The sequence below is a fragment of the Lactuca virosa genome, chromosome 5, assembly GCF_052849685.1.
Source record: "Lactuca virosa cultivar CGN04683 chromosome 5, Lactuca_virosa_CGN04683_v6, whole genome shotgun sequence".
In the NCBI taxonomy this organism is placed as follows: Eukaryota; Viridiplantae; Streptophyta; class Magnoliopsida; order Asterales; family Asteraceae; genus Lactuca; species Lactuca virosa.
This window is the reverse complement of record NC_136430.1, coordinates 387287530-387359618: the sequence shown is the minus strand read 5'-3', so window position 1 is coordinate 387359618 and position 72089 is coordinate 387287530. Positions and strand designations below refer to the sequence as shown.

The following is a 72089-nucleotide window of genomic DNA, read 5'->3' as shown; positions in this document are numbered from 1 at the left end:
TGAGTCAAGTAAATGACTAAAGGGATCGAGTACACATTCTTGTGCACTAGTCAAGTCCACCACAAAGATCGGTAAGACTATTCGTCATAATTTACTAAAGCTAAGTAAATATGGTTATACTTACAGGCTTAAGTGTAATTCTGAAGCATTGGAAAAGTCTCGATGTATGGCAGAACGAATGAGAAGAATCAAATTAGGCAGAAAGATAAAAGTTTCTCAAATCTGAAAAGATGGGAGAGTACTTTAGTATCATGTTTTGTGATCATCTTAATGATTTAAGAACCACATCACAATTGGTCTTCTAAGGACATCTTAGTGCATTCTTATGACTAAGAAGAGGAGTCATGAATTGTTGAAATGGTTAAATCAAGAAGATGAGTCATACTTCGTTTCAAAACAAGTCTTAGAGTCATACTCCAAGACTATAAGTTGAGTGACATATCTTAAAGAAAGGTTTATAACACTTGTCAAATGTAAGAATAAAAGTGTCCTACTCTTGTACATTTGAAGTTGGTAAGTTGTGATGTTTTGGATTAAACAAAGACCAACTAAGGCCAATTGTGTGAAGTGTTTGTCTTGATAAAGAATCCGCATTATCCCTTGAATATTTGACAAGAGAGTCTTATATGTCAAGAGGACAGTGGGAGTCTTAAAGGTCTTGAAAGTCTCAAGAACTAATCAAGAGTAAAACCTGAGGTTCTTCACTAGCACACGACTTGAGGTTTATAACATATCGTGTTGACATACTTCTATTTTTGTACCCATTTCAGTTAAAGTTGGTTTTGCATATGAGTTCTTAGAGTTCTCAATTGGTTGCATAACAACTTGGAAGCAATGGCAGACCCTTGTGCTGCCAGGTGGCAAGAAATTAAGATTTAGTTCAGTCCATATGAGTTTGGATTTGTCACTAACCTTGTTATGTGATTATGGTTTTGACAGATTCACATGGATAAGAACACATACACCATAAAATCTAAGGGTCATAAGGTTTCTCTCCGATTCATGAAAATGATGGTGAGGAAACACTTCCACCAAGTAGATTTGAAGCAGATGGCAAAAGGTCTAAACAATTGAGACTATGATTACGGCATCCCTTTTCATAGTTCTGAAATTGTTTAGACACACATGCATGCTATCTAAGGAAAGGTGTATGATTTTTATAAAGTCTTATCAAGGCAATCTCGTCTCAGAAATCTGAACTTTGGTAAGAAAGTCTGTAAAGTATTGACTTCTAGAAGTCCAACTGATTTCTGACTACGTATCAAAGCTAGTGGGAGCATAAGTGTTATGCTAATAATCATCATGTTAGTGGGAGCATGATAATTATTGTTAGTGTTGCAAGTTAGCAATGTTAAATATAGAAAACAAAAGTTTCAATTCGTGAGGCTGCAGGGGTTGAAAGAGTTGTTTTGCTATAATTAAGGAAGAGGATATACTTCATTTCAGTTCTAAAGGCTTAGATTGAGACCTTAATCATCTTTAGTCAAGAATATATATATGAATTTCATGTTGGATTGGTTCAACTTAAGGAAATTCTATATATTGCGTTCTCAAAATTCGATTATGATTACGGCATCCCTCTTCATAGTCAAAATTTGAAAACATGACAAATAAAAATATTATAGCAAAAGACTGGTCTAGAATCATGTCTTTATGTGAGACATCATGAATCGTGTCCCATTTGCTTTGGGTACATGATCGATTGCATGTACTATAATATTTGTCCTTTCTAAATTTTTCCAAATGCCCAGAGGCATTAAGAAGGGAAAAGGTCTAGAATTGGATATGACTAAAATGATTAAGCAATTGTCGAGGACAATCTAAGATTTACCAAAGATTGGTTGCTCACGGACAGTTGGAAGTATAGTGCTAATTTTGGAAGGACCATATTGACATATTCTGAAAAGAGGCATCTCTTGTTCAGAAGTGATAGTCAAAATGAGAATATGGAGTTGTCTCCATAGGTGGAAATTATCTGTGTAAGATTAGAAAACCAAATGCAAGAAGCATGTTCAAAGCAATGTACTTTGAATATGAGACTTAGTTTCCATGGAGTTGAACTCCATTGGAATACCTTATAATGACTGTTGACAAGTCTTTGTGACTTTGTACATATTCATTACAGGAGGGTCAGTGCATATAAGTTTAAAATCTAAACAGATTTCGATAAATGATAGGAATTTGAAATTCTCACATTTTTCAATAAGGATTTGGAAGTGTGAAATTAGAATCATTGAAATTATGTTCAATTGGTTTATTTCACAAAGTAAGGATCATAGAAAAACATAGAGTGCATACTCGGTGTATGGCAAAGCTATTGTTTTGAAAAACATAGTGTACTTGCTTGGAGCATGGGACAACTAGTGTTTTTAATTCAAGTATAAAGTTGATGAAACCGAAACAATGAATAATGAGTAATCAGTATGGTGATAAATAAAAGTGTCTTATTTTTATTCATAGGTTTTGATACCATATTAGATTCAATTATTCTTGTGTTTTACTTTGCATGTTTTGACTTCTAAAATAAACCAGGTCATTCTTCCTGAATGACTAAGTTATTCAAAGTATCCACAGTCGGTCATATGTTGGAAGTAGATATGAATCAAGACTGTCATGGGTTGGCTTGTAGAGGTCTAAGATGTTGGAAAAAGTGGTGCTACAACACTCATGAGTGCTCATAAGTTCTGAGTATTGGATTCAACCCACGCTCATTTGAATCACTTCATGGATTTTATCACGAGTGATCATGAGACGATAATATCTTATATTCTTCAAACCTAGAGATATGAGTTATTACTATGAGTTGGTTATACATTGATTGCATGAAAACGCATTGGTAACTCGATGTTATAAAACGTGCCTTTGTGTATGATTCAACAAGTAGTAGAACAAGCCATATGAGTCGAAGTTTATCCATTCCTTTTACCTTCGGGAAAAAAGCGATATCTGTGGGCCCCTCGATGATTTAGTGATGAGACATGTGAGTTCTTGGCCAAGCCAGGACTGATTTGATTTGTTCAATCAGTCAGTCATCATGAATCGGAAATTGGGAAACAACAAATGGACAGAGAGAATGATTTATAATCCATGTCTCAGTCCATATGATATCTAGAATGGAGGAATATATGATCCCTTATCTAATGGACAAGTCATTGACAAAGGTCAGAGTTCATCGGCAAGGTCAGAGTTCGACAGAAGCTTTTGAGAGCTACGATTGCCAGTTGGTTTTTGAAGTCATACTCAATAATAGTTTTAGACTTATCCAAGTGGGAGACTATTGGATTAATGTCTAAGTCCATAACTATAATTGGTAAGACTTGACCCGACCCGACATGGTCCATTTGGGTTGCATGGCATCGGGACAATTGGATAGACAAGATGAGGAAAAAGGATACTAGTGATTTATATTAATATATTATAAGTTCTAATATATTAATATATAATCATATTATTTAATTAGTATTGATCAAGAATTAATTTATAATTAATTAAGTGATCAAAAGGAACTAATTAAATATGGACTCTAAGATATATGTGTGTGATGGGCCAAGTTCATTATGTTGGGCTAAGCTTTCATGGATAGTCCATGGAGTGTTTAACCCATGGATCATATGAAATGAAAGGTCATGGGTATTAGGGTTTAACCCTAATCTCCACACTATATAAAGATGTCCTTGGTTGGTGAAATGGGCACCAGTGTGTGTACACAAAAGGGCAAGGCCGATTTCACTAGAGAGAACCAAAGTATCCTTATTCTCAAGGTTATTCCAAGTGTTCATGGTGTTGTGTGAACCATTTGAGGTGTCACACTTGGGGCACTAGGCACTCAAGCTTCATGAAGACAAGTTACATCAAAAAAGGTATGTATTCTATATATTTTATTACCCAAGTATATGATATTTGTATACTAGTATATATTTGTATACTAGTATAGGGTAATGTGAAATAATTTCAGAGTAATCATTTGATTAAAAGTGTTGCGGAATTTGTTCCCAGATAAACATGATAACTATGTTATCAAATCATTTCCGAAGAAATGAATTTTATTCACTTAAACCATTGGGATGTCATTGTCAATACAAAAACATAAGCATAAACAAAACTTACATTCATTTACACTAGTGATCTACTTCTCTTTTAATCTCTCAGTGTAAAGTAACTTCGTATCGATACCTGTGATACAAATAAACTGAGTGGGTAAGGCTTGGGAGCCTGGTGAGCATATAGGGTTTTCAATCCACAATAAATAATAAACTTATTAAGTTCTCAGTCAATAATAAATTTATTAATTTCACCAACCAAAAATAACCCTATTACTCATTCCCATTATCCTCACTTTACGTCCCTAAAACAACTATCACAAGGGACCTAGCCTAAGGATTATCACTAAGGGTGACAACATTGCTTTGGGGGTTCCTTAGCAAGTTATGTCAAATAAAACAAACATCGGGGTGACAACATTGCTTTCCCTCAGCAAGTTATGTCAAACAAGACATCCTAACATAAAACAACCAACAAGGTGACAACATTGCTTTCCTTCAGCAATTTATGTCAAATAGGCACGAAGTCACATCGTCGCCATGTGCTAGTCCATAGCTCTTATTCATCGACGATATTTCCCACGGGAGTTCCCCCCCCCCCCCCCCCGCAATACATGTCAATGGGTTTTCCTTATACTAAGTCCATAGCTCTTATTTATCGACGGTATTTCCCACGGGAGTTTTCCCCGCAATACATGTCAATTGGTTTTCCATACAGCTGATGAACATACTTAAGGGGTTTCCCCAGCCTTACATGCCCTAAAGGCACTCATGAGGGGAATAGAGTACAGCGAATGAACACTTAAGTCCATTAACACCTACAGGTTACGAGCCTGCTAGTGTTCCACAGACCATCAAAACAGTCCATGGTTGTCATCCATACTCTGCTGAATGACGGGGGTTTTAGAGTACAACGAATGAACACTCAAGTCCATTAACACCTACAGGTTGCGAGCCTGCTAGTGTTCCGCAGACCGTCTAGAACAGTCCATGGTTGTCATCCCTACTCTGCTGAATGACGGGGGTCAACGTTGGGTAAGGGCTTTTCTCATATTGCACCACTCACGCCAACATTTGGGTAAAAGCTTTTCCCATATTTCACCACTCACTCTCAACTAATGATCTATATCACTGATCATCTCATCTATCCAACTCACCTTTCATCACACACCCACTATTTAACTCATGATCTATATCACTAACTCATGAAGCTTGTCCAATCACTTCATAAAAGAACAAAGACTCCAAAGCTCTTCCAAATAAAAGTATAGGGAAAATACTGATAAAGTACTCCCGTACGCTCCCGTACCCTGACACGTAATAGTGTCAAAAGGAAGAACTAATGGATGAACACATAGTTCAAAAACACCTAATGAACATATAGTTCAAACATACGTACCGATTACAAGTCTACTAACGTTCCACTGGGCTATCTAATATAGTCTATGGCCGTTGTCTATACTCTGCTAGATGACTAGATCATCTTAAACATCAATACCTCTCATCACTTTTATTTCATCACACATCATCTAATTCATCTACCCATGTTTTACCCAACATATTTGTAGATAAATATATATATATACAGTTTAAAACTTGTATAAAACATCAATTCAACAGTCACCTCAAATAAACAATTAATATATTTACACATAGCACGTATTTTAAGGTAAATACTTCATATCTATATGTAAGGTGAAAGTGACTATACACTCACTTGATTTAATGAAAATCGGGCAGCAATTCGTTTCTTAAAACGATCGTTTCTAATAAAACCGGGAGTTTTATTGAGAAACCGGGCTCTGCGAGGGTCGGGCTTCGAAACCGAAAAAAATAAATTTTCTGGGCCTTCGGGCACTCCGGGACGTGTTCCGGGCGTTGGAAATGATCTCGGGGCATCGGGGGAGGTCAAAATGCTAAAAATATGAGTTTAGGGGTGAAAAAGGGCAAAATCCCAAAATTACCCGGGAAGTCTCGCAACCCTCTATTTATAGGGGGAAGCTTCTGATCGGACGGCTGAGAAGCCTCCAGGTGGCAAAGATCCGAAGCTCCCAGGACATAGGCTCGCACGTGGTTGCGCATGCGAAGCCCTCGCTGGCATGATCTGATTGGACCGAAGTCCGGGTCCGATGAGGGAAGCTCGTGGCTTCTGCGAGGGTTCGGACACAAGGAAAAGAGGGCACGCGTCGGATGACTCAGCAACATTCCGGACAGATGGCACATGCGAGGCGAAGACACGTGGCCGAAGTCCACGTGTGCGAAAATTCCCTGTTTTGGCATTATTCGTCGATTTTCGCGCCAAAACTTCTAAAATCCATAACTTTCACATACGAGCTCCGTTTTTTACGTTCTTTATATGCACGCGTAGGTAAAAGTACGCGCTACAACTTTTGTTTAGACTTCGTCGGCTAATTTTGACTTTAATTTTTATATTATTATTTTTAACAGACCGGGACAGGAAATTCGTTAAAAATTCATAACTTCTTCATCCGACGTCCGTTTTCGTCAGACTTTTTACCGTTTTGCTACTAATCACGAGACCTTCGATTCTCGTTTAGGTCGTGTCGGCTAAAAATCACTCGATCTAAAATTCGAGTTTTTAGCTGTCTACTGCTAAGCTGAAACTTCGAAAAATCATAACTTCCTCATACGAAGTCAGATTTGGGCGTTCTTTTTATACTTACTCTCGGTTTAACGAAATCTACGAGTTTCGTTTAGATTACTAAGGCCAAAAAGTAGTTTATCGAAAACTCACTTTTTACGACATTCGGCCCCGTGCCGGTTTTGTCGCGAAACTTCGACAGGTCATAACTTCTTCGTTATAACTCGGTTTCGGCATTCTTTATATATCCGTAATCCTTGTCACGCCCACTACAAGTTTCTTAATAGATATCGGCTTCATCTAATATTTATTTTTGACGCTCATTTTTATTCTTAATTAATTAAACCCTAATAATTAAGCATAAAACACATAATATTCACATAATTCCCTTTCATTTCTTCCAAATGAGTTACAAAGGTTAACCTAGACCATTATGTCAATATTAATGCCTAGCCTAGAAACATGGGCGTTACAGGTAATATCTTGGAAACTTCATATTTGCATTTATATTAGAGAAAACATAGATCCAAGGTATTTAGGGTTGTATGTGCACCATAGGATGTTGTAGTATACTAAAACCCAACAGATACGTCTTGGATTTCTTCTTGGAGACATCTTTTGCTTTAAGATTCAAAAGATAAAAGGTAGTAAGACATCAATAGTGATTATAAATCATATGTCTTTGAACTAATTACACAAGTTCAACATGAATTCTGAAAGGAGTTTATATAGAAGTCTACCACAAGTAATGACTTGCAAAGCGATAACGTGAAATTGGATAGTGATTTTTCAAAGGAAATAACATGTCTGTCAATTTCATTGGTATATTAGATACATAGAGTTCGGAAAATTTGACCTTTAATTAGGTCTACAACATACCAACTTAACGGAAAACTTTGACAGCATACCGACCTATCGAAAGTGAAATTTCGAGGTCGTACTATGTACATGAAAACATCACTAGTATATATACGTAGACTTAAACTATATACAAAAGAGTGAGTAGAGAATGCTCTACTCGCGAGGAGTTTTGTTTGATTTCCTACTAGATTCAGCCTTGGTTTTAGCCAACTGGTGTTCTGTTACAAACATACGCCTTTCTAGTGTCGCTTGACTTTCTCGAAGTTCTCCAACTTCAGTTCGGTTTGCAGCCAGTTCCCTTCGCAAGGCTTCGGTGTGATTCATGGTTGTTCCATGGTTTTCAATCAGGTGGTGAAGATGAACCGTGTTGACTCTAGTGGTAGCATGAATTTGCATGACTCGGTCGATGGTAGCTCTTCCTTGTTTATCGTTACGCGCAACTCGACGAACTAACACAGGTAGGGCTCTGTCCGCTGAGCCTCCTTCGTTAAGATTATAGAAGATGTGGTCTTCATTGTAAGGACGGTCCTGACCCTGCTCATGACTCCACCTATCTAAGTTCACTGCCCACTACAGTGTCGGACCTTGGAAGTTATGTCGGGGATTGAGATTTTGGGCAATTTGAGGTTGATTATAGACTTCTGGTTCCGAGTCAGAATCTTCTGGAAAATCTTCTTCGAAGCCTTCTTCAATCCAACCATTGTTTTCTTGATTAGGAAAGTACGGGTCTCCCGGTAGATGAAATCTAGCCATGTTATCTATGCGAGAATAGGGGTGTAAGAGACATCTAATAGACTTAGTAAAGACAAGTAAACAATTTCAAGTTTCTATATAAGAAACTTATAGTTAACAGTTAATGTATTATGTATGGTATGACTCATACTGGGTCCTTCTATAACCACAAAGTGTATACCAATTATATATAACTTGGGTCGAATAGACCTTCGAATAAATGATCCTACTCTTCATCCACATCCAAACAAGGAAAAGGAAGTAAAGCTAAATCACACATTCTAAGTCTATAAAACCTTAATTATATATAACCGTAATATATACACTTAGTACTTATAGATCTACTAGCAAGGGTCCTTTGTTTTTACATAGTTGGTTCTTAGTATTATAGTGCCTAAAATACTCCTATAGTATTTTAAATTTTATGTTTTGTTCTAGAGTTCTTCTGTATATGTAGAGTTGGTAAGTTTTAGACTTGTCGCAACCCTACCATCACTCCCAAACACATGTTGGTCGTATCTTAAATAAATATAGTTGATCAGGCTATATTTATCCCATATATGATTACATAATTGTCCAGGTTTAACTGTAGTGTCCAACATCCAAATACTTTTATGTTGTTATGATTGTGATGTTGTTATTGTATGTATGAGTGTTACTATACTTCTTATAAAATACTTATATTTTAAAGTATACTTGTAGTCAGAGCTCTTTACCCCCAATGTATTTATAGTTGTATATCTTTTATGAATTGATATACTGAGTTCACTATAAACAATGCTCTGATACCAATCTGTCACACCCCTAAACCGGAGCGGCGGAAACGTCCGGGGGTGGATGACTTCATGTTAAGTATCATAACACATGTATCATAGTAATCAAAGTACAACAACCATTGCATTAATAAAGTATAACTTTTACGTATGTATTCAAGTCATTGTATATATGACATCAAAAATTATATATAGCAAAAGACAAAGACGTAACTCTATACTGCTCTCTCTTCTCAAAATCCCAGGGATGTACTTGTCTACTGGTTCCTTGAGAATACAAGTGTTTTGAAAAGAGAGTATCAACATTTAAGTTGGTGAGTGCATAAGTATTTATGTTTAGAAGTCTGCTGTTTTTTTCTTGAATTAGTAATCATGTTTGTTGTTCCAGAAAATCCAATATTTTCTAATATCACTGAAAAGTAGTTTTAATACCATAAAACCGTTTCTGTATAAGTATTGTTGTACTATAAAGTAGTGTAACATAGTTTTAATTCAATAAAAATATAAAAAGAATGTATTGTTTATATTTTTCCAAGTTCTGTAATTGTACTCTTTGAAAACCCTGTAAAAGTGAGTATGCCTGGCTCCACCAGCTGTAACTGTAAATTGTAATGTAATACTGTAAATCGTATTATTGTAAAAACCAGTACTTTGTATTCGTACTCTTTGGTTTAATTAATTATACACTAATCGTATTTGTTGATATCTTTTTGTGAGTTATTATAACCATGCTATGACTAGATGGCCTGATATGACACTTTGTAGGCGTCAGAACTGTAACGACATTTGTCACTCATAAGCATACCAGCCTAACTGTAGCGAATAGTATGAGTGCGGGATTGTCAATCCCGTATAGATCTATACACATTTGTCTCGCTCTCTGTCGGGAGATTCTGGTTATAATATCAGGACTTTAATAGTATTGCTTAAATGAATAAGCAACTGAACATTGTCTCACAAAAACCATATTGACGATTACGTATATAATAATGATGAAAAGTCATTTTGAAATAAATGAACTGATAGTATGATCCTTCTCTAGTATACTTGAATGTAAAACATTTGTACAAGAGTATATAGTTAAACTTTGTATACTTCACTAATGAAAATAGTATGAGAGATCAATAAATTATACCTATTATAATTTATATATTTGTATTATGTTTGAGATGATTTGTTCGTGAAATTACCCCCTTTGCTCGGCATGTTACAAAGGGTAATGAATCTGACTGAAGTAACTTTTATATTCATATATATATATATATATATATATATATATATATATATATATATATATATATATAATTAAAATTTAAACAACATTTAGATAAATAATTCTACCTCAAGCCCACACCCAAACAAGGAAAAGGGACATAAGCGAATTATTAGTCCTAAGCCCTTTAAATCTTATATATATATATATATATATATATATATATATATATATATATATATATATATATATATGTAAAGTTAAAAAGTATTTATAAAACATTTAAAAATCATTTTAGAAATATTTAGAAATCATTTATTTATAAACACAATATTCTTGTGTTAGACTTGTATCCCTTCCCCCTAAAAAATAGTGAAAAATAGTAAAAACGCAGGGGTATGAACTCATTTTTTGTGAGTTTCCGGTTGTAGATACGGTGTAGTAGAGCTAAATCCACAAGTTAAAACTCGTGATAAAAACCGAATCCTAGTTTATATTAACATAAAATTATGTATAAATTAGATAGTCTAGAAATGTTTAAAGTGTTAAACAACACTTAATTATTGTAAAAATACTTACAATAATCCTTAGAATAGTGTATGAGTGTTTTTCGTGTTCTTCGAGTGTTCTTGAAGAAAGCTAGTGATTTTATGAGTTTTCGGCCCAATACTTGAAGATTGGAAAGTGTTTTTGCAATGAAAACAAGATCAATAGTTTGATACTTGCAAGATTCTAAGAAGAATCAAGTGATTTTCGTATGATGATTCAAGAAAATGAGAGGTTTCGCATGTTCTTGAGAGAAGAGGGGAGGCTTCGGTTGATGATACTTGAGAGAGAAGTGTAGTTTGCGGTTGAAAGATGTAAGAATGAGGTAAATTTTGGGCATCTTATATATATATAAGAGAGTTTTCAGCTTTAAACACAAATCGAGGAAGGAGTTCTCGGCTGGGACCTCTACCCGAGGAGGATAAGCATGCGAGGAGGAAACCCTTCGGGGTGGTTTTCTACTACTTCACACGTTTGCGGTCCGAGGTTCTCGGCTGCAAACGGTTTGCGGTCCGAGGAGTTTGTGGTCGTAAACGTGGTTTGCGGTCCGAGGCTTGCTGTCCAAAAAGAAGGGAATTGCGAGGGTTTGCGGCTGGGAAGCTTCTCATGCAAGGCTTCTCGGTTTAGAGTAATTCCACTTCCAAACTTTACTACTCATTTACTAAAATGTTTATATATATATATATATATATATATATATATATATATATATATATATATATCAGAATTATTAATTTAACTTTATCAAATTAATAAATCAATAAGTTTGACTTTTATTTGATATGTTTGACTTTCGTTGACTTTGTTTGACTTTTACAAGATTGAAAATAACAGGTTGTCATATAATTCCATTGAAGTAGTTGCTCAAGTGAAAGAAAATCTATGTACACACTTTCATATGAAAGATCTTGGCAAGCTCAAACACTTTTTAGGGTTACAAGTGAAGTATGAGGATGGTGATATCATTCTACACCAACACAAGCACTCTGTTGATCTATTGAACATATTTGGAATGCTCGATTGTAAGCTAATAGTGACACCAGTTGACACTAATATGAAGCTGTTTGTTAATGATAGTAGAGAACTAGAAGACCCAACTATGTACAAGAAAATAGTTGGCAACCTCATATATCTAACACTGACTCGACCTGATTTGGCGTTTGTTGTAGGTGTGCTGAGCCGGTTCATGCAAAGTCAAAGAAGATCTCATTTAGCTGCTATACGTAGAGTTCTAAGGTATGTAAAGACTACTCTTGACTATGGACTTGAGTTTAAGAGGGAGTCAAAGTGCAAGTTGTTTCGATATTGTGACGCTGATTATGTAGGAGATATAAACATACGTCGCTCAACAACTGGGTATGTGTTTATATTGGAATCTAGTGCAATATTATGGTGTAGTAAGAGACAACCAACAATCTCTCTCTCTCCACAACCGAGGCAGAGTATCGAGTAGCTGCAATGGAAGCTCAAGAATATGTGTGGCTTGTCCAGCTCCTGAAAGATCTGAATCAAAATGTAGATTAAGTATTCCACTCTTCTGTGACAACATGTCTTTGATTCAGCTGGCAAGGAATCCTACTTTTCATGCTAGGACCAAACACTTGGAAATTCATTACCATTTCATTCGTGAGAAGGTATTGGAAGGAGAGATTGACCTGGAATATGTGCGAACCTCAGAGCATGTTGCAAACTCCTTCACTCACTACTAGAAAAAGGTGGGATTTCCTACAAAAATTTCCTAGGACAAAAAAATTCTCGCTACTTCCTACACATTAGCGACGAACTTCCGAGGAAAACGTGTTTCTGATATTTCCTTAAAACTTCCTCGGTAATAAATAGGAAATATCGAGGAATTTTTCGTCCTCGGAAATTTCTACGCTTTTCCTAGGAAATAAATATATATTAAACATTCCTAGGTAGTTCCTCAGTAGTTTTTTTCCTACCATTTTATTATTATAAACAAATTATATCATTTTTTTAATATGCCAAAGAGCTTCATATTTACGTTAGAAGTATTTTGATTAAGTGGTTCCTAGGAAGTTTCTCAGAACTTCCGAGGGATTTCCTAGGAAATTTTCGAGCCAATGTCTCCCATTAAACATGTCAAACTTTTACCAATTGTCATAGGAAGTCCCTCAAAAGTTCCGACGATTTTCCTACGATATATATATATATATATATATATATATATATATATATATATATATATATAATGTTCCTCGGAAGTCCCTCGGTAGTTCCTACGTTTTTCCTAGGAAATAAATATATATTTAATGTTCATAGGTAGTTACTCGGTAGTTTTTTTTATACCATTTTATTATTATAAAGAAATTATGTTATTTTTTTGAATATGCCAAAGAGCTTCAGTAGTTTTCCTATGCAATACAAAATTTGTCACTAATCCCTTGGAACTATGTATGTATTTCCAAGGGATTTCCTAGGACCAAAACTTGTTTTTTGTTTCTTCGGGGTTTATGCGTTGTTTTTTCGTTCCATATTTTGTACAACTTTGTTATACATGCAATACTTTTATTTTCTAAAGTTATACGTATATACACATACCCAACCATACATATGTACACATACATATATATATATTTACAATGGTAAACAAATGTTTTGAGTAATGGGTTCTAATGGTGCAGACACATGTACGTATGTATATATCGTGTATAACTTGATGAAATAAAAGTAATTTAGTCGAACAAAATATAGAACGAAAAAAACGTCGTTTGTACATCAAAAAATGAAAAACAAATTATGCACCTATGAATTCTCTTGGAAATAAGTAAGAAATACCGATAGATTTCCTACACAATACAAAATTTGTTACTAATCAATTGGAAATGCGTAGGTACTTCTAAGGGATTTCCTAGGACCAAAACTTGTTTTTTGTTTTTTCGGGGTTTAAGCGTTGTTTTTCGTTCCATATTTTGTACAACTTTGTTATACATTCAATACTTTTATTTTCTAAAGTTATACCCAACCATACATATATACACATACATATATATATATATATATATATATATATATATATATATATATATATATATACAATGGTAAACAAATGTTTTGAGTAATGGGTTCTAATGGTGCAGACACATGTACGTATGTATATACCGTGTGTAACTTGATGAAATAAAAGTTATTTATGTATTATGAAGTCGAACAAAATATAGAATGAAAAAAACGTCGCTTGTACATCAAAAAATGAAAAACGGATTATGTTCCTAGGAATTCTCTTGGAAATAAGTAAAGAAATACCGAGGGATTTCCTACGCAATACAAAATTTGTCACATATCAATTGGAAATGCGTAGGTACTTCCAAGGGATTTCCTAGGACCAAAAACCCGTTTTTTATTTTTTCGAGGTTCAAACGTTATTTTTTCGTTTCATATTTTATAGAACTTTGTTATACATTAAATACTTTTATCTTATCAAGTTATACATATTATATACATACATATAGATTTGTAATGGTAAACTAATGGGAGTAATGTGTTGTGATGGTGTACAAACATGTATGTATGTATATATCGTGTATAACTTGTTGAAATAAAAGTAATTCATGTATAACGAAGTTGAACAAAATATAGAATGAAAAAAAACGATGTTTGAACATAAAAATATGAAAAAGCGGATTATGTTCCTAGTAAATCGCTTGAAAATGCATAGGGAATGCCGAAGGACTTCCTACACAATACAAAATTCATTACTAATCCCTTGGAAATATGAAGATATTTCCAAGGGATTTCCTAAGACCAAAACTCATTTTTTGGTTTTTCGGGGTTTAAAAATTGTTGTTTCGTTTCATATTTTGTTCAACTTTGTTATATGTTAAATATTTTTATCTTACTCAGTTAAATGTGATATATACATACATACATGCATTTGCACCTTTATAAATATATTACTTAAAACATTCATTTTTTATTCTATATTTATACTTGTGTATGTATGTGGGTAATAAATATAATTTAGTAAGCTAAAAGTATTTTGTGTATAATAAAATTGTAAAAAAAAGGAAAAATTATGTTCCTACCGTCGGAAGTTCCTACGCATTTTTGAGGAATCTATAATTTATTTATTATTTTCCACTTATTTTATAGCTTAGCCCAATTGTTTATGTTAGCCCAATAAAACTTGTTTGCCCTAATTCTTTCATTTCCTACCTGCAGCCAAAATCGATCAACAGCCTCCTCTTTTCTTCTTTATTTTCTTCCAACTTGTAGGTGGTTTACGTGGTGATTTCCGATGGGTATAAGGGTGGTCGAAGGTTTCGATGGTGATTGTCGGCAGTGGAGGTGGGTCGATAGTTTGAGATGGAAGCGGCGATGGTTGTTGGCGGTATAAGGATGGTTGTTTCCGGTTGTAATAGGTAGTGTTTGGTGTTGCGTTTTTTTGAACGACCAAGGAAAGAGGCTGAAATGGGTGGTGGCGAAGGTGGTTCTCGGTGAAGGTTTACGTGTGTGTTTAGGAAGATGATGAACAGGTGGTGGTGTTTGTTGGTTCTCGACGATGGTTTCGGATTCTGGTATGACGATATAAGGGTGGAGATATGTGTTTTGTCCGTAGTTCTAGGTGTTTAAAGCGGAAGGGAGGGGTGGTTCTAGGCTGTGATTTCCGGCAATGACAGCGGCCATTTTTGCAAGAAGGTATGTGGCTCCGGTGGTGGTGGTTTATGGTAATGCTTTGGTGGTGATTAAGGCGGCAGCAGGTGGGTAAGAAAAGTGATTTTTTCTATTCCCTTTTCGCCTTTTTGATTTCTCCGTTCTTACTTAGTATTTGGGTGTAATTGATAAATTGAATGAGTGATTGCTAAAGCAGATGTTCAGAACCAGTATATCCAAGTTCAAAGCTCCAACATTCCATGTTTTGAGACTTGAGGTAATCTTTTGTTTAGTTTTTTGATATTTTGGAATTTCGATTACTGATTCTAACAGATAGTTAGAATTGGCCCTTGGTTAGTTAATTGTAGTATAAATTATATTAAGGTTCTAATGAGAAATCCTATAATTCTGCAAGTATGATTACATTAGTTAACTTTTTATCCAAACTCTTCTTATGCTTTCTTTTTACGTTTTGAAAAAAAAAAACGATTCATTAATCAATTAGTATCATATCTATATATTTACTATAATAGATAAAAATGTTAATATGTATTTTGTTTTTCTATTTTTTTGAGTTTACTGATATGTTTGTTTTAACATTTTTTTAGGTTAGTGAGTTGGACCATAATCATCAAGAAATCAAGAAATGACCGAAAGACAAGCACTAATAGTTGAATTCATAACCCTCCTGGCAATCCAGCGAATGCACATTACACATTAGGTTATTTTAGTAAATATTTGTATGAGTTTTAGATATCTTTATTATGTTTTGTGATTTAGAGTTTAGATGATTATTAAAACTTGTGTCGTAATGTATTTAGATTTATTGTTTTTGTGTATGAGTTTTAAATATAATTTAGTCATTTGTATTAAAAATTTTCTGCATTTTTTTGCAATAAAATCGTAAAATTCTTATTTTTTTTAAGCTGCACATTTCCTAGGAAATTCCTAGGGACCTCTCTGTCACCAAAACCGTCACCAAAAACTGTCAAAAAAGTATGGTCCTAGGAAATTTCTCGAAAAAGTATTCTAGGAAATTTCTCGGAAATGTATATCCTAGGAAATTTCTAGGAAATGTATATCCTAGGAAATTCGTCGGGAAATCATTTCCTAAGAAATTCCTCGGAAATATATTTCCTAGGAAACGTCTCGGAAAAATAAAGCCTTGGAAATGCCTTGGGACTTCCAACAAAACATATTTCCTCTGAAAACCCTTAGAATTTTCCTCGGAAATCCCTAACAAAAAGTTTCCTAGGAGGGTTCCCTACGCACAACTTTTCCTCGGTATTTCCTCGGAAACACCGGTTTCCTATGAATTTCCGAGGAAATTGTCCCTCGGAAAATGCGTGTTTTTTTAGTAGTGACTAAGGGATTGCCAAGCAAGAAAGCTATAGAGTTATGCACTAAAATGGGGATGATTGAAGCAGGTGTTAAGAGGGAGTATTAACAGTCGACTCCTGCTCTCATTGTGGTACGTATGCACGTGACTACTCTATACACGTGACCCTTATCTTTTATGCTTAGTATTTTCTTTATTAATTTGACATTTTCTTTTAGCTTAAGTAATGTGTAGTTTTTAGTGGACAGTTTCCTAGCTTTCTTTTCGTACTGTAAGCCCTTTTTTTTGGAAAGAGCATTCGTACTGTAAGCCTTATATTGCATTTTTTTTGACTTCATCTTTTAGTAATCAGAAAATACACAACTTTTTGTATGTGTGTGCTTCATACCGTTCTTATTCTCTACTCATAAACATAAGTATCTTGTTGAGTACAAGTGTGTGTGACTTCATACAGGTTAACATTATCGTTTAGTGGCGATAACAAACCTTGAGAACGTGCCATATTTTTCACCCAGGTGAGCAAGTCATTAAATATATATTCACGAGATCTAAATACCTAAAAATTAAGAAAAAACTTAAAAAAAAAGATAAACACATTGATTAATTACAAACGTATAAATAATAAGATTAGATGCTATACTCGTTGGATTGACAATTCTAAAATTGTCGTCATTTGTTTCCTGTAGATTTTAATGATAAACATCAAATAAGATATAGCAACCAAAAACAAAAAATTAAAAAAAGAAAAAAATGATATAACAAACGTGTGGCTGCCATATGTTAAAAATGGAAAAAATGAAAAACATAAAAGACAACAAGTGGGATTTAATATTGTGTGAATTAGCAACAAATAAAAAGTGCGTGATGCTTATTTCATTTAGAAAGATACCAAGATCTATTCTATATATTTTGCTGATTTTGTATCAGGGTGAAATCAAAAGGATGTACGCCGGAAAAGTAAAAGAGAAGATTACATGAGAGCCGGAGAGAAGCAATGCTTTATTTTCCGGTAACACACGGAGAACAGGAAACAGTGACGACAATGAAGGATACCGGCGGAGAAGATGCAGCCGGGTGGAATGACAAAAGACGACAACAACGTCGTTTTATCCTTCGGTACACACGGAGAACAGGAAATGTGACGACAGCGACGGATACCGACGGAGAAGACCCAACTGGGTGGAACGGGAAAAGATGACAACATTGACGGATACCGGCAGCGAAGTTGAGGAGTTTTTGAACTTTTCTGATGCGTTTTTGAACTTTTCCGGCCGCTCGAATAACTTTTCTCATATGAGGAGGGTGTTTGACATTCATTTTCAAATGACTTTTTGAACTTTTGACTTTTTCAAAAAGTCAAAATTTTAAAAAGTTGTTTGGTAACTTCAAAAGTTCATTTAGATTAACTTTTTGAGAAGAAGAAAAAGAAGTTGTTTAAGAAGTCACGGATTTGTGACTTTTAATAACTTTTGACTTTTTTTCTTTTGCCCATCAAAAGTTCATACAAACACATACACATTTTAAAAATTTCCTTTGGAAAAAGACACAAATCAAAAAGTCATTTTTCTAAAAATGACTTTTTAGACCATCTCTAACTCATCTCCATTTTTTCCCTCATAAATGGAATAAAAAATGGAGTAAATAGTGTTTCATCTCCAACCCTACTCCATTTTCTACCCCATTTTTTACCCCAAAAAGTATATTCTTAGAATATTCTATTTTTATAACTTATATATATTGTCAAATACACCCCTATACTAATTAAACTCTATATTTATGATTAATTAATATAAATTAGTATTTAACATGATATTATAAATATTAAATATTTCATTTAAATTATAATTAGTAGATAAAATAAACTAGAAATGTATAAAATAAAAATAAGAGAGACTAAAATTGGCAACCAAACTTCACCTCCATTTTTGGAGATATGAATAGTATTCTCCCATATATGGGGGAATACTATTCATATCTCCAAAAATGGAGGTGAAAATGAGGTAGGGTTGGAGAAGAATGAGGGAAGAAATGGAGGAAGAAATGGAGTTTGGGGGTGGGTTGAAGATGCCCTTAGTTTAAAAAGCAATCCCAAACACCTTTGAGGTTTTGAACTTTTCTAATCTGAATAACTTTACATATTCTGATGAAGAATTTTTTCTAGCAATTATTTAGATTTAGATTAAATTTTCTGGTGAGCTTTACTTATCCACAAGATCACATCAGATTTAATAGTATTTGATGACTCTTAAATGGTTTTTTGTGTGTTTGACTATGCTTTTATTAAAAGCTTTAAATGCTTAGGAAAACTAAAAAGCAGTAAATGTTTGGAAAATATAAAAAGAGATCGATAACAATTAAACATACTCAACGTTATAGACTATGGTGTATTTCAAAATACTTAGGCTTGATGGAGTGGTAGCACTCATAACACCCATTATTTGTTTGACTGCCATATCATTTTTTTGCCTGACACCTCGTTATCATTTTATTCTTAACATTTCATAAGGAGTGGTAGCACCCATAATACTTTTTGATTTTTTTTCGGATTCTTTTTCAAACTTAAATTTTTTTTAATACACAAACATTTCATATTAGTTTTTTTAAACACAAACAATATTAACATTAAATAAATTATATTTTTTTTAAACACAAATATTTCATATTAAATTTAAAAAGTTACAATAAATTCAAACTTAAATAGATTATGAAAGGTGAATGATTATTTATATTGGTTGAAAGAAATGTTTAAAATTTGAATTTCAAAAAGCCAAAAAGGCTATATTTTTTTAAAAAATGAAGCTGTTTTTTAAAATAATGAAAGGTTTTGTTTAAAAAAAATGGTCAATTTATGTATACTGAAAGTATATTTATTCTGATTTCATTTATAAGAAAAAAACACTAATTTTTTTTATGGTCAATTGTGTAGGCCCAATACCCAATCAAATCCACTTAACCCTTTCTATCTCTTTTCGCTAAGATCCTAACGAGTCGCTAAGATCCTAACGAGTTGCTGGTGGCGAGCCCCCTAGCGCGCGCTAGGGGCCGATGTGCAGCGAGCTTAGCGACTTGGTAGCATGTAGCGAGCATGCTTAACGAACGACTCCTCATAGCCTTAGGCTGCACGGAGTGGACTCACTAAAGGGAGTCGCTATGGTCGCTAAGGGAGAAGGAACACCACCCCTAGCGCTCTCTAGGGGGCTCGCTACTTGGTCCTAGCTAGGCGCTTGGCGAGATGAGAGAGAAAGGTTTGGTGAAAACTGATTGGTGGAAACTCATTTGACCAGATTGCAAACATTCAAACCTATTCATTTAATTTTTCACCAACCTTTCTTTATTTTACATAAAAAACGTTTTTACTACTAAAAAATCAAAATTTCAAATTATAAAACCGCTATAAATTAAACTACACCCTCAACATTTCACACAACCAAAATATCATTATCTCCCTCATAAACACTCTCAATTCACCAAACAAAAATGTCTTCATCTACCCAAAACAAAACGCCAAGAAACAACAAAAAAAATCTTCAAACCTTTTATCACTAAACCTTTCACCTCCAAACCCTCAATCACCAAACCTTCCATCACTAAACCTTCCATCACCACCATGTTATCGACCTTCTTTTGATCAACCTATTCATTTACCCACTGGCTACTACTTTCCCACTATGGCTCCACAAATGTTTCCATTCAATCCCTACTCCTCTCAACCCATGCAATTTTACCAAAACCAATCCCAACCAATACCTCGTCCAAATTTGCATCTTGATCCGTTTGAGACGGTTCAAGAAACTCAATTCTTTTCACAACCTCAACCCCAAAGTAAATTTCAATGCCAACCACACCACCTACTCGACGAGTCAACCGATTCTTCTGATGAAGGAATCGTTGAAGAGACCGTTGAAGAGTCATTTAAAGAGCTCGAAGTCGAACCAACAAGAAAAAATACAAAAAAAATTAAGGCTCAATGCAAAGGGTGGACGGATGATGAAGAGATAACACTAGCGCAAGCATGGCTAGATGTGTCAGAGGATCCAACGATGGGTGACGACCAAGATTCGACACCCTTCAAAGCTAAAGTTTGGCATAGTTTTTGTCACTAAATGAAAAATTAGTACCGCAATACTAATCAAATTTACTCGAAATGGAGGAACGCCAACAAAGCCTCAGTGGCGTTCAATGACATCTACATGAACACGATCCGTAACCCCCAAATCGGTGCAAATGAGGTGGATGTCTTAGCAAAAGTTTGTCAGATTTACAAGGCGAAAGTCAGAAAACCTTTTGGCAATTAGGCATTTTGGGGAGTTGTGAAGGGAAAACCAAAATGACTTAATCTAAAAAAGTGTTGATGATTACGTGGGCATGTCAAAAAGAAGCAAAACTTCCGAGTCAACCCACAATCAATCTTTTGATGCACGTATTGGGGGTATTGACCTTTGCAACGACGATCCATATGAAGTGCCAACTCATCCTATGGGACGAGACAGAGAAAAAAAAACTGAAAGGAGCACAAAGTTCATCGAGTGAAGTGGAGGAGATAAGGAGCGACATCAAAGGGTTGGACACTAAGCTTGAGGGGTTTTTGGAATTGGAAAAGGTAAAAGAAAGGAACCGTGTGCTAAAACTTTTCTTAAACCCGAGAAAGGACTTATCCAATGAGGGTCGTATGATTTTCAACAATGCAATGAAGGATATTGCTAAACAATACAACTTGGATACGCCGTGGTATTTTTATGTCTTAGATGCAGTTCTAATTTATGCTTTTAGTCTAGTATTAATTCATGTTTTAGTCTAGTATTAAGTCCTACTTTTAGTATTAAGTCAAGTTTTTAGGTTTTATGTAAGTTTTTAGGAAGTAAGTCATGTTTTATTTTTTTTAATTGTATTTTATGTTTTAAATTAACGTAACATTTTTTTTAAATATTAAGTGTTTGTCTTCAAAAAAATAGAATTTATGTAATATTAAATGTTTGTGTATTAAAAAGATAGAATTTATGTAATATTTTGTATATTAAAAAAATAGAATTTATGTAATATTAAATTTTTGTGTATTAAAAAAATATAATTTAATTAAATTTGAAAAAGAAAATAAAAAAAATGGAGTGCTAGGAGTGTTACCACTCCCTATGAAATGCTAAGAATTAGGTGCTAAGACAAGAAAATGACGTGACTCTCAAAAAAGTGACATGACAAGGTGCTAGGAGTGTTACTACTCCCTCTAGCCTTATAAAAAAATAATCTAACATATATTAAAATAAAAAAGAATGAAATGATTGGAATAAATTAGTATGTAATTATTGATAATTATAACCAAAAAGATAAAATAATTATGTAACTATTATTGTTATTTAAGAAAAAAAAATGTAATGATTAGGGGTATTGTTAGACTATGAAATTTAAGAAAAAAAATGTAATGATTAGGGGTATTGTTAGACTATGAAGGGGTATGGATATTCTAACATATACAAATATGACCAAAAACATGGGTGATATAGCCTATATTAATACAAACAACCTAGTAAGATCACAAGCAATGGGAAGTATCTAGCTAACTCATTGCTATCCATTTCAAATTTCAAATGAATCATGTAAGCCATCCAAGTAGTCAAATCATCAATAAACACATCTTGATCTTAATAAGTAGCTCAACGTGTTATATGCCATTTTTATCACATAATATTTATATGGAGTTCATGGCATGCATTGTACCATCCTTCTAATGCTCAAATATTCCTTTTGTCGTCCAAGATTACAAACCGAAAAGAGAAGTTATCATTACATGTTAGAATGACCATGCATTTCTATGCACTCCATAATTTCCTAATTAAACCGTCCTCTTCTCCTACTTGTTAGTCTGACCCTAAGTTACTATCTTTTAGAGTTGATTTATATGACTTCCCTCTCCATCTACACCCTATTGCGGTGAGCAACTTTCTTCTTTGGTTTGCATTCATAATTGTTAAGTAGGCAAAGAAACTAACAAAAATTAACACAGAGAATTAACGTGGTTTGGTAGATGTAAACTACGTCAACAACAAGAACTTGACAGATAACTAACTTATAGTTGTAAGTGTTTGTTTTGTATGGCTTCGAGCCTATCACTCCTCAGCCTACTCCAAATACTCATTGCTTTAAAATTGCCATTTGGTTTTCTTCATCTCATTTTGGGTAAGGTTACTTATTTGGGACACTAAAATCCAAGACACACTTTAACAATAATCAATGGTGGTTATAGTGTTTGCATTCTAAGGTTGATTACTGTCATTGTTGTATTACTATCTTCATCTAGCTTCTTCTCTTCTATTGTACACAACATATATAAGTAATGTGTTTTATTAGTTATTTAGTTATTTGTATAGTCTCAAATATATATTATCCAAAAACGATTTACCAAACAAATAAGTTTCAAAGGACAATTTATTGGTAAATACAATTTAAATTACTATGTATACAGTACAAAACTCCTTTGGAAGAATCATTCTAGTTTTGAAAGGTGCCTTTATATTTGAAAATGGACCAATTTCCCGCCTTGTTAGGAATTAACCTAGATTATCGATTAGTGTCCGTTAAAACTGTTAGTTAGTTATGTTATTCTGTTAAATATGACAGTTATAAGTTAGTTATCTGTCAAGTTGTTAACCGTTGTGATGGTTTTGGTGAACCATTTTGATGGTTCAAACAATATATATGTTTATGTAAACTAATCGTGATACTCACTGAGATTAATAAAAGGTTTTCATATTTCCTGCACAAAATCTCGACATTATTGTAGCAATATACTATATTACCAATGTAGCATACAAATACGTCCTATGATCACCTTCCACCTCAAGCGTTTTATAACTTCACTACATTTTTATGTTCAAATACCAGTAATCTAAATGTATGATGACTTGTTTTATGTTTATTATGTACTTCAAGGAACCTTAAACTTCATTTCAAAAGCCTTCCATTTTAGCTCACTCCCCAAACCTGCAAATCACACGGTTTATTTAATCAATATAAGCCAACAACACACTCGGTAACCATGACTAAAAGGGTGAAATTTTTACCTGAACTCTACCATCGGAAGTTCCTGTCACCAATACATCTTCATTGCTATCAAGAGCCATGCACATAACCTTACAATTTGTACCAATCTGTAGCGTTTCTTTTCTAGTAAGTTTGTTTCGATGCCACACTTCCATGATCCCCAGTTTGCAACCAAAGTAAATAAACTCCGAGCTAATCGCCATTGAGCGTACTTCACTTGTCAGCGAAAGAGACTCAACCAAACCATAGGTTGAAGCATTCCATATCTTTGAAAAAGATCCAAAATAGGAGCAATTTCAAGAAATAAGTAATCAAACATGTTAGATAAGTGGAGTATAAGATCTTCTCTCCAAAAGAACACTTATAAAAAAGAGGGGAGACTCCCAACATATATAGAGGCAAATGGATTGTGTCTAGATGTTGTAGGACACCTACACATCCCTGAGATGTAGGTTCGATTAGACTAAACGTGGTGAGTCTATATAACCATGTTAGATATGTGGATTCTTCGATTTTCTCTACAAAAGAGTCCTTACAGAGAGATGAAAGAATCCAAGATATAGAGGAAAATGGGGACCATGTCTAGGGAATAACATACCTTAAATGTGGTTCCTTCTATGGATGAACTGACCGAGTATATTAGTCCGTCATAAACTTGCAAGACGTTGACTTGGTTCCCTTTTGCTAGTAGTTTTCTCATGCCACTTTGTATTGACGTTAATGTTCCTGATGCCAAGTTGATTTCCTGGAAAAGTTTATAGTTCGATTATAATGAAGTTCTAGAGGTAAAAGAACATGAAATCATGAAAAAATTGGCACCTGAATGCTATTATCCAGACATCCAGAATACAATCTTCCATTCACAAGAGCCAAACACTTAACATCTTTGCTCGGATTCAGTAATTTTGATGCCCCATTCCATGAGTTAACCTTGATTCCAGCACCTTGAGGAATAAAGCACGAGATACTGTTTGCAACTAGCAGATTGTTAACATGGTCCTTCACATCATACACTTCTTCGCAGTGAATGGTTTCCTGATTGAAAGACCACTTCTGCTCAATGGAAACAGGAAGAATGCATCAGATTTGCAAGATTTTAGAAACTGAGGTCTGAAGAACGCTTTCTTACCCTGATAGTTTTATCATGTGAGCCACTGTATAGGGTATCTCCTGATGGTAGAACAGTCAAGCTAGTGACTGCCTTTGTATGTTCTCGAATCTCTTGAGTAAGACGAAGAACACTACCTTTATAAGCCCAAATCTTGGTTTTTTAAGCAAGAATTTAAAGAAAGAAACAAATTTTTATTAGTGGTAATGGAAGATGATAAATTTAGTTTTATGGGTATATTTGATAAAAAAAGTACCTTTATCATACCATCTGAATGGCCTGAAAAGATCTTGTCTTTAAGGCATACTATCGATAGAACAACTCCATTAACACTGCAATCTTCTTGGACCAACTCTTTATGATTCCATAGTTCCTGATGACACGAAGAACAACAGTGATCAGGACTCAGGAATCGAATTTTACTTCTTGGTATTGTTCTAGATTATGAAACAAGAAAAAACTGGAAACTTACTGGACTAGATTCACTCTCTTGTGAAAAAACTTTGAGCATTTCAACTGCTACTGTAGATGATTTCTTGAATTCTCTCAGACCTTTACGTATATCCTTCATGTAGATGGTAATATCGCGTAGCCCATCTGAAAAAACTCATAAAACATCAAGTTTAATTATAATTGTAGTTTCATATTCTTAATTTCATGGACCCATTTTCTCAATTACACACAAATAGATGCTAACCGGGATCATGGATGAAGCTGCTAAGAGCAAGCATGGAAATAGCTTTATCTTCTGTGTCTTTCGCAGATTTAAAGATCGACACAAAGCGTTTAAGCAAGCAAACACGTGATGTTTCTTGAACTCCCGTATCAGGAAGAAAAATCATCATGTGTAGAAGCCAAGCTGCAGAAATAAAGCAACCCGAGCATGTTTCTGCATATCGACTCTTCAATCCTTCTGATAACGCCTCAAAAATAAGCCCAGACTCATGGTTCACTAACACAAATGCCATCTTTCTCTCCCATTCCTGGGCAGCTTTCTCCTCTTCCTAAAATGGATTGTTATATAAGTGAATATTTACTAGTTTGCAAAAGAAAACTATTGAAGTCAAACAAACCTTGGTTTCTTGAATGTCTCCAGACATGCCCCCAAGCTGCTCCTTACGCATTGAAGATCTGTAAGTCTTGTCAAGCCCGACATGTTTAAGAAGAAATTTGCGAACAAGAGGCTTCCCAGAATAAGAGAATCGCCCTTGGAGGGCTGAAAGTGTATCGGCAGCTGCAATTTGAGCAGCAGGAGAGTCTGAGTTCTTGAGACACGATATAAGATTATCTATAGCCTCTTCTCTGAAGATGCTCATCTTTCTTGGTTCAGCCTGCAATGCAAATCTGTTAGACATGTGGATGTGGAGTCCTAGATTTTTTCTCCAAAAGAGTCCTTCAGGAGAGTGAAGAAACTCCAACATATATCGAGGCAAATTGACCCTGTCTAGCTGATGTTGATAATTATATGTATAATGTATCGACTTTTTGGGAGAATACTTGGAAGTATCTTCATTATACAAGCGAATTAGCATCCTAGAATCACAGCTTCTTAGTCTATAAAACATCTTACGTATCCTACCGTTGGAAAACTAACTATTTACAAATAATAACAATAAGAGCATAAAATATTTTGCGAGTTGATTTTCTGCATATAATATGATAGAGATTGATTTGCAGCATGAGGCACAATGAAATTAGACTGTTAGAAATTGGGTTTAAGAATATCAATATATACTTGGATACCACTTGAATCGTGATTGCAGTCACTTTCTAAAATCTGTGATTTCAACCCTATAGCTTGGGTTATCATGAAATCAGATTCGGGATAATCTAAGAATGACAATTTAGAAGTCAGACCACTTTTAAATCTGAAACATAGAAAATACCTTGCTGTTTTTTATTTTTTTATTATTATTTTTTTTTATGAGTTAGATGAGAGCAGATGATCAATTTCGGGTATAAAAAGTGTTGACAATTTTCTGGAGCATCACTCGTCCTTATATACAAGGAAGATGACGGTTAGAAGTTGGGTACATATAAAATGGTGCCAAAACAAGTGGTTAAAATTGTGGTTATAAGACATAACCGATTATTACATCACAATGATGTCACAACCTGTTTTGGGCGGGAAATACATGTCCCGACTCTTTCTTGTTATAGAAATCTGTTTATTACATCACAATGATAACATAACCATTTTCTGGAACCACCACCAAGGGCTCTGCCCCTAGACCCCGCCAAGGGAGCTACCCGTTGGAACCCTGTACCCAGGGGTGCTGTCCCCGAACCCCCATATTCCCGAGTTCACATTTATCACTCCTAGTGTGCACCCCGCACCTCCAGTCTCGGTGTGTAAATAGAACTCAACATATCTCAATATTAATAATAACTACACTAAAATATGTTGATAACACTAAAATCACCAACATAGACTTGACATGTGTTGAGTCTAAAGGTGCTAGATTCTAGATTCTGGCTTCGATATACCAAGTGATATATGTGGAGTCTTTGATCTTCTCTATAAAATAGTCTTTTAGGAGAGTACTCCAACATATATAAAGGAGGATTGGACCGCGTGTAGCTAGCTGCTGTGGGATTCTTAAAACACATAGAGGCTTAATAAGATGCTAAAGTGTGTGTTGACTGTTGAGCCCCTCAATTGCTAGACACAACTCTCAAACCATAGTAGATATGTGGAATCTTTGATTTTTTTTTGTAAAAGAGCCCTTAAGGAGAGATGTTAGACTTGAACATATAAAAATGCATATGAGACTGCATCTAGTTGATGTGAGACAACACCATAATTATATCCCTCTCTATATACATTCATATATATATGCTTAAACGTGTATGTGTAGTTATATAGAAGGTGAGATTCGAACCAGAAGGTCTAACTGAAGAAGGAGACCAGCGACTATCGGGCATTGATCAGGGAGACATGTCTGTAGATATATGAGCAGTGTATGCATTGTACTAAAAGTGCCTTCATCCTTTATGATATTCAGAACTTGATCATTGAATGTTCGCCTAACAAAAAACAAAAACCCAAGTCATCATACCTCTAAAACACGTATATGTGAATTCAATCATCGACATGTTTCATCAACGAAATACCTGTTCAATTTAACCAATTCCGAAAGAAACTGTACAATCTCAAACCGCTCTCTATCATTGGCATCAAGAAAGCTCTCTAAAACTGGAGCAAGTTCAGCCTTATCAGCAACAACATGCCTGCACTTTCCATCTTCATGTATGCATCTCAAAAGTATCCTCACAGATGCAATTCTTTCTTCTTTCCATTCCGATTCCAAGCTCCTGATAATTCCTTCAATCGCCTTCCCGGAAACAAGACTTCTAATGACTTCGGAAACTGCACCATCATCTTCATTTTCAATAATCTGTGCCAACAATAGCACAGAAGCTGCTTTCGGCTTCACACACATCTTCACAAACTCATCCTCTCTCTTCTGAACAACACTTAGAAGAGAATTCGCCATATCCATCTGAAGAAAGATGGTAATCGAAGGTCTCAACAGATAAATCAACACAACAGCTTCAAACAAACCTTTCTTGAAAAGAGAAACTATACATTCGACATCGGAATCAACCCTCGTTAGGGTTGAAATTACTCCGGAATTTTCTATTCCCACCTCGGAAAGGAGAAAAATAGTGGCTTTTAATACGCGGGTGTCGACAGAATTGAACAAAATCTCCACGAATCCATTAACAACAGGTGGTTTCGAGAGCATATTTTGTATCTCCATTCCCATATTCCCTTCTTGCCAAAATCTTTCAATCCGTAGAACTGCCAATTCCGCCTTTTTTAGCACTTGCGAAGTACAAAGATCGGTAATCACAAGTCTGAGTTCATTAACTGTTCCATCAGTTCTTGGTTGAGGGACATGAACATGTTTGTTCTCTGGATATTGAAGCTCATTGGTGGGTGTCAACTCTTTCCAGCTAGCAATCAGCCTCTTGAGCACATAATTTGTTTTAGGAAGTTGATTCTTGTGAAGCTTTTGGTGAGTAATAGGGCAAGTGGTGTTTCCCCTATCTATCCATTGCTGGATAGCTTTACGTTCATAAGTCTGACCAGTTTCGAGAGTGACTGGATCGTTAAATATACGTGTTGTTATTGGACACACAAAGTCTTTAGGTGGTGTATGATTTCCAATATCTTCCATGAAAGAACCAAAACGAGCGAAAAAAGCAGGATGCCACACGAACTAATGCAAGAAAAAGAACATGTAAAGCATGAATCCAGCAATGCAATTATTATGACAGACAACATTTTTTCTTGGGAAAATCAGTCAGACAGTGATGAAAAGATTGTGTTTTTTCTTGTAATTATCGATTAGCGCCTCTATTTTGGAATCAGAAATGTTTTCTTGAAGAGATTTTGACTTGGAATCTTAATCCGGTAGTGCCGGTTTCTTTTCCTATTTTTTTGGACCGGCAGTGCCGGTTTCTTTTGATCTCTGACCAGGTATAAAGACTCTTGGAATCATCTCAACAAATGAATTTCATTATCCAAAAGGCAAAAGGGGAATAAGTTAACATTTAAAGACCCAGAATCTTGATCAGGAGAATGCAAACGATGGAAGGAAGGCTCTCTTCTGGAATCCAGACACACCTATTAAAATGATTCCTTTTTTTTTTTTTTTTTTGCCTAGAGCTATATTTCGAGTTCAAGCGACTCCATACGTGACAAGAGAGAGAGAGACATGGTCCCGTTTAGAATATGCAGTAAGATCCAAAAATATTTTAAAATAAAAAAAATACATTTTCATATATCAGTTAAATTAAAAATAAATAATTTAAAACATAAAAAAAAAACATATTTAATAGTGCAAAATCCATCGTAAATCCGTCACGAACCCATTGGAAGTTCGTCACAAGTTCTAATAAGTGTAAATTAAATGTAAATATGTGGGATTTTGTAACAGTTGAAAAATGAGTTTTTTTAATAGTGGAACCCCGAAATATTTTTGTACGTTATACACAACAAATCTGACTGGAAATGATTGAGATTGAGTCTTTATCCAACTTCATTTTTAGGACAAAAGATTATAAATTCAAACAGATCTAGGATGTTTTATTTTAGAGAAATTAAATATCCTACTACATTTTATTCCTACTATCTTCTACCCACATTAAATGGTTACAAGTGAACTAAAATATTATCAATTTCATTAAATGTGTCATTAAATGTGACACGTGTCAACATTTGATAGGATAAGAAGATAAATAGGAATAAAATGTAAAAAAATATTTAATTTCTCTTTATTTTAAAGTCCAAGGAAAATGGGCCAAACCCTACGTTTAGCCTATTGAGCTCATTAATGGCTCCATGCCATATCTTTTGTAGATCAAAATTATGTTTATTTTAAGTAATGTTTCTTTTACATGTTTTTCGTGCTCCCAACTACGTGATATTTAAGTAAAAGAGATTAACTACGTGATATTTAAGTAAAAGAGATTTTTGTGTCCTAAGACCCATATAAAAAATATTAATTAAAGTATTAATTATAAATAATATTATCAAATGTGATAAATATTAATATTCTTTATAATTACTGTATTTTATATTTAGTTATGGTAATATTATATATAATTAATGTTTATCACATTTAATTATGGTAATATTTCTTATAATTAACACTTCAATTAATGCTTTTTATACATGCCTTTAGGACACATATTAAAAAATTCCTAAGTAAAAAAATATTTATTCTTATGGTCGAAAATAGCCTTAAAATGTCAGCCTAATCCACTTTAATCCAAGTAAACTCTTTTGGGATTTATCAAAGTCGAACTTTGTTCCACATGAATGTTCTCCTAATGGATAGTTTGTGTGTTTGGTTCCTAATTGTTTTTTTTTATAACTTGGAAGGTCGTTTTGATTCGATTTTGCTTCATTATTAGTCTCTAACATATCTGGAAAGACTAATTTACCCTTAGTAATGTTTTTTTAACTTTTAATTTTTTTGATTTATTAAAAAACTTGGTAATTAAGTTTGTCGTCCCACTCCATTTATACATTCACCTTCTCCGTCTTATTCCCCGTTAAAACCCTACACGAGACCTTCCACTCCTTTAGGGGTGTAAGTGAGACAAACTAACTCACAAGAAACTCAAGACCGAATCAGATAATACTCGAAATTGGCTCGACTTTAATCGAGCCGAGATCGAGCTTGAGCTACTTGAGTACCTTATTGAGCCGAGCTTGAGTACTAAAATACTCGGCTTGTAAAACTCGCGAGCTTAATCGAGCTCAGTATAATGTACATATATGTCATTTCTTTATAATTATTCATTTATAACGTAAAGCTAAAAAACTAAAAAGAAAAACATAAAATAAATTCTTTCTTCCCCTGGTATTTATATTCTTTATGACCGTCGGTCCATCCCAATCCCAAAAGAAACCCTTAATCCTTTATTCCCTTATCGTCGCCGTAGCTCCACCATCCCTAATCGTCGGCTTCCACTTCACCGAAGGTTGAAGTTGTAGGTCCAGATTTCTTCCTTTTGTTACTGAGACCAATTCTTTTGGTCGTTGACTACAAACATAAAGAAAATTCTTTTGCTCTTTTTTTGGTTGTTTCTTTTTTGATTTTGATGTTGTTGTTGTTTTTTTTAATGTTAAATAGAGGTTAAATAGTTGTTGTTTATTGTTATTTCAACCGATAGACGAGGCTAGGCATATTTGGTGCTGAGTTTGTCTGTTTTTGATGTCTTAAAAGTCATTTTGCATTGAAGAGTGTTTTTTTTCTTGTATTTTGAAAGTATGAAAAAACGATATAGATTTTAAGTGTGATTTTTTTGGTAGTTTGGACATTTTCATGTGGAATGTTTTAATATTTCTTACTAATTTAGCGATTTATTTTTTTAAAAAAAGTTAGTCGAACCGAGCTCGAGACTGTCGAGTATTTCACGAGCTCGAGCACGAGCTTAAAATCAAGGCTCGAGTCGAGTTCGAGCTTCAAGCTCAAGTATTTTAGTCGCGCCGAGATTCGAGCATTGTAGTAGTCAACTCGACTCTCCTTCATTTCTTCCCTGCTGACAACTTTACACCACCACAGTCATCCTGTTGCCGCCACTAGGCGAGGGTCACCGGTAAACCCATCCCCACCCAATGCTCTAATGACATTCACATCTGACATCCTTCTCGCCTTTGTAACCCTCATGCGAATCAACACCACACCCCATTTGATACAAAGATAAGAACAAGTTGGGTTTTACGATTTGAAGCCCAAAAACAGAAATATAATCAAAATCGTCACCCCTAGACGATTCGTCAATTTCTTTGCCTACGATGATTCGAAACTCAAACCACAAATCTAAAGAAATGGAACTTGCAAGAAACACTGTATTTCTTCCCAAAACACCTTGCAATAAAGATTGTCTCTCTTCATGTTTCTAGTTGAGGATGAATCCTGAGATTCAATCATAAAACTGTGTCTGATTTAATCTATATTCCCTATAATTCTCTGCTCTTAATTATGAAATTGTGTCTTGTTCATTTGGCTATGTCTTTTACTCTAGGGGCGTGTTCGGCACGAAGCGTTTGAGAGCTTCTAGCTTCTAGCGTTTGACAAAACGCTCTGTTTTGAATAGAAAGTCTCGTTCGACACTACAAGCTTTTAGCGTTTAGTTTAAACAAAAAGTTACAAATATGCTACATCATGTAGCGTTTAACAAAACGCTACAAGCTACAAGCTACCCGCTACCAGCTAATTTTTCCGAACACGTCCTAGTTCAGATTCAATCGAGTCTATGAAAATTCAAATTCAAAGCTACAAAGTTAGTGGGCACGATTCTTTAGGAAAAGAATATGGCGATTTAGATGGGTTTGATTTCAAAAATCGATTTCCAAACGACCAAAAAAGGAGTTGGATTTTAGAAATCAACTTCGCATGTTTGTGGGCCAATCAGTTATCCGTTGGAGGTTAAAAACACAAACTTCTCAGGCTTGCCGGAGAAGATGAGAGATTTAGTTGAAATTAGAAGCGGGAGTCACATATATGAAACGGAAAGTGAAAATATGAGGATGTGATCACTGCACCTCCTGAACCTAAAGAAGAAAGAGGAATATACACCAGATTTATTAGGTAAGACAATCCGATTACTCCCTAGCGAAAATGGTGAGATGATCCGGTTGTTTAGTGTTCTTGTTCTTGGTGGTTGATATGTGAGAAAATAAGGAAAACAAGCAATAATTGTATAAGGAGGAGGGGTCAATTGTTACCAAACATGAGAAAAGGGATGGGACCCACTAATTTTATCAACATTTATTTAAATTTATTTGATAAAATAATAAAAGGTAAAAAAAATAATAAATGGTAAAATAGTCATTTTAGGCCCGGTAGCGGTTACCAAACATGAGAACATGGATGGAACCACTAATTTTATCAACATTTATTTAAATTTATTTGATAAAATAATAAAAGGTACAATAGTCAATTTTATGCCCCGTAGACTAAGATGCAACAAAAACAAACATTAAGGACTGTCGGATTTAAAAAAAAAAAAACAAATTAGAGACCAAACTCAAAAATTACCCCAAACAATATTGATTATTTATGTAATTTACTCTTAATGTTATTATGTGTGTACTTTTGGCCCAACTATTTTTAAACTCAAAATTTATGATATCAAGATATAAAACTTCAAATTTGGAATATATTTTTCTTACATATCTCCCAGATGTTATCCTTCATTTTCATGATATCATAAATTTGATTAGCCGAAATTCAAGTTCTCATTCAAGAACTTGAGTGTGACAGATGAATCTTCATGTTACATGTTTGATTACTATTGCATTAATAGGAAAGATATTTTGTTTTATGGCATGTGTAGGCAGATCGATTTATTCCGGACATGAAATTCTATTTAGTTTGATCTATTGTATCTCCGTTTAATTCTTTAACATCATATACATAATAATTAACATTGTCTTTGATTAGTGTTCTAACACGGTTGTTTCATGTAAGAAATGCAATCCGAAGGTCTTCTTTTGTAACTTTTAGTACATACATGAAAGGTTAATGCAATTATCTTTTCATAAAATGGCATACTTTTTACTCGTTTGATCCTTGGTCATTTTTTAATATACGTTACTAAACTTGTTAATGAACTATTTTATTTATTATTATTATTTTTTAAAAACCGCAAACTAATCTACTCATAACTACCACGTATGTATCAAGTGAGACTTAAACTCACAACCTCCCAAAATGAGACTTAATTGAACCTTACGGTAAATTTCACTTTTTTTTTATTTGGTTTTCCATGTTACCAAGCTGGTTTGGCACCGTACATGGCAATTTGACTATTTGAGTACTCACTTCAATACTCCACTTTATTTTTTAGTTTTTTGAGCAATATTTTGAAGCTAAACTCATAAACTATCTCAATTTCATTGATTCTTTAAATAATAGTAGACTAATCCAACATAATTTGTTGAGACACGTTCCTCTCATCAATAACTTTTTCTACTAATTTGAGAAGAATATCATGCTTCTCATTATTTTTCTTTAACATACATCTGAATGTTATTTATTAATATTTGACTTTAAAATTTTCAACTTATTTTTAAAGTCAATCATTTTATTCTTGGAAGTCTCATAAATTAATCACACAAACTCTTTTTTAAACAGCTCTTCAAAACCTTCTTCCTAGAATCGAATAATTTGAAAGGAGTAGGGCCAAAATCTATAATCACTTGTTTTAGTAAAAAAGTCTGATGATCAGAAATGACATAATCCAAAGCCATGGAAGACAACTTAGGAAAAAGTTCCAATACCTCTTCTTGAAACAGGAAATCTATCAAGCTTACTAAATGTATCAGATTTTGCTCATCCATGTTAAACCATACCCTCCCATATGAATATATTACAAACTTGCTTCTTCAATAAATGAATTAAAATAATCAGAAGTACTTTGAGAAAAACCGGTACCCAATCGTTCCGCATGAAAACGGACAACATTAAAACCACCAAATAGTATAAAAACACATTCATATGACTCATAAACGACATAAAATAATTCTGTTTCTTACTATGATCATCTTGAGGCGCATAGACATTTAGTATCATATAACACTTCAAGTTCGAGAAAACCCAATTCCCTTCAATAATAACCATATATTCCGCACAAACAATGCTTTGTTTAACAAAAAAAGACGGGCCCCAAATAGACAATATACCCCCGACTGACATCTACTATTACAAGCACACTCAAAATGATAATTGCACCCACAAACTTTTAACATAATGTTCATCATCACCGAGAATAAATTCAAGATTGATTAAATCTCAAACAATATAAAATAGATAAATAAAATAATAATGATAACTAGAAAAGATTCCCGTGCGTTGCACGGGTCAGATATTTTTTAAAAGCAAGTTTCCTACAGTTTACAAAATACATGGTTGCCAATGTGTGGAATAAAATTGGAAGGTATAGATTGTCCTATTATCATGTTCTCAAACTAAAATTTCATCTTTGATCCCGGTGGCGTGCGAGTTGTTCCATTTGGTTCCAGTAACCAAGTTTGTCTTTATCAGTCGTTGTCTATTGACGTTTGTTTCACCTTCAAATAAACAAAACATTTTTACTGAAACAGGATGCAATATCAATTTTATGACGGTCACATTATAAAACAACTATAAGCATAAAAAAATAACCAAATGGAAGGAAACAAATTAAAAAAAAAAGGTAATTACCAAAAAATTGAGCAAATGTTATAATTGATACATTGTTGTAATAGGAGGAAATGAAACAAAAAAGAACAAATGTGTGAAAGTAGGTTGCTATTTGTTAAAGTGAAATATGAGAAGCTAACCTGCATCTATACTGGGAACAAAAATAATGAGGTACATATGGCCTCCTAAATCCTCTGTAGTCCTTGTAAGCATTGAAACATCTCCCACAAAAGTGAAAAGAATTATTAGTTAACAAAAGAAATCCAAGGTTGTCATTGCAGGAAATTTTTAAGTTTAGTGTTTTTAAATCTTAATTATAAGAGCAATTTGATTTAACTTATCGATTTATTATTTATTTTATGCATGATGTTTTTAAGACAATTCATTTTTCTTAAATTATTACCGACTGAAAATTGTAAGTAAGTTGTTGTTATGGGTAAAAAGTAAAGCATAAAGATTAAACATATTGCTATTTCTTGCAACATAAAAAAATCAACAATACCTGTAGGAGTCACCTCCTTAGCAATGTAAATAAACTTCCAACTGGGTGGTTGCCGACTCTTTCCTCTCTCATCGTCTTTTCTTATACTATTTGAAGCTTCAAAATCTGAAATCAAACTAAAATCTATGAGATTATGACTTGTCAACAATGCTTTAGTTGTGATTTTGCAGCAAACATGTTTGGGGATGTGCATTTTGAAAGTGATTCTTTCAAGTTGAAGAAAGCAAATCAAATAATTAGTCTATTGAACCTATAAATCGTTATATGTATTACATTTATCTCAATCATTAGTTTTCTTACATTAACTTTTCATCTCCTTTTATAAATCTGATTATCATGACCCTAAAAATGGCATAGAGTATAATCATTATTATTTTTACCAAAACACGAACATAACTTTACTATAACCTCACAATAATCACTTTAGTATCTTTGATTGTAAGACAAACTTAGTAAGTAGATATTGATCAAATGCAATTCACTTTCCAATATATTTATCATGTACCTCAAGGGCAGTTCCAGTCACATCAGTTGCTACAAAAAGTATAACATTTAGTCTAAGAAAGGTATTAAGTACCAAATTGCCCTTTTACCTGTATTCAGAATTACAATCAAAGTAAAAGAAAAAAGACAACCATGAGAGACGATAAAAATACTAAGAATTTGCAACTGAAAACAACCAAGAAGCAGAAAGTTCACTTGCCTAACTAAAGCAACTATCAAATATTGTTGATGTTGTGTATAATGAGTTGTAATTTCTAAAACACTTTACAATAACATAAATGGGAAAATGACAAAAACCTTTGAGTAGAGAAGGCGAGATGGAGAATCTGGAAATAAACTTTACATTTTCTGGTTCTCATTTCCTACAAGTTAAAGACAAAAAACTTTCTTGAACCCAATTTCATTGTAAGCCATCAGTATCATATAACAGATTAACAGGTGTTGACAAATGGTCTATGGTCAGCATGACGTTGTTTCATATAAAACCCATGAAAATTGTATAAAGCAAAGATCGTTCAAAGAATTACAATCACATAATATTTAACATAAATTATATAATATACCTACCTTTTCCGATTTGCTTGTGGCCAAAGGGTCTTGCGAATTGGCAGTTTTATCAGACCACTAAATAAAAATAAACAACTGAGATTCGTCGATTTCTTTATGCAAATCAATCGAGAGATGAAGAGAGATGTTGGCCAGAGCAGCGGTGATAGCGGTGTATATCGTCATCGAGTTCCCGACTTCACCGAAAACGATCGGACGAACCCGGAGAAACGTTTGACGGTTGTTCGATCGGACGGATCACGGTGAGGTACTGTTCATAAGAATCTTGTGATTTCACCGAAGAAAGATGGATCAGATGGGATGGTGGAAAAGTGAAGAAGAAAGAATTTGACATACCTAAATAATAAAAAAAAGGAATGGATTCAATCACTAACCTTCGTTCATACCTCTTCTCTTTGGGTGGGTCTACAAAGAAACGTACCCCTTCGCTGCTCCAAATCCGACCTGAAATAATGAAATTAGGGTACCGATGACGGTAAGGTGCGACGGTGGTGGACCGATATGTTTTGTAACGATGAATTCAAAGAAGATATCAAAAGCAGATGGTGGAAGATCTTGTGCAGTTCCATTCGAAAGATGAGGCTGCGCTGCGACCGACCATGGAGAAGACGAATCCGACGTTTTTGGGATGTAAAAGAAAACGGAAGCGGTGGGAAAGCTCTATCTAGATGCAATGGCGGTGGAGGAACATAGAGGGCAGAGAAGGACTGAAGATGAGTAATGTTGAAGTGGTGGATCATCAGCACTAAACCTCTAGAAACGTCTGAGAGGTGAAGAATCGGGAAGTAAAAAGCGGTCGGATGTTAGGGGAGCGAGGGACGAAACTGTAAATCACCTAAAAACTGTGACAAACGTATGTTTATAGTTCAGGGACCATTTATGCCAACATCTTAGGAACTTTAAAGTAATGGAATGGAACACAAACAAAATGACATCAATAAATTAAAGAAGTGACACACAACCAATTATAGAGGGACCGGATATGTAAATCGAGGGACAAACTATGTCAATTTAACTGTTCCTTTTCTCCACAAATTTAATATATATATATATATATATATATATATATATATATATATATATAATATAATATAATATAATATAATAGTAATTTGGAAATTCAATAAATACATTTTAAATAATAATAAAAAAACTAGTAAAATTTATGTGGACACTATGTTAGCACCATGTCGACCGATTGCCTTTGACGAAAATGTCATTTGGTATGCTATGTAGGCATGTTAACTGGATTACCTTTCAATTTCAATAAAATTGTATTTTTGATAAAAGTAAATTACAATTTTATTGAGTTAAAGTGTACGAAAATAAACAATTTGGTATAACTGCATACAAGTGTGACAAATTATAGCTAAATTGTGATATTAACCCATTCATGAACATTATAACTTGTTCTCTCTTCGTACAATGTGTTTATATAAGTTGTATGCCTATAATGAACGATAAATACACATTTATACATGACACCTAAAGTCCAACTTTATGAAGAATCAAAAAAATTACTACTATAGAAGATATCCAAATGATCGATTTTATGTATTTTACAGAGAATTCACTTTAGACTTTAGAGGGCAATAATGTTACAAATTTAACCAATGCAACAACGGCATTTTGAGCTGCCAAAGGGGCAAAATTGGAAGCTTCATTAGAAATTGCAGACCCCCCACCAGCTAAATCAGAAAGAGCTCTAATTGCAATAAATGGGATTTTTTGTTGATAGCAAATTAGCGCAACTGCAGCACTTTCCATATCTATTGGGGTCACATTGAATTTGCTATTTAGAAAGTTTCTATAAGCCCCATTATCTACGAATATATTTGCACTTACACCCCTCTGAACTCTTGCCACTTTAGGTTCCCTAGGTAAACAAATCGTACCATTTATACATCTCTCCAAGTTAATGCCCTGCATAATCACATAATACAATTTAGTCCCCTTTATTTTCTTTGTTGAAATAAATATTGGTTTATGAAAGGAAATATTTGTACCTCGAGTTGTTTGGAAAGTGTGTAGTAGTTGTTGTCAACAGGGACCCAAAATGCATGTTGTCTAATTTCAGGGGTTGTGTTGATGGGGAATACTTCTTCTGGCTGATACCAGACATTATTTAAAAGATTGTCTTTGACCTCGTTTTGTTGTGTAGTGGTGTCGTTATTGTAATCAGAAAACTTTAGGTAGCCAATGCTTCTTGTATAGTCGCCATTGGATTCCAGGGGTAACTCGCTTTGAGGCCCTTCTCCATATCTCTGGATTGACAAAACATTATTTTATGTAAATTAATATGTTGCTAAGTGATTCAATACTTTTAACCATTGTTTTGTTTGAATCTCTTCTCGGTCTTTAGAACTTATACAACGTAACATTTGCTACGCGTGATAATTGTTTTAATATATTCTTTTAATCATTTAGTGTAATCTATATAATTTGTGTCTAATTTAAAAGAGAAGCAAGTCGTTTGGAAAAATGCGTATAAGATATAAAGTTCACATCTTGCTCCTGTTTGAAAAATCGCGTATAAGATGTAACATTTGGTTTAATCGGTTTCGGTTTATTCGTTTGGTTAACCAGTTAAACCAAATACAATTTTACATGTAAAAATAAATTTTAAACTAAAAGAAAAAAAAAACATTTACTAAACTATTATCAAATCAAATAAAGAAAATACAATAATACTGTATATAACATATTAGGGAAAATTACACAAATGGTCCTTATAGTTTGAGGTAATCTACAAGGTTGGTCCATAACCTTGATTTTTAACTTGGACGGTCCCTATTGTTTGGTTTTATTGCGTATTTGGTCCCTACCACTCTTAAAAAGTCTGTTTAGTCTTTACTGCTATTTTTATATTTAATTTAGTTTTAATAATTATTTCTTTTTCTTTTTCTTCTTCTTCTTCTTATTATTATTATTATTATTATTATTATTATTATAACATAATTAGATAAACGGGTCTACCTTCTCCTCCAACCTAACCTACCCCTACCTACTCCCCTTCCTGTTCTACCCTTATTCTTCCGGTAATCCTCCACCCAACCACCACCAACCCATTTGTCTTCTCCGAAAAACCACCAGCACCCCTTTATCTAAAGTGAATCGCAAGAAAATCAAAGCAAGAACGAGTTCTTAAGCAAATCACTATTGGATCTGAATCAAATCGAAAAATCAGAAAATCATACCACCACCAAAACTTAAGCAAACCATAACAAAACCAGATCGCATGAGAGAGTGGAGGAAGCCGGATAAACCAGAAGCCGTTCGAAACCCCCCATAAATTGAAGGCCCACATCACATCATCATATCCGAAGAAATCAGATCAAGAAAACCTTCATACAAAACGTTGTCTGGATAGAGAAGAAAAAGGTGCTTCGTTGGCAATCAGGAGTTCAACACACACCTACAATCGATTTCAGATCTCTTTCCTACTATAAATGAAGTCATGGTCGCCGACCAGGTGGTGGGTAAGAAAGCGGTGGCTATGCCTATCAGAATACCTTCCCCCTATTTTTCTTCTTTCTCTCGTCGGTTACCACTGGACCATCGACTTGAAGCATCAAATTTTATGCAATCGATCTTTATGATGTTTTTGATTTGGGATAACGATGGTTTTGGTTTTCCAAAATCAATTCATTTTCCGGTGTGATCCAGTTTCCGTCGAAGAAATGGTCGAGTGGGGGTAGAATAGGACGGTGCTGATGGTAGATAGGAGTAAGAAAGGGTGGAATGGGAAGGTAGAAGGTTTCCAACGAGTATCAGAGGTTTTTGGCGGATCAATCGATTTCATCAACTTTTAGATCTTCCTCCATCGATCTCTTGATGGTCGATTTATGTTTTTTTTTCAATTCATGGAATGTGTTTGGGTTTGGTGGAGGTCTGTTAGAGAAGATGTTATATTGATTTTGGCTTGGTATATGTTGGTGATTAGCGGGAGAAGACGGAGTTGTGGGTTGTTTACCGAAGAAAAGATGGTGAGGGGTGGTGTGTAGTAATGGGGTGGTGGGACCCATCCGATTTAAATATTTAATTAATACCCTTTCCACGCTTGATTAATACTTTTTAATTAACTGATACTTTAAAAAATGTAAAAGACATCAGTAAAGGTAAATCAGTCTTTTTAAAACAGATAGGAACTAAGCGTGGAACAAAAATATAAAATAGGGACGGTCCGAGTTATAAAAAATTGTTAGGGACCAAAGACGCATATTACCCTAAACCATATGGACCATCCGTGTAATTTACCCAACATAATATATTCAATCTTTCATGATGTTTGTCTTATAGAGTGGATGCAGACACATAAATTGTAGAGATAGGTTAAGATAATTTTAGTTATATATGACGATGAGAGAAATGACTAAAGGTTGATTAGCATTTGGTTATTTTTTTTTTGCTTTTTAATACAAAATTTAAAACAATTATAAATTTATAATGGTTAATAACAAAATAAGTTATAAAAATCTTAATATAACATATATATATATATATATATATATATATATATATATATATATATATATATATATATATAGTTTATTCAGTTTTTTCGGTTTAACCAAAAAAATTAAAATTTAATCAAAACCAAAACAAATAAGGTATCCTTATCCGGTTAATCAAACCAAATAACACGAACCAAATAAATGAAACATCATTTTGTTCGGTTTAATTATTCGGTTTTGGTTTTTTATCATATCGGCAAAATTGGCCACCATATTCAAGATCGCCTCTCCAATTTTTTTTTTTTTTTTTTTACAAACTCGGGCCAAATTTTAACACTTTTTTCAAATTTGATAAAAAAAAATTACAAAATCTTCCCAATTTTTTTAATTTTCTTTTTTATGTTTTTTGGATTTACCTTTTTAGAAAAGTGTTTATTTATCTTTAAAACTTAGAAAAGTATTTTTTTTATAACTCCTAAACTGTTCTTTAGAAAATACTTTGTACAACGTTTTTTTTACAACATTATTTTCATACATAACTAGTTGTTTTGTAAATTTAATTTTCTTACATATAACTATTATACATGTTTTTAGCATATGATTTAATATTTTTAACATTTTTCATTATACTTAATTCAAGTTGTTTAATTTGATTTTCAATCAAAACATTTATTATGTAATACTAGATATAAATTCAAATATTTTTGAGGTCGTCTTATTTTTATTTACATAATTATATAACTTTGTTTCACTAAATATGTAACCATATTTTCGTTCTTACCTGCCATACCCATAGGCCAGTATGAGCCCAAAACTCGGGGATGGCCACATCTCCGATTTCAAGTTCAGTATTTGCATTTCCCGCAATACCAAAGTGTAAGACTCCTTTCACGTTAAATAGACTTAACAATAATTGTGTAGTAATCCCTGCGTTCAGCTACACAACCAAATAATTGAGACATCAATACGTACATGTTAAATAGAAATTAAGAAAAAGAAAAGCAAAACAAAAACAGTATATACAGGAGCAATTAATGCAGTCGAACGAACCAATTCTTTTAAAATATTTGTTACATATTGTCACATACCATGGCTAATCCAGTCATGACAATGATGACCCTTTGATTTTCTAGAGTTCCTATACGAAACCTTCTTCCTGTTAAAAATTAAAAAAGTAAAAAACCCGTTAGGTTACAAGTTACATATTCACATATTGTGATATAACTAATATTTATATAGGGTGTTTGGATGTGCATGTAAACCGATTAGTACGAATTTGAAGTTGTAATTAATAAGTAATTCTGAGTGTTTCGATAACATATTGTGATTCTAAGTATTTAAGCACAAAATATCATATTTGGATAAACAAATAAGAAATTGTTATAAGAAAACTGATTCCTAAGATCAATGCATGTTTCATGTGTATCTCTTGCTAATTGAACTATCCAATTATTTGATTCTTAATCATTTTCAAAGCGTACCACCAAAATTGCCCCATGTCTATACATATATACATATACACACATACATATATAACATAATCGTATCAACTTACCTGAAATATCAATATAAGGACGTTTTTTATTTGCTATGAAGCTCGATGATTGCAAAAGTGGATTCATTTCGAAGCTATTGGGCACGACAATACCATATGAACCAACCTTGTTTACCTTATCAATCTCTTTCAATAAACTCTTGGGAACCATACATTCAACTCTATTTACCGAGAAACATAACCCTACTACAAACCATCCAAACGTCTTAAAGAAAGCCATCATCTTTCTTTGTGTGTATGTGTGTGTGTGTGTGTGTGTGTTTTCAGCGTGCTTTTACTGTGTGCTTGGGTGTTAAGGACTTAAGATTTTTCATGAGGTATTCTTATAGAATTAAGTGGATGATATGGAAAGAGTGAAAGTCGGAAAAGTTGGGAAGTCCGTCAACTATGCAGTTCCTGGTTGGCGGATTGAGTGTACAAGTGGTGGATGCTTTGTTTGGCAGATACGGTTTACAAGTCAGGTCTTGTAAAATTACTTATATTTTTATCATAGAATTATATAACACACGACAGATTTTGTAATTTTTATGACAAATCAAAGGTCATTTGTGTATATTAGTCAATAATATATGATAAAAATATATTTTTTTAAAGAATATTCAGCATGTATTTTTTTTGAATGAAGAATATTAAAAACTATACAAAATTACTATCCCAGGTCCATTTGAGGAATTTTGAACGAGGATAGTCCTTGAGAATTTAAAATGTTGCACGAATGGTCGTTATGACTAACACACTTAAAAGTAAATGTCAAATTTTAGTAAAATGACTAATATATCATTCCTGTTTTTTTTCTTAATTAAAATAAAAAAAAAGATAAATAGTCATCTCTCTCTCCCACACACACCCCTTCTTATTTTTTTTCCTTGCTTCTCCATACCCATCACCAACAGCGCCTCCTACCTACGACCACTTTCCGTTCTAACCCCATCCACCGATTCCTATTACAATGTCAACAATCGTCTCCACACGCTAATCTCATCATCCATCTACCAAATCATATTTACAGGATCTGTAATACCCTCAAAATGGGACTATGAGATTTCCCTTTTTAATGAAAATAAATATTTTGAGAAAAAAATTAATAATTAATCTAATTAAAATTAGTAAACCAAAATGTGGAAATAAATAAGATAAATTATTAGAAGGAAGCCTAAAGTGATCAAAGTGTTTAGAAGATGAGGGGCTCTTTTTGCCAAAACCCTGATTCGATCTATCATCGCCTAATTTTTGGGATCATTTTGGTAATAAACTTATATTTAATGCTTTAAGTTATAATTTCTAAGCTAAATATGTCAAAATATGACATTTGGGAAACATTTAAGTTTGAGGGGTTAAAGTAGACAAATTCGTCAAACTAGGGGGTTAGATTTGAAGGTATTTAGAACCTACTTTCTAGAAAGTTAATAAATTATGGACAAAAGTCTTAGTAATGAAACTTTGTTTAATTTACTACTCAAATGATGTCTATTTGAGAGAATACAAAACTAAAAGGTCTAATGTGCAAATAAATGTATCAGTTAAACTAGTTAAGGGTTTTCTCACATTGAGAGAAAGAGGTTGAGAATTGAGAGGGAGGAAGATTCCATGAATGCTGATTTAGACTGAAGTAATCGTAGGAAGAATTAGGGTTTGAAGATAGGAGTCCATCATAAAACCTGAAAGGTAGAAATTCTCCCTTTATTTGCTAGAACTCGACCTAGGATTTTGATTTAGATCCAAGTATGAAAAGTAGATCTTCATATGTAGCTAATGGTTGAATCTAGTGAGATTCCTATAATAAAAACTCCTAAACTCCATGGAATCTAACCATAATTGATTATTATGGAGTTTGGTAGGTATTTAGGGAACTGGAAGCTTTATCCATGGTGAAATCTTAAGTATTTTAATTGAATGATTATCATGATTGAGTTAACATTGTTTCAATGATTTTTAAAAGAAATATCAAGTTAGATATTCATAAATCACCATGAGATTAATTATTTGCACACAAATTAATTATAAGCTTGTTTTAGGGCTTCAATGGCAAATAATGAGATTATTAAATTCCAATGTTTTGATTAAAATTAGTTGAAATCATGATATGTCGAAGAATTAGATCATGTAGATGGTTTGTTTGGTTTAGGAATGGGTTGATGTAAATGATTCTGAAAGATAATTTGCAACGTTTGATCCAGGTATTATCTATTTCTCAATATTTTAGGGTTTTAGGATGGAACTCGACTAGTTGGGGAGCTCCAACTCGTCGTGTAGAGATTTATTTGGACGCTGGTTTAAGGTCTCAACTCGACGAATTGGGGAGCCCCAACTCGACGAGTAGACGCTGGAAAGGAAAACCATAATTTTCAGGGTTTGCACCCTATCTAAAGGCCTTAAGCCTCATTGTTAGCCTCCCTTATCGCCCCCTTTGTCCAGAGAAACCCTAGTTCGTGCTTTTCCTACCTTTTTGAGCGTGTGAGAGCTTAAGGAGTGCCTTTTTGGTGTTTATGTGAAGAAGCTTAAAGTGGTTGGTGCATAGCTGAAGGGAGAAGTTGTAGATCCGGTGTTTACTCTGTTGTGGCAGCCATTTTAAGGTATAAAGTTGATACCTTGGCCTTTTATTGCTTAGATCTTCTCCTATGAAAGTATATGGTCATTTTTAGCATATCTTGGGGTCATTCTTGTATTTGAGCATGTCATGAAGCTATGACTTCAGATCTGGACATCTCATGGCCTATTTTGACTTAAAGTTGCCATCTTTATCTAGTCTTGACCCTCCTTCATGCCCAAAATCCCTTAATATGCTAGGATTGAGTGTTTTAGCCCCTTAAGACCATGCATGGACGTAAAGTCAACAACTTTACGTGGTATCTCAGCCCTAGAGGATCAGATCCATGGTTTGGAGCGTTGGACTCGCTTAGAAAGTGGCTGAATGAGTTAAGACTGGGCAAACTCGACGAGTTTCCTTTTTAACTCAGCGAGTTGGCCCGGGGTTTTCCCGATCTTCTGGACACTGTTCGAACTCGATGAGTTGCTGTAATAACTCAAGGAGTTGACTAGAGTTTTTCCCGGTTTTGATGAGAACTGAAGGAACTCGAAGAGTCAGCAAGTGCACTCGACGAGTTGGGTCAACATGGACTGTTGACTTTGAATTGGACCAGGGTTGACCAAGTTTGACTTTAAGGGTATTTTTGTTAATTCGGGGTTTTGTTGAAGTTAGTTGCAGGGTGGTTGTAGGCGGTTGAGTTCGGAGTTGTGAGTTGGGATTTGATTTTTACCGATTCAACATTTCTTGAGAGGTGAGTCTCCTCACCATACCAATGGGTCGAAGGCACCAAGGCCGGCCCATTATGTGATATATGGATTGTTAGTGGATTATGTGTTATGTTGGTATGGCATTTTCATAGAAGACCCCGAGGGGTTCCCGTGGCAGTAGATTAAGACCATGTGGGGGTTCCCATGACATTTGGTGTAAGACCTTGGAGGGTTTCCATGGCATCCTAGTATGTTTGTATGTTTAGCACACATGATATTTCCTTGGTTAGCTAAGACCATATGGGGGTTCCTATGTCAGTTAGTGAAGACATTGTGGGGGTTCCCATGGCAGGTAGTTAAGATCATGTCGGGGTTCCCATGGCAGTGGGTTAAGACCACGTGGGGGTTCCAGTGGCACCCGATGTAAGACCTTGGAGGGTTTCCATGACATCCTTATATGTTTGTATGCATGGCTTATGTGGTATATGTAGTTGATATAGCTAATATGGTTTATGTGATTATGTGGATTGTGTGGGGTATGCTCTCTGATTTTATGAATAATTTATCTGATGTTATGGATTTTGAAAACAAATGTGGTTGGAATTTTATATCTTATGAAAATGTTTTGGTTATTTAAAATGAAAAATTTTATTGGAAATTTGGGTTGTTACATAATTGAAAACTAATTTTGTAAAAACAAGTTTTTAGTTACATCAACTCTAGATTCATCCATTCCAATCCATGAACCCAAAGGAATTGAGCACTCCAATTCTTATTAGGATTCTTATAGGTTTACTAAGAAATTATTAAGTTATTAAAATGATTAGTGGTGGGGTTGGAAAACATTACGAACATATGGAGCAAAGTTGATGTTGATCATGTCTACATGAGCTTCCATATAGCTCTTATGATGTCCAAAATATCATTTGATCCATGGTTATTACCCAACCTATTGGCCATTAAGAGGAAGTGTACTTTATGAATTAAATAAAAGAGAGGTTGTCTCATACTTTATCTTAAATATGTATTATTTTCATAAAATAATAATTTGTTTGTTTGAATTTGTTTTTCTTTTATTATAATAAATTCTTTTTATGTAGGTATCTACAAGAGAGAAAGATAGATAGATAGAGAAAGAAAGAAAGAGAGAGACCGAAATTGAAGGGTAATAAAACCAAAGTCCAACAATCCAAAACAAAAGAGGATGATATCAAGTATAATGTTTATGTGTAACTCTATGTTTTTAAGGTAAACTAGTTTCAACTTACTATTAAAATTAATAATAATGGTGCCACCATTTGTCATCATATGAATTTATACATTTAGCATGAGAGAGGTTTCCTAAAATATCTTCATAGTTTGCAAGTCATACTAAATATTTAATATCAACCGTCCTACGATGGCAATAACATATCAAATTTAACTAGGAGACATGTGGTTCCTTCTTAGTTCCATACGACGTACTTTCCATTTTGAGTTTAATTATAAGTTAATATTTTATATAAAATCAATTAACTATTATTGTATTCACTTATTAAGATGTTACCAAGCATCCACGACAATATCTTACCTCAAATAAAGTCAGATTGTCTATTTCATGATGTATAGAAAGCTCCAATTTTGAATGATGTTAATATGATGGAGGAATAAGGAATGATAAAGAAGAAGGATCAAACATACACCCTATCGAGACCATATATATGCATAATAATATGTTTTTACCACCCACTTGTATTAAGGATTGTGTCAAAACGTTTAAGATACATGGCAAAGGGTTACAGAACATGATGTTGGATGAAATTATACGAATAACCAAATAAATGGTCGAGGGCTTTGTAAAAGTTAGATATGAACTAAGAAATATGAAGGATACGAGCAAAACTAAGGCTGGTGTCACTACTAATGCATCATGGGTGTAAATTTACGACCAAATGTTGATGATGGTGAGGACTTTGTGGCTCTGCTTTGTGTGGATGACAATACACTTTTTGAGGAGGAAGAAAATTTCGACCGAATGCTATGTTTAGTGAAAAAGTCTTACTTATATTTTTAATAAGGTGTTGTAATATATTTGTCTGTTTCCATGAATATTGGGCCACCATGGGAAGAAGAGCGGAAAGAATCATAAGGAAATTCAAATATTGATCAGGTTAAGGATGATAATGTTGATAAGGTTGTTGATACAAACAAGGTAGTTATCACAATTATTTATGTTTTTGTTTATTATACCATTTAATACCATTTAATATATTAGTAAAGTGGCATGAAAGTTGGGCTTAATAAGACATACGATACGAAAAAAAACATATACCAAGAAACAAACATATGCAAAGGTTGAAGGTTGTAGAGGCAATAAAGAAGGAGATCGTGAAACTGATGATGGGTTTTATAGGTTGCATTAAACATATTTGCAACCTATGGATCTATGTTTTTACACATTATAGCAACATACTAATGAAACTACTATAAACCCTAGGTGAGTTTGAAAATCAAAGAATGGAATACATACCTTTTTTTATAATCGTATAAAAAACTTTAGAATCCTCAGATCCTCTTCAGAAAACTAACACCAAAATTATGGGTGCCTCTAATGTGTAATGCCCGCATTTCCCGCTAGGCAATTAATAAGATGATATAATAGTTAGGGTTAACAGTCGTAAACTATTCAATATAATAAAGGAAAATTTTGTGAATATTATATGTTCCATGCATAGTTATTTGTAGTATACGTGCTTATAGCAATATAATAAGATAAGAGTAAAATACACGTCTAAATAGAATAATAATTAGGATAAATATCCTTAACAAAAGTTGAACTAATCGTCACAAGGATTCCGGAGATATAAAGAACGCTTAAATCTAACTTATAACGAAGGAGTTATGTTCCGTTGAAGTTTCGCGTTCGACCTAATACATAGTAGTCATTAAACTGAGAGCGTACATATAAAGAACGTCAAAATCTGACTTCATTAGAGGAAGTTATGATTTTTCTAAGATTCAGCATAACGAGAGCGTACATATAAAGCTCAGAAAATCAAATTTTAGATCGATCGGTTTTTCGCCAAAATAATCTAAACGAGAGTTGAAGATCTTGTTGATAGGAGTTCAACGATATAAAGATAGTTGAAAACGGACATCGGATGACAAAGTTATGCATTTTATACTGGCTTTAACAGTCTAAACTTGTGCGTAATAAATAAAGTCAAAACTAACTGACGAAGTCTAAACGAAAGTTGTAGATCTCATTGATAGCTATGTATGTATATAAAGTACGTCTAAAATAGAGTCTGTATGAAGAAATTATGCAATTTTGAAAATATGAAATTCATCACGCGCATGTACGTGGCACACATACCTTCTAGAAGGGGGTGACGTGGCTCTAGCTAAAATCGGACATGTGTTAGCTGCAGAGAGAGCCGACCAGGCCAGTGTACGATGCACATCTTTTCTAGGCGCGACGTGCAATATTCCCTTCGACCCTATAAATAGATAGTCACTCATGATCATTCCTCACACCCTCCATACAATCCTCTCTCGATTTCTTCCGGTTCTAACCCCAAAAACTCCTTAGAATTAGTATCCCATCGAAGCCCTGTGATCCCTAAGTGTCCGACTAGTAGTAGCCATCGAGTAGGAACTCAGCCAGTGCAATTTCCAGACTTTTGTCTAAGGAATCTTTGTAAGTTAAATTACACTCTATTCTATTTTAATGTAATTTATATTTAGATTCATAGTCGTTTTTACGAATCTATAAATAAGATTTTTTAGTTGTTCTAATGTCATATTACTAATTGATCTACTTATGGGGATGATGTCGTGGCTGGATTTAGTGAGGTGTTTAAAGTGAGATTTCCAAACAGTATACTCTGTACCAAATGGACCCTACCTCCGATATGATTCTACATGGTTGTTTCTTATCAACTATAGATCACTAGACATTGGGATTGTTGAGAAATCTAGACTATTAATTAGTTATAAAAGATAATAAACTAAGACCTAGAGATAGTTGAACCTAGGAAAAGCCAAGTGCTGAAGCGAAGCGCTGTCTAACTTTCTAGTCATCCAATTAACAAGTGGGTGGATAATTACTTTCATCTTACATATAGATATAAATTATCTAAGATAAATACATGCTATATGTGTCTATTCTATGTGTTCTTGATATCTATGCTAGATGAACGATATATATATATATATATATATATATATATATATATATATATATATATATATATATATATATATATATATAGAGAGAGAGAGAGAGCTAGGTTCAAATGTTTTTAGCAAGTATTGTGTGCCTAAATGCACCAATGAGAATTCAAGAAATAATAAATCATTAAAGAGTATTTTAGACATTTTGTACTTTTAATTAAGGAAATCATTTAATTTAAATCTTGCAATTAAGGAAATAAAGTAATATATTTGACCTAGTCATTTGTGTTCTCGTTTATAGGCGTGCATATTGTTCCGTTCCAACCCTAGAACATCTCTTTCTTTTTTGCGGCCTTCTTTAGCAACCAGCGAGAATGTTTGATTAGAGATAACTTGAACACGAATCTTCCAGATTTTCGTTTCAGTCAGCCTTCATCTTCTAGATTTTCGTTTCAGTTTGAACATCGATGGATGTTTGATTAGAGATAGCTTCAACACGAATCTTGAAGAGGAAGGGGTTCGGTTGTGTGCTCTCGTTAGGGCTTCTTTCCACCGTGTTTCATGAGACGACATCACATTTGCCGCCTATTAGCGCGGTGGAGTCCTCCCACTTCGGTAACATCACCTGCCCGGCTTTCACTTCCGCCGGACCTTCTGCTACCTGGAGCTGTATGAGATGCTTAAAGGGTTCTGATTGCGGATTCTGTGCTTCACAAACTGATAAGGTAAAAACCATACTATTATTGACTTTTTTAGTCAAACTAACTAATCTTTAACTCCATAACTCGTACGAATCATTCAATCTTTTCAAAATCTACAAAAAACCCTTTTGAGGAACAAAACTATAATCAATTCCGAGATATACCCATTAAGATTTCGAGGTGTTTGTGGTGGAATCGCTGCTACATCAAACTGGATTTAAAATCTTATCGTTGCTCAATCATTCTTATCGTTAACCGAAGCCATAGGAACTTCCTGGACTTTTCTAGGGTTTGGGGTTATATCAGTCATAGGAACTTCATGGACTTTTCTCAGGTGCCTAAACATTTTTCTTGCTTTTCAAGTTTCTATTAATTCTCAGGTTCAATTTTTCTTGCATCTTTAGCTTGTACTCAATAATTAACTTGAACATGTTAGGCTTGATGTAATTTCCCAAATAAAGTTAACCCGATTCCAAATCTTTTATAATAAAATGTTTGTCAACTTATTTCTGTTGCTGATCTTGTATATTGTAGGTATACCTTCAGAATTTGGTCTTCAAAATTCTGCCTTTAAAGTGTTTGTGAAAATTCCTCAACGAATGAGAGTGACAATGAGTGCACTCTATAAGGGGTTCCATTCTTGAAACATTATTCAAAGCATGTGAATATGTTAGTATGAATTTCATTCAGTTTGGATTTAGAATGTAAAAAACAATAAACAGGTGTAAAATAGCGATTCTGATAGAATATTCAAAACCATTCTGCAAGAATAGTTTATTCAGTAAGAATATTTATTGCTGTATTCTGATAGAATTGTAGTTAATTGTTTATATGTTTAATGTGCAGTTGTTACAAGTGTATCACTACAAAATATTTTGCAATAAATTTGTGATAGAAATGGCTTGAAGAATGGCTTGAAGACCTGATGGGAAATGCTTGAAGAATGAATTAAAGAATGATCACACTCATACAATGTAATTAAGAATGTTGTTAGTTTTTAGGAATTACACTTGTTATTTTTTCAGAATGTTGTTATTATTCAATGAATCACAATCATACAATGTAATTATTTGGTATATTATTAGTACAATAATCGATTTTGTGTATTCTTTCAGAATGTATTTAGTAGTTTATGATTGGCATTATGTCATTCTGACAGAATAAAATCGAAATATATTTACTAGTTCATGGTTGGCATTCTATCATTCTGACAGAATACAATCGAAAAATATATTTACTAGTTTGTGGTTGGCATTCTATCATTCTGACAGAATAAAATCGGATTTTTAAATTTGAATTAATTTAAAATATTCAGATTTTTTAAAATAAAAGAATTAATTATCCCTAAAAATCCGAAAATTTCATTTTTTAATATAGGTTAACTGACTAAAATGCCCTTATGCTGAAATTAGTGTGATTATATGATACATGTTATCCTATTCTAATATCATAGACCATCAGATCATGACCTTTGATTCTATTCCATCCGGTGGTCCAGATCTGTGCATTCTGGCACACAATAGTTACTAGAAACAATATAACCTAACCCTATATATATATATATATATATATATATATATATATATATATATATATATATAGGGCTAGGTTATTTTGTTTCTTATATTTATTGTGTGCTAGAATGCACCAATAGGAATTTAGTAAATTAATTAATTATTTAATTATATAAATATAGATATTAAATGATTTCCATAATTATATGTATATTAAATGATATCCATAATTATAATTCTATTTTTATGGAAACTAATTAAATCCGTCATTAATGTCAGCAATAACATTCTTTCAGAATGAATTCGCATCTAGGTTTTTATATACGAGTTCGTATTTTGTTTCAGGACTCACTTACTTAAAATACAATAAAGTTGCATGGAATATGAAGAACGAGAGTGTATTCTACTAGAATACACTCTCATTCTGCTGGAATACACTCTCATTCCTCTAGATATGAATTTTCATTCTGAAAGAATATTATTGTTGACATTAATGACGAATTTAATTAGTTCTATAAAAATGAGTTATATGTATGGATAGCATTTAATATACATATAATTAATACTAAATTCCTATTGGTGCATTCTAGCACACAATAGATGTGAGAAACATTTGAACCTACCTCTCTCTCTCTCTATATATATATATATATATATATATATATATATATATATATATATATATATATATATATATATATTATACTTGATTTAAACAGTATATGTGTTTTATACCTATAAATATATTGGGTAGAGATGGGTAAATGAAAGATGATATAGATAATGAGAGATGAAAGATGAAATAGATGATGAGAGGCCTTGACTTTAAAGATGATCTAGTCGTCTAGTGGAGTATAGATGACGACCACAGACTATTCTAAACAATCCTGTGGAGCGCTAGCAGGCTCGCACCCTGTAGGTGGTTTTGAACTACGTGTTCACCAGGTGTACTCACCCCCCCATGATTACCTTATTAACATGTACTGCTAAGGAATCCCCTGAGCATTATTGTCTATCCCGAAGATGATCCTTAGGATAGGTCCCCTAAATTAGATGCTTTAGAGACAGAAAGTGAGGATAACGGGAATGGGTAATCAGGTTGAATGTTTTGATGAAAATATATAAAAGAATATAATTATTGTGGGTTGAAACCCCTATGTGCTCACCAGGCTCCCAAGCTTGACCTACTCAGTTCCTTGTATTACAGATAGTGGCGCGAGAGCACAAGTGTGATGATTGATCAGAGATTTATGGATTATAGGACAGTAGAATAACAAATTATTGTAAGGCCTGTATTATTTCCGTGTATGCTTATGTACTGTATTGAAGATGACACCCCAAAGTTTTTAATATAAATAAAATGCATTTCTTCGGAAATGTTTTGATAATATCATTATCATGTTTTTGGGAACAAATTCCGCAATATTATTCTTTAAAAAGGTTACTCTGATTTTAAGTAAGCATAAATAGATCGGTCTTTTCTGGCCGTGAAATTTGGGATGTCACATAATGGCTCACATCTAAACCTTAGAAACTATAGGGACGATTTATAGAGAGATGATAGAGGTGGAATTTTTGGCCTAGGCTATAAGAGGGACAGATGGCCTAAAGTTATAACCATATGGGTCCTTTTATAGTTGGCAGGTGTCAAAGGATAAATTATAATTTGAATATTATAATAATCCATTGCAATCCTTATTCAAATTAGTTTCCTTATATGCAATTGGAGGCTTCCAGAACCCCTTTAAGAACCTCTCAAAACTGTCCAAGCTAAGGAGGTTCTAGAATCCCCCCTTTGCTCAACTTTTAAGCAATTACAACTTAACTCTTATACCTCTAATTAATTTCAATTAACCCAAAATTAATTTCTAATTATTTCTGATTAATTGTAAATTAATTCTAAATAATTTCTAATTAATTTATTAATCATATAATAAATTAATATATCATTTACCCTTTCTTCTAACATCATTCCTAACTATTTCCGGATATGAGGTCAACCCAAAAAGAACTTTGCTTTTATTCATAAGAATATACCAATTTAGTTAACACCTTAGACACCTTAATCCAACAGTCTCCCACTTGGACAAGTCGCCAACTACAATTGCAAGTGTAGACCTTGAATAACCATCAAAGTGTGATTTCTAACGCCACTGTCGAACTCTGAATCATATCAAACAATGTCCCTAAGATAAGTGACCAACTATTCCTTCGTTTAAAAAGATATCGTATGGACACGAGATATGGATTTAAATCAATCTCATAGTCCCAGATTCTGATTCTCGATCTTCTATTTATGATGACCTTATTAGATACGAATTGAACACAACAATTTAGTCCAGGTTGGTCCTAAAACTATAATGTCAACATCAAATCACCGAGAGGCTCAAAGATATAACTTTTCCTTTACTAGAAAAAAGAGCGAATAAACTTTGACTACATAATTACAAACTTTACTCATCATGCCATACATAGAACTATGTTAAAACGTTCTCGCGGACGTCTTGAGCAAATAAAATTTATCACTACTCGAATGCACTAAAGGATAACAAAGGGAAGCAGGGTCGAATCCCCATGGACACAACCTAATGGTCAATGCCTATTTGTGTAAGGCACATACTAGTCATCAAACATAAAATGTAAAAGGGGGATTTTTTTTATTAATAATTAAAAACTAAAAAGCAGTAAAATAACTAAATGAAATTCAGTAATAAAACAAATTCAGTTCTCCTGTGACTTTTCTAATCATGCAATCAACATAAACCTGGTTATTCAAAATGTGTTCTATCTAAGCTGGTACTTAAAATTGCTAATAAGCTCTAGTAAGTTCTCTTTTACCTAGTTAATTAACCAAACCAAGCTCTTAAGTTAATCCTAAATTTTTACTAACTTAATTAAACAAGCTCTTAATTAAAATTAGAGAAGCAACATTATAATTTATGTAAAATTCCCAGCAATATTCAATACTTCTCACAAGATCGAAAGCATAAAAAAATCTCAACATGGAATCAATCTGATACTTGTTACTTATGACCAATTTATCAAAACAATTACGGATTTCAAAAACTGATTAACTAGATTGATTTAATCCTAAATTAGGTGAACATGCTAAAAAGAACTAAAATTAAACATTTATTAAGCACAACACTGAAAAATCTAGATAGAATCACAAATCAAAAACCAAGTCTAATGACTGATTACATGAAAAGTACTAATATATGTAGAACTGAAATCTAGGGTTTAGCCAGACATGGCTAAAATCTAATCAAAACTAATGAAAAGAAACATTAAACTACTAAATCTACTAAACTAAATGGTTAAGAAGATCAACAACCTTTAGATCTTCATAAAGTGATTAAAAAGTGCATAAAATCTCCTTCAGTCAGAAGTCATTTTCGTCGTTTGGGAATGTCTAGGCTCTAAACTGATCAGAGAGGGAGCCTTTATATACGAGCCAACAACTTTCGGAGTAAGAAAGTGAAAAATGTGATTACATTTTTTGGAAAATGCGATCACATTTTTGGCAAAACAAAATCTCAGAAACTTCGTTTAATGAAGTACGTTGCTATTTTGTATTTTGAACACTTTTTAAGACATCGAAGGAAAAATGCGATCACATTTTGGGAATACACGGTCACATTTTTTTGGCTAAACTCTTCATACTGATTTTTGGTCCAACAAATCCTCGAAGCACAAATGCGATCACATTTTATGAAAAGCACGATCGCATTTTTCATAAAATGCGCGTTTCGGACGTGAACTCTTCAGTTTCAGTAAATCCAACCCAGGTTCCAGGTTCCTCAGGTGCTTTAGCTCCATTAAGCTCCAAATATGTATCTAAAGCTGCTCCTAAAGTATCGCTCCACTCAAAACATCTGAAAACGACATAAAAATATGAGCCTGTGGTACGGGAATTCTAGCGATAAACATGAGATGAACATTATTTAAACTAATGCATATGAAATAACATAGAATGTGATGCAAAATGCTAATAGAAACTACCCTAAAAGATGCATAAAATGAAATTTATCAAACTACGTTTTATAACATTAAGTTACAGATGCATTTACGTAATACCAATATACAACAAACTTGTAAACTATAACTTACAAATCTCCATTTGAAGAATAGAAGATATTATCTCTTATAATTACTCGTAATTGAATCAATAAAGTATCTCTAAGAGTGGGTTTAACCAATACTTAAAATTCAAATTTAAGCACTCATGGACAATAGAGCAATATCCATTCCATGTCTAATTACAAAAGACAATCTACTATTTTTCATGACAGTCTTAAACTATTACTTACTTCCTAAAAGTATGACTGACTATGGTATTTTGAATTAATTAATAATCATGAAGTAAAGATGCAAAACGAAACACAAACGTAAACAATTGAAGAAGGTAGTATACATACTCAAAAATACATCTTCATTATTTAATCAGAAAAACAGTTACAATTTATTTAGTTACATTGTTTCAACCTATCAATTAATTACTAAACCTAATATCATCTATCAATCCTATGCTCCTAGCATGTTTGATGTGCTTTGCCATGCTCAATGCCTTGGTAAAAGGATCAACTGGATTATCCTCTGATTAACTCGATTCACCAAGAGGTCGCCATCTTCAACTCTATGACAGACATAATGCTATTTTATCATAATTTGCCTAGATCTCCCATGATCTTTTGGTTCTTTGGTCAAATTAACCGCACCTTCATTATCGTTGAAAATTTTTATGGGTCTTTGGATTCATGGAACAACTCCGAGATCACCAATTAAATTCTTCAGCCATGTCGCTTCCTTTATCGCCTCGCTTGCTGCATTGTACTATAACTTACAAGTAGAATCAGACACTGTTTTTTGCTTTGAACTCTTCCAAGTTACCGCCCCACCATTCAAAAGGAATACCCAGCCAGATGGTGAACAAGAATTGTCTCTATCTGTTTGAAAGCTGGCATCACTATAACCACTCACTCTTAACTCATCTTTGCCATCAAGAACTAAGAACATTTCTTTGGTTCTTTGCAAATACTTTAGAATGTTCTTAATTGATGTTTAATGGGATCTGCTTGGATAATCCTGAAAAAGACTTACCATGCTTAAAGCATAAGACACATCAGTACAAGTACAAGTCATAACATACATTATCGATCCTGTAGTCGTAGATTATAGGACTCGACTCATTTCATCTATCTATTTGTCACTATTGTCACATTGAGATTTACTCAAGTTAATAGTATGATGAAAGGGAAAATCCCCTTTCTTGGAATCTTCCATACTGAAATGTTTCAATATTTTATCCAAGTATGTACCTTGGCTAAGTCCAATTAAACGTTTCTTTCTATCCTTAAAAATCCTTATTCCAAGAATGTATGTTGCCTCTCCTAGATTCTTCATAGTAAAACATTTTCCAAGCCAAGACTTTACTTCTTGCAAAGTTGGAATATCATTTCCTATAAGGGGTATATCATTGCCATACAATATTAGGAAGGTTACAATACTACCATTACCTTTGACATACATGTAATACCTATCTTCACTTCTAAATGATCCAAACTCTTTGACTTTCTGATGGAAGCAAAGATTCCAGCTTTGAGATGTTTGTTTTGGTCCATAGATGTAACATCCCGATGATGAGGTATTTTCAACTTTAACCCTATGTATGAAGGAATATTTCATTTTGACCCGTGGGCTTGAGAAAGATTACAAGAATGGCCCACAATGGCATGTTGGTGATTTTTGGCCAAAGGCTAGTATGTTGGGCATACTAGGCGGACCTTAGTACGCTAAGTGTACACCGCGTACGTATGGCGTACATGAAGAATCCTCAAACCCTAATTTTTAGGGTTTGGTCCATATATAAACATCATTATCACCTCATTTCTCATTCTCTCATCAGCCTCCATCTGAGAAAATGTCCCTCTAGCCAACCCTAAGTGAGAAGAGTGCATCTTGAGCTTATCCTTGTGTTTTGTGGTATTCATGAAGAAGAAGAAGGTGGTGGGAAGACCTTGGAGCTTGGAAGCAACTTGGATATGAGATTCTCTCCTTGCTATCAACCTCTAGGAGGTAAAAAGCTCATAACTTGATCATCTTATCTTGTAGATCTAGCCAGTTCTTCATTTTGAGCATTTTTGGTCCCAACTAGGATGATTCTTGAGCTTAGCATGCTCTTAGTCGAATAATTCGTCCTTTTAGACCTAATGAGGGGTCTTGAGTCATAAAAATGTGGTCTTGATGCTTATTTTTTCTCCATGCATTCTCTAGAAGATCTTAAGGTGTTAAGAAGTTTGGATTTTATGTATTAAGCACTTAATGGGCATGAAAATCATAAAGTTGGAAACTTTATGACTCTTAGTGGTATTTTGACCTTGGATCTGAAATTGGGACGTGAGAGCTTAATTCATTAAGCTCTTATTGAGGAAAGGAAACTATGAGCGTACATCGTGCGTACCCTAGCATACACCGCATGTATGGGGTCAATCACCTTACTCTGGTTAAAGCATCAGTGCGCCCAACGTAGGAGCTGAGTACGCTCCGCGTACTCAGCTGAGTGGACCGAAGTTGACTTCTTGACCCGTTGACTTTGACTTTGACTTTGACCAGGGTTGACCAAGTTTGACTTAAGGATATGTTTTTGGATATTTTGAGCTATAGTTAAGCCTTGGTCTATATCTGTTGAATTGGTGACCTGTAGAGCCGGTATTCACAACAATGTATTTTTCAGCTATTCGTCAGACTGTGACGTGAGTTTTCCTCACTGTGCATGTGGGTCGAAGGCACCAATGTTGGCCCCTTTAGTTATGTATCCAGGTATATAGGATGTTGCTATACGGTAGTGATCTATAGATCTGTCTGCTAGTCTGTTAATTTGTTATATGATTATCTATTGCTAGATATATTTTATTTGTTATGGATATTTCGTCATGATATGGTGGGGTTGAGATTATACTGCTTTGTGTTATCAGTCAAAAGACTGGGGCATTCCAACCGAAAGGTTGTGGGCCAGGGCATTACAACCAGGAGGTTGTGGGCTAGGGGTAATCCAACCAGGAGGTTGTGGACCCGTTTTGTATGGGGCAAGTCAACCGAAAGGTTGTGGGTCAGGGAATTCCAATCGAAAGGTTGTGGGTCGGGGATAATCCAACCAGGAGGTTGTAGACCCGTTATCTGTTTGATTTTTTTTGTGTGGTGGTACTTTGGGGGAACGCACTAAGCTTTGGCTTATTGTTTTTAGTTTATCATTTTAGGTACTTCAGAGGATCATGGAAAGACGAAGGCGTGATCGTCCACAGCTACATGTTTTATGTCACTGAGTCTTGGGGAAAAATCTGATTTGAAATAATGCTTTAGAAACAATGACTATTTTTGTAAACAATGTTGATGAATGGTTGATTTTAAAAATTTTAAATTATTGTGATTTTTAAGTGTTACAATAGATGGACTTCTAAAGCTTGCACACTTATTAGGAAAATTTGCATGTTTAAAGCCTTCTAGCTGACTCATGTAGACGTCCTCAGTGAGCTTCCTATTTTGGAAAGCTGTTTTAACATCCATTTGCCATACCTCATAATCATAAAAGACAACTTTGGCAAGAGTTATCCTAAATAGACTTGATCTTAGCTACCGGTGAGAAGGTCTCCTCATAATCAACCCCTTGGGTTTGAATAAATCCCTTTACAACCAAACTAGCTTTAAACGCGTGTACATTCCCATCCATGTCGATCTTCTTCTTAAAGATCCATTTGCAACCTACTGTCTTTCAACCATGTACATGATCAACCAAGTTCCACACTTGGTTATCATACATGAACTGAATCTCACTTTCTATTCCCTATTTACATTTTACAGCCTTAGGGCCTACCATTGCTTCCTTGCAGTTAGCCGGTTCATCCCAATTTACTAGTGTTCTATCGCTAGTAAACGTTTCACGATTCGATTTTATCTAGAAACCATAAAAATCGGGTGGCCTACTAACTCTATTAGATCGATGAAGAGGTAACGAGTCGTCAATTAACACAACGTGCATTTCTTCCTCTGGTTGAGTGCTAGTGTCAACTAAAGTGTCCTCATTGGTTAACTCTTGAATTTATTCAAGATCAATGACACTTCCACTGTCCTATTTGAATACAAGCTCTCTCTAAAAAAGGATTCCCTTTCAAGCTACAAAGACCACGTTCTCACTTGGTTTGTAGAACAAGTATCCAAAGGACTTTTGTGGGTCTCAAATGAACACACACCTCTCATCTTTGGGTTCCAGATTGTCTTGGGTCTCACGCCTAACAAGAGCCTCACAACCTGAGACCTTGATATATGTGAGTGAGGGAGTTATCTCACTCTACATCTCATGAGGTGTTTTGGGAACTTTCTTGGTTGGAACAAAATTTAGGATATGAGTGGTTATTTCTAAAGCATACCCCTAGAAAGATATAGGAAGCGAATCTTGAATTATCATGGAACGAACCATGTCTAACAAGGTTCAATTTATCCTCTTAGCTACACCATTTATTTGTGGTATCCTAGGAGGGGATAATTTTGAAACTATTTCACATTCCTTAAGGTAGTCGTCAAACTCGATATTAAGATACTCTCCACCCTTATCACAGTGAAACATCTTTATCTTCTTGCCCATTTGATTCTTTACTTCGTGCTTAAATTCTTTGAAGTTTTCAAAAGTTTCCGATTTATGTTTGATTAAGTAAACATAACCATATCTACTATAATGATCAATAAATGTCACGTAGTAGCGATTAGCATCTCTTTTGGCATGTTTGCAGGGACCATACACATCAGTATGTATGAGGTCCAACAAACCTTCATCTCTTTCAAGGATAAGAGTTCAAAATAAAAACACCATTTTTATAAACATAAATATAATCATTTTCATTATCAAACGAGTTGCGAAAACCTTGTCTAGATAAAACATGAAATGAAATTTTGTTGTGTATCATATCACAAGAATAATGACAATCAAGCAAATTAACCCTAACACCACAATCAAACACAAGCTCATAAATCCCGATCCTAGTAACAGGCAGAGAACGACTATTCCCCATGATCAGGTTCAGCTTCCTAAGCTCGATCTCTTCACTTTCCTTTAGTCTCTGCATATCAAAACAAATGTTAAAACCACATCCCATATCAAGGATCCAAGAATTAGAAATCTTGGTGTTATTAATTTCCATAGTGTATATAATAGGAGTAGAACCAGATGCTTTGGCCTTTCCTTCTTTCACTTTTTGAAGGTATTTTGGTCAACTTCTGAGGCTGCAGCTGTTATAGCTACCGCGGTCGTCGCTGCTGTGGGGATTAGCTCGGGGAGAGCCTTCCAGTACTGAGACTTCGACAATACAAAGCCCCCAGTGTTTGATGGGGTAGGATCCGATTATTGCTATGAGGTAGTTGTCAGATGTTGATGGATGTTTCTTTACATGCTCCTTCCTGTTGACCAGATGGTCAAGTGTGCTCTGAACCTTCTCCGATCAGGGGTAAAGGATTGGTGGAGGTTGGTGACTAGCTCATATACTCCGGAGCAGAGGGTTGTCGTGTCTTAGGAGCAGTCCTCTGAGATGTTCCGCTCGAGATATGTTACATTGGGGGAGTAGGAGAGGCTGGCTCAGGAGTATTTGGATCTGAGACAAGGGACTGAGTTGGTAATTGAGATCACTAAGATGTTTACGTAGAGAGCTATGTTTTGTCCTGAGTTTGCTGCTTCTAAGAAAGCTCAAATGACCCGGTATTTGAGCATGCTCAAGACATATATCCACCAGTTTATATCCACACAACACCATGGTATACTTATGGAGATACAGGAGGCTACGAGGATGCAGGAGATTGAGCTGGAGCTCCAGGTGAGAGAGCGGAGGTAGGCTCCAGTTCAGACACAACTTATAGCGAAGCGGTTCAAGCCTACTTATTCGAGGCCTAGAGGGCAGAGGGGTCGCACTTATGGTAAGTACGACAACGTTCATGAGGGTGTTTGTCGATCTTCATCTGGTTGCCACAAATATGGTAAGGAGGGGCATTACGCCAAGGATTGCCGTCAGCAGGCTCTAGTACCAAGCACCAGGATTTGCTATCACTATGACCAAGTGGGCCATATGAAGGCCCAGTGCCCATCGCTTACTGCTAGACCGGCTCAGGCTCTAACATCGGCTACTCTGAGGATCACTAATGGGAGCAAAGGAAGGGCGGAGCCCCCGAGGGCTCGAGTTCATGCTTTTCAGCTCACGGCAGAGGAGGTCAGGGCGGCGCCAGATGTCGTTACCGGTATGTTTCTATTTATCATTCTGTCGATTATTTTATGGTATGATTATGTTTATGTTTTTAATATGTACATTCTAAGTGAATTCTTTTCCTGCTCTTCTGTTATTTGAGTCGGGTGCGAGTCGGTCCTTTGTGTCTTGGTCTTTTAGTAGAGATTTTGATCTGACCCTTAGCGAGTTGGAGTGTCCATTGCGGGTTTCTATCGCCAACGAACATGGGATTTCTGCATCCATAGTGTATCAGGGTAGTGTCTTGGAGATTTTTGGGGTTCCTTATACGATTGATTTGATTCTTATCCCCATGAGGGATGTATACGTGATAGTTGGGATAGATTGGTTGAGCAGGTTTGGTGATATGATAGACTGCCAGGGTCAGAGAGTGATAGTTGGAACCCCAAGTGGGGGAGAACTGGTCATCTATGGAGAGGGTTCCAAGATTGGGTCAGGGTTTTGTTCGGCGGCTAGGGCTCGGCAGTACATCCAGCATGGTTGTATGGGTTATCTTGCCTTAGTGGTTGATACTCGAGTTGGGGAGCAGATATCGGTTTCAGATGTTCCAGTTGTCAGGGAGTTTGCTGATGTCTTTCCGGAGGAGTTACCCGATGTGCCTCCCAAGATGCAGGTTGAGTTCAGGATTGACCTAGTGCCAGGTGCGGCTCTGATTGCCAAAGTGTCGTACCGTCTCGCACCGCCCGAGATGCAGGAGTTATCCTCTTAGCTTCAGGAGCTGCTAGGCAAGAAGTTCATCAGACCAAGCAGTTCGTTGTGGGGACCACCGATATTATTCGTCAAGAAGAAGCATGGTTCACACCGGATGTGCATTGATTATCGGGACTTGAACAAGTTGACGGTGAAGAACCATTATCCCTTTCCGCAGATTGATGACCTCTTTGATCAGTTGCAGGGTGCATCTTGGTTCTCCAAGATCGATCTGAGGTCGGGGTATCATCAGGTGAGGCCGTGAGGGTGAGAGAGGAGGATGTGGAGAAGACAACATTTTGGACTCATTATGGGCATTATGAGTTCGTGGTGATGCCATTTGGGCTCACCAATGCGCCTGCGGTGTTTATGGACTTGATGAATCGCATATGCAGGCTGATGCTCGATCGACCAGTTATTGTTTTTATTAATGATATATTGGTGTATTCCAGGACCAGAGAGCAGCATGAGGAGCACCTTCGAGAACTTTTAGGAGTATTGAGGCGAGAACGATTGTATGCTAAGTTCTCGAAGTGTGAGTTTTGGTTACGAGAGGTCCAGTTCCTGGGGCATCTCGTTAACCAGAACGGGATTTTGATCGATTCGGCCAATATTGAGGTTGTGATGCAGTGGAAAGTTCCGAAGTCTCCCTCAGAGATCAGGAGTTTCTTGGGTTTAGTAGGATATTATCGGTGATTTATGCAGGATTTCTCCTAGATTGTTGTACCCCTCACTCGTCTGGCGAGGAAGGGAGTGAATTTCCGATGGGGCCCTTAGCAGCAGAAGGCGTTTGAGACACTGTGACATAGATTATGCGAGGCCCTAGTATTGACCCTTCCGAAGGGTATTGAGGATTTCGTTGTATTTTATGATGCATCCATCACTGGTTTGGGGGCGTTTCTTATGCAGAGGGGGGGGGGAGTGGTTGCATATGCTTCTCGACAGCTGAAGCCGCATGAGGTTTGGTATCCTACTCATGATCTGGAGTTGGGGGCAATAATGTTTGCCCTCAATATTTGGTGACACTATTTGTATGGGGTCGGGTGTACTATCTACACGAATGACAAGAGCTTGCGATATTTTTTGGATTGGCCGAACCTGAACATGATGCAACGTAGGTGGATTGACGTGATCAAGGATTATGACTGCGAGATCCTTTAACATCCGGGTAAAGCGAATGTGGTTGCGGATGTTTTGAGCCTCAAGTCCATTGGATCCTTAACTGGGGATATGTGTATGAGGATATCCATTGATTCTCCACTTTTGGATTTGATCAGAGGGGCATAGGTAGAAGTAGTTAAGAAGGAGAACTGGAAACAGGAGAGGATCAGGGGCGAGATCGACAGATTTGTCACCGATAGTCAGGGATTGTTGACCCAGTGTGTTCGGGTATGGGTTCCGATTTCTGGTGGGATCAGGCAGATAGTTTTGGAGGAGGTACATAAGTCTCGATTTTCGATACACCCGGGAGCCACCAAGATGTATCGGGATTTGAGACTAAGTTAGTGGTGGCTGTGTATGAAGAGGGAGATAGTGTGGTACGTTGAGAGGTGCTTGACCTGTAGGATAGTCAGGGCCGAGCATCAGAGGCTGCAGCCTTTGGAGGTTCCCATGTGGAAGTAGGAACATATCACCATAGATTTTATCACCAAGCTACCAAACACTACCAAGGATTTTAATGGTATCTGGGTCATCATGGGTCGATTGACCAAGAGTGCCCACTTTTTGGCCATCCGGGAGAGCTCCTCGGCCGAAAAGTTGGACGATGTGTATGTTCGTGAGATTGTTGCTCACCTCGGGGTTTCGGTTTCCATTATATCAGATCGAGATGGTCAGTTCACTTCCCGATTCTGGAAGAAGCTCCACGAGGAACTGAGTACAAGGCTACATTTCAACATGACTTATCATCCACAGACTGACAACCAGAGTGAGCGGTGTTGGATTAATGTCTAAGTCCATAACTATATTTGGTATGTACTTGACCCGACCCGGCATGGTCCATTTGGGTTGCACTTCACCGGCACAATTTATATGGATAGTCTTTTGAGAATAGTATATTTATGATTTATATTAATATATTATAAGTTCTAATATATTAATATGGAATCATATTATTTAATTAGTATTGATCAAGAATTAATTTAGAATTAATTAAGTGATCAAAAAGAACTAATTAAATATGGACTCTTATATATATGGAATGGGCCAAGTTCATTTAGGTTGGGCTAAGCTTTCATGGATGGTCCATGGAGCTTTTAACCCATGGATCCTATGTAAATGAAAGGTCATGGGTATTAGGGTTTACATGGATGTAACCGTAATCCTCCATAATATATAAAGGGGTCCTTGGCTCACAAAATTGGCACAAGTGTGTGAAAATAAGAGTGGGCAAATTTTAGTGTGCATACATTTTCTCTCAAGTTCTTCCAAGGTGTTTTGGTGATTTGTGATTCCATTTGAGGCTTCCACACTATTAGGGCTAAGCTCTTAAAGCTTGAAGACATCAAGCTACATCAAAAGGTATGTCATCTAACTAGAACTTTGTAGTATAGGTGCTTCATAATATGCTAGTTAGGATGAAACCTTGGAATAGTTAATATTTACATGTATAATAGAGAAAACATAGATCCAAGGTTTATAGGGTTGCATGTACACCATAGGAGTGTTAGAATGCTCAAAACCCAACAGTGGTATCAGAGCCATGGGTTGTTTTCTGTTATATTGATGCAAATGTTTTATTTTCAAAGTTGGAAAAAAAAGGAAAAAAACATGACGTTTGTCAAATTTTAAGATAATTACTTGTTTTTGTGAAAAACTAATTATTTGTAAAATTTGAATCATTTGCTATATGAGTTGAATTAGGTCAAATTTAGTAAAAGATAAAATGATATGATTATTTTATTAGTTTTAAAAGTTTGATCTAAAGAGTTTTTTGAAACCTCCATAAGTTATGGATATGAAAAGGTTTTTAAAAAAAATTGATTCAAAGTTTTTTATGGAGTTACAAAACTTGGTCTTAATGTTTTAAAGAATTCCATAACTTGTTCTTAAGTTATGGAACATGAAAAGTTTCATCATAAAACAAGTATTTAACTCCATAAGTTATGGAATCCAAAAGTTTTCAAGAGTTACAAAACTTGCCCTCAAGTTTTGGAATTTGGAAAAAGTTTTTTTATGATAAAAAAAAAGAACAAAAAAGAATTGAATTCTAAAACTCTTGGGTTCATAACTTAAACAATTAATTAAATAGTTTTAATTTTGAATTTAATAATTGGAATTATGATGTTTTTATTGAATAATTCAATTAACTCTTATGGACTTTATTAATAGTTAATTAAAGCGTTTAATTAAAAGAGTATTATTAATCCATAAATATATGGTTTGAGTTTAATTAAATTAAAAGTCTAGTTTAATTAATAGATTAAACCACCAAGTATTTTAAATGTCTAAAATACACCCTTATACTATTATAATATTAAAAGTTTAATATATTATATGTATAAGAGCAAGTCGTCTTACCATTAGTAGGCCTCATTCACGAAGCCGGTCTATAAGGGGGGTATAAGGTTACTGCCTATAAAATGGCAGTTTAATGGGTGTCCACTCTCACTCACCGCTTCCTTGACCGGTGGAGGGTCGTTAGCCGAACAGGTAGGACAAGGACTATAATTCTCCCTTCATTATAAGTATAATGATAAATACTAAGTAACTAAACACTTATAAATTCCCAATCTTAGTTACTTAGGAAAATGTGAATAAGGTGCTAATCCATGAAATTACACTTTGCACTTTGTTTAAGCTGTTAGTGGAGCGTGTGTGGTTAACCGGCACACTAACCTGGACTTAACAAGGTAGGCAAAGGGTAACTTAATGTTTATCATAGTATCGTTGGAGCGTGTGTGGTTAACCGACACATCGATTGAGGGGTAAATATTAAGGGTACCAAGTATATTTGCATGGTTACTTCACACCTTGTTTTGTGATCCTCGGCATCCCAGTCACAAAACCTGAATGGCACACTCGAGATTGAAACATGCCATTGAAAAGTTCAATGAATCTCAAAAGAATCTAGGAGTTTCAAAACCAATTAAAACCTAATAATACATTTCGTTTATCTTGGTGGAAATTGGTGAATCGTCATTCACCTACCTTCAAATATTTTATAGCTTGGATTACGGCATCCCTCTTCCAAGTTATAAAATAGTTTGTTGGGTCCTAGCCTTAATATATCATATTGGGTGTTATATTAAGGACTTAAATCAACTTTACGTGAATTTCTCCCATTGTTGATGTCTGGTTTAGACAACAATGATCTTCCCAAACCAAGCTTTCCTAATGAATATGACTTCCCGAGTTTGGCTCATGGAAGTCATACTTCTCTTCCTCCACCTCCTCCAATTATTCTCCCTAACCAGTTCAAGGTCACTCAAGCCCTAATGGCAAGCAAGGTCTATGTGTGATCACATCTTAGAGATGAAGTCACATATTGACAAGCAGGGAGAGTTGGGTGTCAAAGTCTTGAGAAAGTTGGATGTTCAATCACTTTCTAAGTCACATAGTGAGTTCCTTTGGGACTACTATGAAACAGACTATGACATGAACCTTAATGATCATATCTATTTGCTTGGTGCTGCTGAATCAGTAATGATTTGGAACGATAGTAAAGCAAATTTGATTAGAAGATCAACTTCCCAAAAACTTTATGGACAGTGACAATGGTGACATTGGAAATCCAGAAAAAGCATTCTCTTCCCAATGGAAAGGGATTGGCCATAGTCAACCCGGTTGACCAAATGGTAAAGAGAAAGGCTAAGTCTGAGATAGTCCCATTACCAAAGGGTCCATATGTTTATTTTGCCAAAGGAAGGGGCGTTGATTGCAAAGCTGCCAAATTTACCTAAGGATGTTAAAGTCAATAAGTTTGACTCTACATCAGGTAGAGCCCATTATCTAACTCTGTTAAGTTATATTCTGAGATCCTCATTACATGATGTGACTGGGTCACATGTTGATGTTTTAAGAATCAAAGAATGGAGAGAAATCTTAAAGGAAGTATATGGTGATTCTGATCGCGAAGGTTGATTTCGATCGCATCAGAATTTTGAGCAGTTGCTTAAGAAGTTATGATATATTGCTAAGGAATAGATAACAACAATTTTCCATGTGGATTGTAAGGATAAGTTTTTCCGCAAAGTTTTAAAATAAAAGAAAATTGTTTAATTTTATTTATTTGAAGTATCCTTACAATGGCATTTGTGGAAAATTGTTGCTTATATGATTCCACTGACAGCAATATTGGAAAATGGATTTGATTCTTTCATTTGTGGTAGTGTCTAAATTTACCAAATCAGGAAAGTTCCTCATCACCCAAGTTTCAATTGGACCGAAACTTGGAATCATGCAAGTTGAATAGTATGATGAATGAGAACTTTCAAGCATTGGAAAATCAAGACTAATTACTTGTTCACATGGATGTGTGAGTCAAGTGAAGGACTAAAGGGATCGAGTACACATTCTTGTGCACTGGTCATGTCCACCACAAAGCTCGTTAAGACTATTTGATTTACTAAAGTTTAGTAAATATTGTTATACTTACAAGTTTAAGTATAATTCTGAAACATTGGAAAAGTCTCAATGTATGGCAGAACGAATGGGAAGAATCAAATTAGGCAGAAAGATAAAAGTTTCTCAAATCTGAAAAGATGGGAGAGTACTTTAGTATCATGTTTGTGATCATCTTAATGATTTTGAAATCATATCACAATTAGTCCTCTAAAGGTCATCTTAGTGCGTTCTTATGACTAAGAAGAGGAGTCATGAATTGTTGAAATGGTTAGATCAGGAAGATGAGTCATACTTCGTTCCAAAACAATTCTTAGAGTCATACTCCAAGATTGTAACTTGAGTGACATATCTTAAAGAAAGGTTTAAAACACTTGTCAAATGTAAGAGTAAAAGTGTCCTACTCTTGTACATTTGAAATTGGTAAGTTGTGATGTTTTGGATAAAACAAAGACCAACTAAGGCCAATTATGTGAAGTGTTTGTCTTGATAAAGAATCCGCACTATCTCTTGAATATTTGGCAAGATAGTCTTATATGTCAAGAGGATAATGGGAGTCTTAAAGATCCTAAAAAGAATTTCAAGAACTAATCAAGAATAAAACCTGAGGTTCTTCACTAGCACACGAGTTGAGGTTTATAACCTATCGTGTTGACATATTCTGTGCCCATTCCAGTTAAAGTTGGCTTTGCATAGGAGTTCTGAAAGTTCTCAATTGGTTGCATAACAACTTGGAAGCAATGGCAGACCCTGTACTGCCAGGTGGCAAGAAGTTAAGATTGCATAAGTTCAGTCCATATGAGTTTGGATTTGTCATTATCCTTGTCTTGTGACTTTGGTTTTGACGATTCACATGGATAAGAACACATACACCATAAAATCTAAGGGTCATAAGGTTTCTCTCCGATTCATGAAAATGATGGTGAGGAAACACTTCCACCAAGTAGATTTGAAGCAGATGGCAAAAGGTCTAAACAATTGAGACTATGATTACAACATCCCTTTTCATAGTTCTGAAATTGTTTAGACACACATGCATGCTATCTAAGGAAAGGTGTATGATTTTGATAAAGTTTTATCAAAGCATCTCGTATCAGAAATCTGAACTTTGGTAAGAAAGTCAATAAAGTATTGATTTCTAGAAGTCCAGCTGATTTGTGAGTACATGTCAAAGCTAGTGGGATCATAAGTGTTATGCTAATAATCATGATGTTAGTGGGAGCATGATAATTATTGTTAGTGTTGCAAGTTAGCAATGTTAATTATAGAAAACAAAAGTTTCAATTCGTGAGGTTGCAGGGATTGAAAAAGTTGTTTTGCTATAATTAAGGGAGATGATATACTTCATTTCAGTTCTAAAGGCTTAGATTGAGACCTTAATCATCTTTAGTCAAGAATATATATATGAATTTCATGTTGGATTGGTTCAACTTAAGGAAATTCTATATATTGCGTTCTCAAAATTCGATTATGATTACGGCATCCCTCTTCATAGTCAAATTTTGAAAACATGGCAAATAAAAATATTGTAGCAAAAGACTGGTCTAGAATCATGTCTTTATGTGAGACATCATGAATCATATACCATTTGCTTTGGGTACAGGATCGATTGCATGTGCTATAATATTTATCATTTCTAAATTTTTCCAAATGCCCAGAGGCATTAAGAAGGGAAAAGGTCTAGAAATGGATATGACTAAAATGATTAAGCAATTGTCGAGGACAATCTGAGGTTTACCAAAGATGGTTGCTCAGGGACAGTTGGAAGTATAGTGCTAATTTTGGAAGGACCATATTGACATATTCTGAAAACAGGCATCTCTTGTTCAGAAGTGATAGTCAAAATGAGAATATGGAGTTGTCTCCATAGGTGGAAGTTATCTGTGTAAGATTAGAAAACTTAATGCAAGAAGCATGTCCAAAGCAATGTACTTTGAATATGAGACTTAGTTTCCATGGAGTTGATCTCCATTGGAATACCTTATAATGACTGTTGACAAGTCTTTGTGACTTTGTACATATTCATTACAGGAGGGTCAGTGCATATAAGTTTAAAATCTAAACAGATTTCGATAAATGATAGGAATTTGAAATTCTCACATTTTTCGATAAGGATTTGGGAGTGTGAAATTAGAATCATTGAAATTATGTTCAATTGGTTTATTTCACAAAGTAAGGATCATAGACAAACATAGAGTGCATACTTGGTGTATGGCAAAGCTATTGTTTAAGAAAAACATAGTGTACATGGCTTGGAGCATGGGACAACTAGTGTTTTTAATTCAAGTATAAAGTTGATAAAACCGAAACAATGAATAATGAGTAATCAGTATGGTGATAAATAAAAGTGTTTATTTATATTCATAGGGTTTGATACCATATTTGATTCATTTATTCTTGTGTTTCGTTTTGCATGTTTTGACTTCCAGAATAAACTAGGTCATTCTTCCTGAATGACTAAGTTATTCAAACTATCCACAGTCGGTCATATGTTGGAAGTAGATATGAATCAAGACTGTCATGGGTTGGTTTGTAGAGGTCCAAGTTGGTGGACAAAGTGGTGCTACAACACTAATGAGTGCTCATAAGTTCTGAGTATTGGATTCAACCCACGCTCATTTGAATCACTTCATGGATTTTATCACGACTGATCATGAGACGATAATATCTTATATTCTTAAAACCTAGAGATATGAGTTGTTACTATGAGTTAGTTATACATTGATTGCACGAAAACACATTGGTAACTCGATGTTATAAAACGTGCCTTTGTGTATGATTCAACAAGTAGTAGAACAAGCC

At 34.7% G+C, this 72089-nt stretch overlaps 2 protein-coding genes and 1 long non-coding RNA gene across 3 annotated transcripts; 1 reads left to right on the top strand and 2 right to left on the bottom strand.

Moving 5' to 3' along the window:
- The first annotated feature begins 14898 nt into the window (after positions 1-14898).
- LOC145111484 (uncharacterized) lies at positions 14899-16306 on the top strand. Its single transcript, XR_013710268.1, has 2 exons — positions 14899-15658; positions 15990-16306. It is a non-coding gene; the product is annotated as an uncharacterized LOC145111484 (long non-coding RNA).
- Positions 16307-23473: 7167 nt separating this feature from the next.
- Positions 23474-29047, bottom strand: LOC145113745 (putative E3 ubiquitin-protein ligase LIN). Its single transcript, XM_079049796.1, has 11 exons — positions 27978-29047; positions 27746-27890; positions 25937-26194; positions 25561-25867; positions 25336-25460; positions 25120-25236; positions 24885-25016; positions 24575-24808; positions 24354-24500; positions 23776-24021; positions 23474-23695 (listed from the first exon to the last, which is right to left on the bottom strand). Exons 1-11 carry the CDS (start codon positions 29045-29047, stop codon positions 23678-23680), a joined length of 2799 nt encoding a protein of 932 aa, XP_078905922.1. The 3' UTR covers positions 23474-23677.
- A 9460-nt stretch (positions 29048-38507) lies between these two features.
- Positions 38508-43536, bottom strand: LOC145111683 (bark storage protein A-like). Its single transcript, XM_079047942.1, has 5 exons — positions 43152-43536; positions 42685-42752; positions 42378-42533; positions 39149-39406; positions 38508-39065 (listed from the first exon to the last, which is right to left on the bottom strand). The coding sequence occupies exons 1-5, from the start codon at positions 43372-43374 to the stop codon at positions 38718-38720; spliced, it is 1053 nt and encodes a 350-aa protein (XP_078904068.1). The 5' UTR covers positions 43375-43536; the 3' UTR covers positions 38508-38717.
- Positions 43537-72089: the final 28553 nt, after the last annotated feature.

Excerpts from the sequence above, each read along its gene's own strand:
- LOC145111683 (XM_079047942.1), bottom strand. The coding sequence starts at position 43,374 with ATGATGGCTTTCTTTAAGACGTTTGGATGGTTTGTAGTAGGGTTATGT. Across the intron at positions 42,753-43,151 it reads TCCTTATATTGATATTTCAG|GAAGAAGGTTTCGTATAGGA; the intron begins GTAAGTTGATAC and ends AATTTTTAACAG. Across the intron at positions 42,534-42,684 it reads TCATGACTGGATTAGCCATG|CTGAACGCAGGGATTACTAC; the intron begins GTATGTGACAAT and ends TTGGTTGTGTAG.
- LOC145113745 (XM_079049796.1), bottom strand. The coding sequence starts at position 29,047 with ATGGAAGATATTGGAAATCATACACCACCTAAAGACTTTGTGTGTCCA. Across the intron at positions 26,195-27,745 it reads TTCTTCAGTTAGACCTTCTG|GCTGAACCAAGAAAGATGAG; the intron begins GTTCGAATCTCA and ends TTTGCATTGCAG. Across the intron at positions 24,501-24,574 it reads GTCTGGATAATAGCATTCAG|GAAATCAACTTGGCATCAGG; the intron begins GTGCCAATTTTT and ends AAACTTTTCCAG.